Below are 72,089 nucleotides of genomic sequence, written 5' to 3' on the forward strand. Positions count from 1 at the left end.
GCTACTACCAAAGTTTGCTATGGGAGAATACATTTAACACAGCTAGTCATTCTTTAAAAATCTGATCTCATTTCATTTGTGGCATTACAGATATTTTCTGTACTGCCCCTTTGTTTATTAAAAATTTTTTCTATCACTGCCTTCCAAATGAAATGTATCTGGATTGGAAGCAGCACTAATTAAGAGGAGGAGTCAATGTGTATATGGTGCGAGGTTTAGAGACTGGAGGGAAGTTGACCAGTTACGTACCTTTTTGGAGGCAGTCTTTGCGGGTAAATCTTTTGTTTTCGGAGTGTGCGGATCGTTGAGAGGAGGTGGTGCTACCTGTTTAACCTGTTGCTAACGGGCATTTCTCTTGGCCAGTGAATGCCTCTTTGTAAATTCTGGGATTTAGCTGGAGTTTCGCACCATACTCCTATTAACGGAGCCAAGACAGGCTGCCGCCGCTGATATTCCCGAGTCACTCTTAGCCACCCGTGCTGCCAGCTTAGTCAGTGTTCCCACTCATTACAGTCACACATACACATTGCACTCATTTCTGCATATTTGAAAAGTGTTGTTTTGGTTTGGTTTGTTTTGCTCGATTATTTTCGTTTTTCTCTTTCAGAATATAATAATGTTACCTCATTAAAACAAAGAAAGTTACATAACTCTTCCTGTAGTTTGCATTTGTTTCGTCTTCCTCTTGTTTGTATGTAGCGGATGGTTTGTTTGTCCGTTGCTATCCGGGATTCAATTAATATAAAAATGTGGCAGGTATAATATACTAGTCTGGTGCCCAAACAAAAGTAACTGATTGTTTTGGGGGGTTTTTTCCCTTTGAGGCTTTCTGTCTGAGTCGAGTAAAGACTAAGTGCAATCCTTGTTGTCAACAAGATGTGGTCTTGCGGGTAGGACTCTGCGTCATCATGCAGGTAACCGGGGTTCAATTCCTGCTTCAGATAGTCTTTTTGTTGTTGTTGTTGTGTGTTTAACGTGTTATATTTTGGGACAAGACAACCTCCGTTACACATTCCATTTGTATGTTAATCCCACTCTATATAAGGCAGTGCTTGTACGTCATCCATTCATAATCTTTTTCTTCAGCCAACCCTCTACTAGAAGCAGAAAACCTATCAACAAGACTACTCACCGTGATCTACACACTGCAGCGTACACGCCTATTCTTCCACCTGCTGTGTTCCGGTGAGCTTCGGAAGCAAAGATGACTTGCGATTGCCTCTCCTGCGTGGAGCCAATCGAACTTTCTGATATCCACGAATCGTGCGTCTTCTCCCTGGATCACACCCATGCAGAGGCAGCGCTTGGGGGGTCGGACTGCCCCCACTGCGGAGATATGAGTCTCCAGACTCTCAGGCTCCGTGTGGCCATCGTCCAAGGCGATGAACTCACCCAACTAGTTCTGCCGCGCTCTTCCTCTGCAGCCTTTTTCGAGCCAAGGAGGAAAGTGCCGCGAGTTTCTGATGCGGATCTGTCAGGATCAGGTGACGAGCCCGCGCCGGCTCAGTGCCCACGCGCTCCTCACCCCCCTGCTGCAGGTTCCCTTCCAGTGCGCTTTATGACCGCTGATCTCCGCCCTTCCCCCGACGCTCAAGATGTGGTGTCTTTCAGTGCCATGGAGGGCACTGAAGAGGAGGATGATGCCATTTCGGTGGCAGCGTCTGCGAGAGAGAAGTGGTCCAACAGCCCTCTGGATTACACTGCACCCCATGGCAGCAACGCGGGGGACCTCTATCACAGTGATGTCGAGCTCCTAAGCGTCCTGTCCAAGGCAGTGGATGAGCTCAGGTTGGAGTGGGCGCCTCCTGCCGAGCCGGCCAGAAGCCGCCTGGACGAGTGGGACCTCCAGGCGGATTGCGGCCGAAAAGAAACCCTGCGGAGACCCGGACCCTTTTTCCCCAAGGTGCACGATGAGATAAAGTTGTGGAACGCACCGCTCACCTGTCGGGTGCATAATCCGGGATCCTCCCTGTCTTCTGTGGACTGAGCTGACCAAGTGGGGTATGTAACCCCCCCCGTGGAAGAAGCCGTCGCTGCCCATCTCTGTCCTTCAGCCGCGGCGAACTGGAGAGTGAGAAACAACACGTCTCTCCCCTCTAAACCTTGCCGCACCACTGCAAACCTCGCCGGCAAGGCTTTCTCTGCGGCAGGCCAGGCAGCTTCAGCACTGCACGTGATGGCGATACTCCAAGTATATCAGGCCAAGTTGCTCAAGTCTCTGGATGACGACGGGCCAGACCCTGAAGTGTTCAAAGAGCTCCGATGCGCCACGGATCTGGCCCTCAGAGCGACTAAGGTGACAGCTCGAGCGATCGGCCGCAATATGGGGAATCTTGTGGTGCTAGATCGTCACCTGTGGCTTACTCTGACCGAGTTGAGGGACTCAGAGAAAACGGCCCTTCTGGACGCTCCCCTCAGGTCTCTTAGGAGCGGCGGTGGAGACGTTCACGGAGCGCTTCGTTGAAGCACAGAAGCAGTCAAAGGCCATGAGCCACTTCCTGCCAAAGCGCGCCAGCGCGAAACCTCCTGCGCGTTCCCGCTCCTCCTCAACGCAGCATGCGGGAAGACCACATGCCTCTTCTGCTGCTTTTCGACGTGAACATGAGCCGGTGGTGAGGTCAAGACAACCGTGGCCGAAGCATCATCAGGGCTCGAAGGGCCAGAGACCCAGCCCTGACAGAAATGGCGGACCACCGGCACCGGAATCAAAGCCGCGTTCCTGATGCTGTCTCTCGGAGGAGGAAAGCTGCACCCAAGTCCGCTTGCACCGCTGTGTGTGCTCACCACGCCCCCTGCCTGTTGCGGGTGGCGAGAGCAATTGTCATGTTTGTGTTTTGACTGTTCCACTATGCAGTGCAATAAAGTCGACAATACAATACAAAACTCACCTCAATATCAGGGCAATTTTCCTCCTCTCACTCCCCTCTCCCCCATCACTCACTCTCACACTCGTGTGGTATTAAACTCCCCGCCCCCAAACGGCAAGTTATCCCTCACGGTATGCAGTCCGCCTCGCCCGCTGTCACAGTTCACAGAAGCGTGGCAGACACTGCCAGGGGTATCAGAGTGGGTTATGAAATCAATAAAGAATGGCTACACGCTTCAGTTCTTCCGCGGACCGCCCTGTTTCAACGGTGTGTTAATGTCCACTGTACGGGAGCAAAATGCCTCAGTTCTGCTAGAGGAGATACACAATCTTCTCGCAAAGCGCACTGTGGAGGCAGTACCCCTCACAGACCACAAGAACGGCTTCTACAGTCATTATTTTCTGGTGCAAAAGAAAGATGGCAGACTCCGCCCAATCTTGGACCTGAGACCGCTGAATCGCGCGCTTTTAAAGCGCTCGTTCAAAATGATTACGCTGAGACAAATCCCCTCACATATCAGGCCGGGAGATTGGTTTATCTCCGTGGATTAAAAGGATGCTTATTTTCACATTCAGGTAGCCCCCCGCCACAGGCGCTTCCTGAGATTTGCATTCAAAGGGATAGCGTACCAATTCACTGTCCTGCCCTTCGGCCTATCCCTGGCCCCTCACATGTTTATGAAATGACGCTGCTCTCTCTCCTCTGAAGCAGAGTGGAATGCGCATCCTGAATTATCTTGACGTCTGGCTAGTCTTAGCCCAATCAGAGAGCGCGCTGCTCAGCGACAAACTCAGACTCCTCGCTCATATTCAGAGCTTAGGGCTGACTGTAAATATGCAAAAGAGCATGATGGTACCGAGCCAGAACATCTCCTTTTTAGAAGTGGAGCTGAACTCAATCAATATGCATGCGTGTCTGTCGGAGGAGCACTCACAAAAACTGATCAGCTCTCTCTCAGTCTTCAAACTAGGGCGTTCTTCCCCACTAAAATGCTTTCAGAGGACGCTCGGCCAGATGGCTGCTGCTTCGACAGTGTGCTAGGGCTCCTACATATGCGACCACTTCAGCTCTGGCTAAAGAGCCGGGTGCCACAGAACGCATGGCGCACGGGCACCTTGCGCATCAAAGTGACAAGCGACTGTTTGCACACGCTTGACCCCTTGGCGCAATATGACACTGTATCACCGGGGTGTTCGTATTGGCCAAGTGATCAGGAGAAAGAATGTTACGACAGATGCATCGAGCACGGGCTGGGGAGCCGTATGCGATGGCAGACCAGCCTTCGGGACATGGTCAGAAACAGAGAAGTCATGGCATATAAACTGTCTGGAGCTCTGTGCTGTACACCTAGCGCTCGAGTGCTTTCTCCCAGACATTCTTCACCGTCACGTTCTCATCAGGACAGACAGCATGACAGTGGTAGCGTTTATAAATCACCAAGGCGGTGTGAGCTCGCAACCACTGCTGCGGCTGGCGAAAGACCTTTTGTGGGCAGATTGATGCCGCCTGAACTACAGCATGGATTTACTGTCGAGGGGCGGGGTAATCCACAGGGAGTGAAGATTGCACCCTCTGACAGTCAAAATGATTTGGAGTGTATTCGGCAGGGCAGAGGTGGATCTCTTCGCATCAGCGGAGAACACTCACTGCCCGTTGTTTTATTCTCTGACACACTCTCCCCTGGGAGTGGATGCACTGGCTCACAGCTGGCCGCTATGCTTTTCCTCCAGTGAAACTTCTGCCTCGCGTGCTTTGCAAAATCAGAGAGGAAAAGGAATCTGTTCTGTTAGTGGCACCGAAATGGCCCAATCAGCCGTGGTTCCCAGAACTGGTGGAGATGCTGGTAGCCCCCCCGTGGACTATCCCACTGAAGAGAGACCTCCTCTCTCAAGCACAAGGAACAATATGGCACCCAAATCTGGAGTCATGGAGCCTTCATGTTTGACGGAGCTTGCCAGTAACAGATGCACTTGCCAGTAACAGATGCTAGGGCTCCTTCCACGAGGCGTCTTTACGCACATAAATGGAGAGTTTTTTCAAGTTGGGGTGTATCGCGGGGCAAAAATCGACGATTGGCAGAAATGAACTGATCATACGATTTTTAAAAGGAACAAGAAGGCTGAACCCTCCTCGCCCTTCTACTCTACCCACTTGGGACTTCGCGCTTGTGCTTGACGCTCTCACGGGACCTCCGTTCGAGCCCATACAGTCAGCGAGCTTGCGAGCGCTCTCTCTCAAGACAGCGCTCCTGCTCGCGCTGGCCTCTGTTAAGCGAGTTGGAGACCTGCAGGCGCTTTCAATTGACGACTCGTGTATTGAATTTGGGCCAGGTGATTGCAGACTTACCTTGAAGCCTAGAAAAGGATATGTGCCTAAAGTGCTTTCTTAGATCCTGCATTAAATGTATATTTTGACCTCGCTATTCGGGGAACAGACACAGTCTGTATAGATTGGACAACGCAAGTACTTCTATCTTTTAAGTGGGTAGAACAAAAGTCATCATAGCAGTTATTTGAGAATTGGCTTACTAGTCAGATGGAGCGTAGTGTCCTGGAGATGTTGTCCGACAGGAGTTCCGCTCCAGACTCTGCTGGGGTGCAGGCCATCAGCACGGAAAAGTCTAGGACGCTCCCAGAAAATATTAAAATTATTAACAAAGAGCAGTTTCTGTTCTTTACACCATGACAATAACCATTCGTTTAAAGCAAACAGTCTACTGAACCTTTCGCTTCCTCGTCGATACGTGGGAAGCGGTCCTGACACGATGATCTTCGCCGTGGGCGATGTGCTGCGTACCGTCTCGATCAGGCTCCTGAAGTCCCTCTTCAGTGTCTCCGTCTGCCACAGCTTGGTATCGTTAACCCCCGTGTGCAGCACAACAGCACCGATGCTCTCATCGCCCATCAGGATCGCGGGTATCTGTGCAGAAACATAGAGAACACGAGTACCGGGGAAACAGTGAGTGTGCACTTTACCTTCAGCTAACGTAGCACGGACGTGCCGGACGATGGAGTCTCCGACGATCACAGCGTTACGTTCCGTCTCGCGGAGGGGAGCGAAGCGGTTCCGGGTGGAAATCTCGAAGACCGGAGGCGGCGGAGGGGGAGAGGTCGTCATCCGGGGCTTGGCTCGCATCTTCCGCTGATGGTACACCCAGGGTCCGTGGCGTCCCGGCGCCGGAGTGAAGGACATCTGGGAAGATCGCGTCCTGGGTGCACAGGGTCTGTGCAGAGAAATGCACGGAGTAGAGGTGGTGGGAGTGTTAGCAGCGTGCTGTATACTTACCCCGGACTTGTGAGCATCAGCCCGGGATGTTTCCAGCGCGGCTCTCCACTCTCTCAGCTGGGCCTGCTTCTCCACCAGGTCGCGGATCTGCTTCTCCACAGCTTCCAGCTCCAGCTGCACCGAATGCAGCTCGAACGTGTCCTCACCTGCACTCAAAGGTAGACACAAATCCGCCATTTAAGCAAGTAAGAGTGAAACAATGGTAATGTGTGTGAATAGAGTATTAGCAATCTAAGCGAGATTAGCGGCAGCCACGCTGCCGATGCTAATGGGCTATAAGCTGACGAGAAATCAAAATAAAACTAGTGATAACAAGGCGCTCTGATTGGTTTTGTTTTAGAATGCTATAGTGGATATATACACACATTATAGAAAAGATAGAAAATAGACGATAAAGAATCAACTTGACGGAGCTCAAACCCAAAACACGCAGTCACAAATCAGCGTATGCGCATCAAAAAAAATAAAATAAAAATTAACCTGTGTTAATGTAAAATAACACAGGTTAGCCTTCATTCTATAAACGAATACAGATTTATCCTTATAACTAAAGTTGACTTCTTTGCTTAATTTCATCTCTTTCGCTTTAATTCTTTTGCACTGACTTGTTCAATCAATTGAACATCTAAATCGCTCTCACAATGATGCCGACGGACACGATTCAATATGCTCAAGTGGCCAAAAAGCCCCTGATGTGGTCTTGGTCGGTGTGGAACATTGGTTGGTGGCCAACTATCGGCTTGGTGTGTCAGGGCCTTTAAAGTGTAAACAGAACTAAAGAAATCTTAATGTGGCACAAAACAAACCAACAAAACTAAATGAAAGCGAACACATGAGGAACAGGTGAAAACAATTAACCGAATGAGTACTAGACAATGGTTAAACCATGGGGTGTGGCCAAGGAATTCAAGGAGGCAGGACAGGGGAGCTCATCACTTTTCAAAGGATGCTTTTTCAGAGGTCGCATTCGCCAGCCACGTCATCAAGGTTGTCTCATTTCATATTATAAAAATAAATTTTAGGCTGTGTCCACCAATGTATTTTTTCCAGAGGCTAGCATATTTTTCAAATTGTTTTCAATGGGAGTGCCACAATTTAAAACACCAACAGTGTGACGAGGCGCTGAGCATCTTTTTCACACTGAGTGCTTGAGTGTTTTTTTCTCAGTGCCGAGAGTTGAAGCAAGTTCAGATTTGGGAAAAACGCAGTGCTCCTCACTGTCATTTTTTAATCAGCTGTCCAATCACAGTGGAGGAGGACATTTTGAAGGATGTGCCATTTGTGGACTATTGACATCGAGGTTACCTCATTTTAGAAGAATAATACCCATAGAAGACAAAAGAAATGTGGAACGCAGACAACACAGACAGGGCTGCCAGGGTAAAACCCTGACATTTATGATATACAAATGTATTAAACTGAATGGGAAGAGATGCGTATGCAAAGTGCATATGTGTTATGAAAAGGATACTTTGTGATCTTTTGCTGAAATGTTTTTGTTTTTAACAAATTTTCTGATGATCCGTTGTGAGATCAGTACTAAAAAGGTAAAAAAAAAACAAGCCACCAATTTATTTGTTGATTCTTGTGTGCAGCTGTAAAAAAAAAAAAAAAAGTATACTGATAACAAACAAGACAAGTTGAAGCATCATTTCATTTACACATAATGAACCTGACCTCGTACACTTGTTTTTGTATTCGACTGCACTGCTTTGCCATTGTTTTTTAATGTTTTTTTTTTTTTTTTATGTATACATTAGGGCCGGGACTCGATTAAAAAAAATAATCTAATTAATTAGAGGCTTTGTAATTAATTAATCGAAATTAATCGCATTTTAATCGCATATAAATATTTGACCTGAGAACAGTGAGAAGTAAGTTTTTTCATATGGATTTTTAAATTTCCCATCCACAGGGCCAACCAAAGCGGTCTCGTCAGCTTCTTTGTCCATGTTCACTGTGGTTTGTTTTTGTCTGAACGCTAGTTGGTGCTCCAGTATAATCGGTCCGCCGAAACTCATCCAGTGAGAAACGTTCCGCGGTGCAAAAATAAGTGCGATTAAAATGCGTTAAAAAAATGTAACGCGTTATTTTTGTGTAATTAATTAATCTAAATTAACGCGTTAAAGTCCCGGCCCTAGTATACATGTTTTGCTTCAACGTCTCACACAATGTTTTTTAATTAAAACATTTTTTTTTAATCCTTCCATTGCCCACAAAGCTGTTTTCTTCAAGATAAGTAGATCTAGTTGTTGTTATTGTGTCAGGATGCTGCAGAGCAGAGAAAAGCACAGATGCGTCAGGCAGACCTGTCTCGGCAGAAGAACCAGAACCTCAGTGAGCTCGAAGCAGAGGCAAGGGACCGGGCTCAGTATCTGTTGGAACGGGCGAACGCCCTGAGAATGGAACAAGAGGATGAAGTCAAGAAGCTCAATGAGGTAGATAGGACCACAATGAAAACTCAAACCATAGCTGCGTCTCATTTTGGAGGATGTGTTCTCCAGAGGTTGCGTTTGTTGGCCACAGACATTGAGGCTGTCTCATTTAAGTCATGTTTAAGAAAACTACAGCCATGAGACCTCCTCAATGACATATACAGCCAACAAATGCAACCTCTGGAGGATGCAACCTCAGAAATTAGATGCAGTGTATGACCCACTTACTTTAATGTTGTCTACATCCAAATGTTGCCTTTGCACTCCTGCAGTTAATTCAGGAAGTGCAGTGCCATGTTATCCGGGATGCACAAATTCAGGATAAGAAACAGAACCGTGCAGAGTGGCAAGAGGAAGAGAAGAGACTGGATGCCATGATGGATGTTGAGTGTCGCCGGGCCTTAGAAACCCAGGAACAAATTGAACAACTGCGAAAGGAGCAAAGGATTGAGTAAGGATGTTCATGATCTGTATTCTATATATTCTAAATACAATGCTCTGTTCTCTGTGGTTGATGGGTGGGTGTTCTTAAAGTGGGAAGATGAGCATCCTGGACCAGATCCAGATGCGTCTGGAGGATAAAATGCTACAGGATGAGTTGAAGGAGCAGGAGGGTCAGCAGTTGTTTGAAAACATGGAGAGAATACAGATGGAGGAGCTCAAGGTAAATGCAATAAATCTTTAGATCAGTTCAAATTATATATAGCCTACTAACTCGCATAGATAAGTATGTGTGAGTTCATCTCTATGTGTGATATTATCACAGGCCATTGAAAGAAAGAAGGAGGAGCAGAGGAATTTGCTTCAAGAGATTCAGAAGATAAATGAAGAGAATTTGCTCTCTAAAGAGCAGAAAAAGGAAGAAGAGAGATTAGCAGATCTGCGAGCTGTAGAGTATACACGTAAAAAAATGGTAAGAAAAGCCTTTAATGGTTTTCTCTCTATCTTGCTTCTTTCATCACCCACCACTGTAATGTTAAACTAGGCCTTTAAAATCAGAGTCAGACTCTTCATGCAATTTTTGCATTTTAGTTTTTAAATCTTTTTTTCAAATCAATTTTATTGTAAAATGCACAACATATTAGGAAAAAAATATGAAAAATAACAGATACAGAACACAAGAAACAAACGAACTATTTTTTACACACGATTATGTATAGTTTGCGAATGAAAAAAAAAGAAAGAGAAGAGGGAAAAAGTGACTTTGGCCCATCCACCCAAGCCAACTGCAAGAGCCGCTGGTTCCCACATCTAAATAACACTAAAAGAGAGAGAAAATATATTTATTTTCTGAAAAGATGAGCACATGTGAACTAATATAGACTCGTGGACATAAGTTGTAAATGTTCTAAAACCACGTTTCAAATGTGATTTTAACATGTAATTGCACATGTGAAATTCATGTGTTTTTTCTGTAAGGGAATGAGCGAGAGAGAGAGGTGTAGTAAAAAATTGTAGAGCTTCAATAAATAGAAAGGGGCTGTAAAAAATTGCTAATGCACTGAAAATGGGAAATATGTGAAATAATTAAGAAGTTTCAAATAACATATATAATAAACTACCTACATCATCACAAGTTAGTGTGGAGGGTTTCATAAAAAAAAAAAATAATAATCCGCTGCTTTCATCTGTTACGGATTTGTGGTTGTGGGAAATAAACAAAAGACGAAATAGCACCAACACACTCTTCCATTTAACACTTATGTGGTGTTCTGATCATTTTGACCTGGAGAGGACTCAAAGCAGCATCACTAGACTTCGAGAACGCAAAATTTCTATGGACACTGCAACAGTTGTAATATGGTGTCACACTCTGCTGAACCTTTAAAAAACAATTAAACATATAATGCATCTAAAATGTAAAAATATGCAATCTGCTCCACTTTGGAAAAAAATTTACAGCGAAATTTCACTGTTATGGTTTGTCTTGTCTGTAAAACATACATGGATGTTGTGTGGAAAATTTCACTATATGTGTGTGTGCTGTCTGAGCGCTATCTGAAGAAGGCGCTCCTAGATCAGGGGTATATTGAACGCTTTATAGGCCTTGAACGGTTAAATACACACACTTGTATGTGTCAAAATGCCCGTCTTTGCAAGTATCCTCGTAAACACAGTAATTTAGGTCTTAAGTGAAAGCACACGTGTAATATTGGATCCGAGCAGCTCTTAAAGTGACAGCTAAATCACTTTTTAACCGTAAGAAATATATTTAATTTACACAGTAAAGAATATGCTCTCTTTTTATACATTTGCTACTTTTGATTACTTTATACAATATATGCAGCGTTTCTTACTTGTCTTCAGTGAGCTTGTTTTAATTATTTAGGCTAGTATTAATTTTTTGTGATATTGACACATTGTATGAATATATCAACACAAAACAAATAACCACCTGCATCTTTAAGTAAGAAAGAAAGAAAGCATGTGTTTGATGAACTCTAGGAACGAGAGGCAGAGTATGAAGCTGAGCAGATACGAATCAAGAAAGATAAAGAGAAGGAAGTGACGCGACTGAGAGCTCTTCAAGAAAGGGACAGAGACCATAAAGCTGAGCAGGTAAAATATTACATCCTCATAAAAAAAATTAATAATGCATATAATGAGAAGTATCCTCTTGTGATGGCATAGTACATTTACAATACCAATTGGCTGACCATGTTGGAGGCAGTGAAATTTACATTCTGCATTCATATATTTGAGTTTTTCTCTGAACTGTCAGGATGAGATCAGGGCACGGAGGAATCAAGAAGCGGCTGCAAGGGAATGGAGAAGAAAAGAGACCGAGCAGAATTTGAGGAAGCTGGAAGTGGAAGAAAAGCTGAAGGCTGCTCGTTTAGAGCAAGTCACTCACAAGGAGCACTTGCTGTCCATTGAGGCTGGACGAGAGAGAGCAGAGTTTGAGAGGGTCCTGAGGTACAAACACCATAACATGTATCACATACTATTTGCGTGGCTGTAAACAGGATTTTAGAAACACAGAGGTCCAAAAACTCAGCTTGCTAAGGGGGTTGGTAGGTACACAGGGGCATGCAAAGTTTTCATTCAACTGATGTGTGCATTTCATTTTTGTCTGTGTCAGTAAAAAAAAAAGTAAACACTTGGTCATAAAAAATGTATGACATATAGCAGGGATAGGCAGCGTCAGTCCTGGAGTGCCACTGTCCTGCAAAGTTTAGCTCCAACCCTAATCAAACACACCTGAACAAGCTAATCAAGGTCTTCAGAATTACTAGAACTACAGGCAGGTGAGGGTTTTTTTTTCAGGGTTGGAGCTAAACTTTGCAGGACATCGGCACTCCAGGACCGACATTGCCTATCCCTGACATATAGCATTTGGTGTTGGAATGAAAATGAAAAAAAAAGAAATAGGTAAATGCTAACAAAATGAAAACAGCATTTTTAGGTGATCCCTTCAAATTTTGTGTAGACACCAGCCATGGACATATCAATCTACAGAGTTGCACTTGGGGGTTTCTAGTCAAAAAAAAAGTTAAATAAAGGAAAAAGGCATTAGACTAATAAAGGGTTAAAAATACAATATATTAATGCATTTGATCCATTTGCAGAAAATATTTTTATTTTAATAATCTAAATTACTGTACTAATCACAACTAAAATTAGAAACAGCTGTCAAAGCTACATGTTTTATTAGGTTCTAGTGTAAGTCTGAGTATAAAGAGTGAAATTACTGAAAGGCTATCAGGAAACTTTAGCAACGTTTGCATAAATGTTCACCGTATGTATGTACACAATCATTCTTAGTCTTTTGCCTAGTATGTATCCCTGGATATTACTTATTATTTTGATGGTTGTCTAACATTTCTGTTGTAACACAGTTGTCGAATATTAAATATTAAATGTTTAATGTAATCATGTAATGATAGATCATGGCTCCACGCCAGATACATAAAATCCAGCCCCAAGCCCCAGATTTGTTTTTTCATTAGATCTTCAGTAAATGATAAATGTTTAACTTGCTTACATCTCACTTTATAACCAACTGAAATGATGCAATTTAAGAATGTTAAGGCAAGACGCTTAGCAAGACACCCAATCGAGTTTTTGTTCATGTAAAATGTTTATTATTGTGCTATATAATATAATAAGCATTACAAAACTCAGTTAATCAACCTAAGAAATAACAATTACCTCTATAATCCGAAAACATCAATACATTTACTTTAATTGCTGACAGAATATTTAGTCTTAACTGGAAGAGGGGAGAATGGACAAAGATACCACTGAAGATTGTATGCTGTATGCTGCTTTTCCAGGGCACAGCAGGAACTCATTGAGAAAGAACGAGAAAAAGAGGAGCAACATCATCGAAAAATCCAAAGGCATGCTGAGGCTGTGAGGCAGCAGGTACGGGAGAGAGAGATGCAGGCCATCACCCAGCGCAGAGAGCTGTTCCGAGAGAGCGAGCGGCTGGAAGAAGAGGCACGCAATCGCAGAGCACGACTGGACGAGATTAAAGAAAAGAAGCTGAGGGAACTCAAGTATGTCCTTTCACTAAAGTAGACAGAAAAAAAGATGTAGAAAATTAAGTCAGTATGAAAGTAACTTAAATAATTAATGAAAGAGAGAATTATTGATTACATACAGGAAAGAAGACACAGTGGCCTAAGAAGTGTTTAGACACTTACAACATATTTTAAAATATATGAATTTAGTTGCATTGGCTAAAAAAAAAATGTTTTATTGCATTCAGGGCTGTTGGTAATGGGCTTGCAAGTTAGAACAGTTCTAATGGCCAAAATATCTTCTCTTTTTTTCTTCTTTTTACATCACAATGTGTCATATTTAAACCACATCTGCTTTGTGTGAAGCAATTACTTTTAGTATTTCAATCTGTGGACTACATCCTTTCCAAGTGGATAAACCGAGAGAAATCCGCTTGCTATGCAAACACACTTCCTTTGCTGGTTTTGTAATTACATAAAAAAAAACCTCAACCTCATGTGAAAGAGAAACAAAGAGACTCACAAAAGTTTCTTGTATAGTTGAATCATGTACTGCAGACTCTCTTCCTTCTTAGTTCTCAGAGAGAGATTTTGTTGAGGTCATGCAATGGTTACATCAATCTTGTAGTTATTAACACAATCACTATTTTACTTTTAACCGCAGGGCAGCTGGACTCTCAGACAAGTACTTCAAGGAAGTGGAGCGTAAGGTTCGAGTCCTTCCAGCTCCTTTAAACTGAAGAATGGAAGAAATGGAAGAGATCAACCAAATAAACAAACAATACATTTGTTGTTTGGCTTGACATATGAACTCCCCAGTGTACAAATATATTTTGGCAGTGGATTTGTGGAAAAGATTACATCACTTATGAAACGGTTAAACAAAATACACATCAAGGCATTTGTGGTTTGTGGGAAAAGTGCACTGCTGAATCTTCTGACAAGAATGTAGGACAAACTAAAACTGTCATTTGTATTGAAACTTGTATGGCATGAATTTAAATTCATATGTAATCACATATTTGCAATTTTGTATTTATTAACTTTAATATCAAAGAACATAGTACAGTTAAAACTAATACATGCTTTAGTCAAAATTTCAAGTCAAGTACACTACAAATGCACATTTAATACAATTAAGCACAATTCTTTTTCACAGTGGATATTAGTTCTAAGAAGTTTTCCTGTTGTTCTAAGTACAGTACTTTCTAGCTGCACATTATTGACCCATCCCTCACACCTTAACCCACCCTTAAACCTACCCATACCAACAAACCTGTCTTTAACCTTACCCGTATCCCACCTCAGTAGCAGCAAGTGTTTTGCAATACAATATGAACACAATAGGTACATTGTACTTTTATTTTTAAGTACATGGTAATTAAGGTGACTTAATATGAAGTGAGACCGTTGCAATTGTGTATTTGTGTGTGCGCGTGTTCCCTTTTTCCACTTAACTTTATAAAACTTGATGTCTCTTCCTTAAACCCTGCAGATAGCCGCATCTACCTACTATTAAACATTTTATCCCCTATGCAACTTATTTAACTTCATATGAAATGCATGACAAAAATGTGTATAATATATCACAACAAAACAATGTGAACTATTCTCTTTATATGTTAATTTGAGCTTTCCCTTCATATCTAGCTTTAAATTAAATTGCGATTGAATTACTTGAATTGACCATTGCATGTACCCTTCACTAACATCCTTTGTGGAAAGATTCAGGTGTTTCTTTTCTTTTTGTAACGCTCCTACAGATGATGTTCCCTTCCCAAAGTGCCCTTCAAGGGTGCAAAAATGGTGTTCAGAATTTGCCCTGGGTCAAACGGTGACACTCTGCAGCAACTGGTTTATTTTTTATTTATTTATTTTTTAACTTAAGGGGTTTGGAAGTCACAACAATACACGTTTGGCTTATTATACATGATTTTGTGTTATTGAACACACTACGTTTCCACTTAACTTGCCTACTTGGAACAAATGCTAATAGAAAACCCTAAGGCTAACATATTCATATTAAAAGCCAAAAATCTTCAGTTTTGATTTGATGGGGACTTACAGTGGGTGAAAAATAATTTGATCCCCTGCTGATTTTGTACGTTTGCCCGCTGACAAAGAAATGATCAGTCTATAATTTAATGGTAGGTTTATTTGAGAGACCGAATAACAACAACAACAAAAAATCCAGAAAAATGCATTTTAAAAAAAGTTATAAATTGATTTGCATTTTAATAAGTGAAATAAGTATTTAACCCCTTCACAAAACGTGACTAAGTACTTGGTGGCAAAAGCCTTGTTGGCAATCACAGAGGTCAGACGTTTCTTGTAGTTGGCCACAAGGTTTGCACACATATCAGGAGGGATTTTGACCCACTCTTCGTTGCAGATCCTCTCCAAGTCATTAAGGTTTTGAGGCTAACGTTTGGCAACTCGAACCTTCATCAAACTTCAGACGGGCCAATTACATGTGCCTTCTTGAGCAGGGGGACCTTGCGGGCGCTGCAGGATTTCAGACCTTCACGGCGTAGTGTGTTACCAATTGTTTTCTTGGTGACTATGGTCCCAGCTTCCTTGAGATCATTGACTAGATCCTCCCGTGTAGTTCTGGGCTGATTCTTCACCTTTCTCATGACCATTGAAACTCCATGAGGTGAGATCTTGCATGGAGCCCCAGTCCGAGTGAGATTGACAGTTATTTTGTGTTTCTTCCATTTGCGAATAATCGCACCAACTGTTGTCACCTTCTCACCAAGCTGCTTGGCGATGATCTTGTAGCCCATTCCAGCCTTGAGTACGTCTACAATCATGTCCCTGACATCCTTGGACAGCTCTTTGGTCTTGGCCATGGTGGCGAATTTGGAATCTGATTGATTGCTTGCTTCTGTGGACATGTGTCTTCTATACAGGTAACAAACCCTTTAAGAGAGTGCTCCTAATCTCAGCTCCTTACTCAATAGTGTCTATTTACACTAAGTGTAATAAATCAAATCTCATATTGCATCAGAAAGGTGTTTATTTTTAATAAAAATGAAGGAAAAAGTTGAAAATAAATGTATCGGGTAGGGTTAGGGTTGGTGTAGGGAGGGCTTTTGTCCCAATAAGGTGGCATCCATTTAATAATTTGAATTAAAACTATAATTTACACTCAATGGGTTATTGCGTCTTGTTTTATAATGTATTAAAATACTGAGGTGCAGATAATTGCCACTATTTGCAATAAGTAGTATAAATAGCAAAAAATCTTGCTATTTTAACAGTGTAAATAGAATCTATAGCTATTTGCACGTAGTGTTAATAATATCATTAAAAAATACTGCTATTTTCACTTGGCGTAAATATAATCCATTGCTATTTGCACTTAGTGTAAATAACCGCTGCCTTTTTGAAATGCAAATTTTTGTTGTTGTTATTCTGTCTCTCACTGTTCAAATAAACATTCCAATAAAATTATAGATTGATCATTTCAGTGGGCAAAAATCAGCAGGGGATCAAATAAAAAACAAATCCCCCACTGTAAAACCATCACTTCACTCTGGTAAACTCTGGACAGTGATAAAATCTGCTCATCAGCGAAGACTCGAGAAATTTGATCTCTTCGTCCTCTAAAATCTTTTAGCCAACTTATGAAATTGCTCTGTTGACAACGTCCTGCGACCCCAAGGCCCTGTAAGAACAGCTGAGCCCTATATTGGCAACAGACTTGAAGCCTTACAAGATAACTTCCACATGCAATGTCTGAAAAAGTCTTTTAAGATCAATGCGGACTAATCTCCTAGTTTCCCACACTGCCACTAAGCACATGTTACTGCAGCATTAAATTGGAACTAGCAGGATGAACAAAAGCTTCTCACCGCAGGATTTTGTATAAACTGTAATTACATGCCTTCTTTTTCCTCACTTATGCTGCCACTATGCCCACACACTGATCATCTTAATGACACTAGGACACTCACTGTATCATGGATTTCTTTTCATACTTCTAATGCAGCTAAACCTGGACTAACCCTGTCTTGTCCTGTCTCCTAATGGAGCAATTCACCCAAAAATGAAAATGAGCTAAAAACAGAAAATAGTAGATGAGTTTGTTTCTTCATCAGAACAGATTTTTGAGAAATTTAGGATTAAAGTGAAAGTGATGTGTGGCCATGTATGGTGTCATGTTTGGAATTTTGTGCTCTGCATTTACCCCTTCCAAGTGCTGACACACAGCAGTGAGTAGTGAACACACACACCCAGAGCAGTGCTGTGGCGCCCGGAGCAGCAGTTGGGGGTTCAGTGCCTTGCTCAAGGGTTTCACCTCAGTCATGGTATTGAAGGTGAAATTTACAACACTGTATAACAACTCCCCCCACCGACAATCCATGCCGGTATCGAGACCATTAGGCCCATGACTGCCCCTACTAGTTCTCCAATAGATCCTCTGCAGTGAATGGGTGCCGTCAGAATGAGAGTTCATACAGCTGATAAGAACAAATCTCAATAATCCACAAGTAATCAACATGACTCCAGCCCATCAATTAATGTCTTGTGAAGTAAAAAGCTTGTAAACAAATCCATCAAGGCATTTTTACTTTAAACTCACTTTTGACAAAAACACCAGTCCATAATCTTAGTAACTCTTTCTTCAGTAAAAAAGTCTATCCCCTGTTATCTTCTCACATCTAAATTCACCAACACATTTTTTACGCTTTGGACTGTTTTTACTTATATGCAATGCTTGATCTGTGCATATTTCACTTCTGATTCAGTCGAGACAACTTTTTAGTTGGACTTTTTTTACACAGCGACAGTTTAAAGTTAAAAATGTCTTGAATTTGTTTATTATATACACACTGTTTTTCACTTTACTAGATGTTAATTGATGGACTGGAGTTGTGTGGATTATTGCGGTGATATTTTTATCACCTGTTGGACACTCATTCTGATGGTACCCATTCACTGCACACACAGGATCCACTGGCGAGCAAGTGATGTAATGCTAACATCCAAATGTGACCCTGGACCACAAAACCAGTCATACGGGTCAATTTTTGCGAAATTGAGATTTATACACCATCTAAAACCTGAATAAATAAGCTTTCCATTGATGTATGGTTTGTTAGCATAGGACAATATTTGGCCGAGATACAAATCTGAGGGTGCAGAACAATCAAAATACTGAGAAAATCGCCTTTAAAATTGTCCAAATGAAGTCCTTAGCAATGCATATTACTAATCAAAAAATACATTTTGATATATTTACAGTAGGAAATTTACAAAATATATTCATGGAACATGATCTTTACATAATATCCTAATGATTTTTGGCATAAAAGAAAAATAGATCATTTTGACCCATACAGTGTATTTTTGGCCATTGCTACAAATATACCCCAGCGACTTAAGACCAGGGTCACAAATCTGTTCCGACGAAGAAACAAAATCGTCAACGTCTTGGCTGGGACAAGGAATAAGGATAAGGACATTTTCATCAAATTTTCATTTTCTGGTTAACTATTTTTTTAGCAAATTGAAATTGTACATAGGTGATTGCTCCTTTGTACAATGTTTTGCACTGTTCACATCCTGTAACTGCCCATATTCCTTTCTAAGGTTTAAACAGCAATAGTACTGCCTACAGAAATTTACTTTACTACATGCTTTATATATAAAAATATTGTACATTTTTATTATATTAAATTTGATTTAGTTTATAGTCATCAGCTTGGACTTGATTAGCTACACCTCTTCACTTTCATGAAAAACACACATTCAGTGAAGTAGCCTATGTTTAAGACTGCTTGAGTAATTCCGAAGAGATGTGACTAGTACAGAAATTTTGTCAGTACACTTCTGGCATTGCCACCTTCTTTCAATGGAAAAAGCAGCTAAAGCCAGTTGTGACAAGAAATGTTATGTGAATATCCAACAGATGGCGCTGAAGCTCTCGAAAATGTGTGCTCTTTAAATGTGTCCCCCGAAACATAATCGATCAGTGGTTCCAATGAGCTTTGAGAACAAATGCTTCATAAACATGTCAGCAAATTGAAGATTGCATTGAAGATACATTTTTATTTTCTGTACAGTATGAGTAAACACACAAATATAGTGTGAGATCACAGGTGAACTTACATCGCCCTGTATCCTGACTTTCTGCTGGATTGTGCGTGGTCCTGTTTTTAGCTTAGCACAGTTAATGTTGTGTGTCATTTCTTCCCCGACATATCTTTAGACCACCGAACAGACAAGGATGGATTCACTGAACTTTGAGTCCGAGATGGAGGCGGATGGACAGGGCAGTTACTCACTGTTTCCAGCGCTGGACAGCATGAGCAGCCTGACTGGAGCCGCTGAGAGTCTAGACGCGTGAGTTTGTTGGGCAGAGGATGAAAACCTTATTCATGAAATACCCCTTCATTTAGGCACAGGCGCAAGGAAAGCAGTTTAATATTACTGCATGGAAATACCCCACGGAAAGACTCTTGTTTTTAGTACCATGGTGAAATGATGGTATCAAGACTGCGCCACAGTATTCTGCGTATGCTTTACTATGGTATTATTGCCAAAACACAATGATAGTTGTGCTATACCGTGCCACATCTAGAAATCATTCAGTGCTACGGTTATATCACCGTACAATTGCGTTTGATTGGATATAATATTGCTCATCAATGTTTACTCAACAAAAAATAGTTGGCTTCACCCCATACAAAATATTCAGGGTAAAAGCTATCTCCCCTGTGAAAAAGAGATAATTACTCTTAGCATACTTTTAAGAATAATTATTTTTACAGAAATAATATACTTCAAAAGAATATAAAACTGAAGAAACTGAAACTATTGTTTTCAAATATTTCGATTTTTTTTTCAAATTGCATGTCATTTGCAATTAAATGAAAATATGTAGTAAATGCTGTTAGTAACCTAGAATATACAGCTCACTGTCATTTCTATTGAAACTTGTCGTGTTTAATTTTTTTTTCATATACCTACATGATGTGCACATTCAATATAATTAAAGGCACTTGTTTTTTTTACTAGTGTTATGAGACTCACTGGGTTTATTTGGTATGAATTAATGTTATATTATTACTATTGAAGAACTATAAATAATAGTTAAACTGATAACTGAGATTATCAGTAATGTAGTAGCATTACGTGGCCTAAAATATAATATTAGAACTATGGTGGATGTATGTTGTCATATATGTGATACAGTATGGGATATATGTTGTCTCATACTGCTGCTCTTTTTTCAGTGAAACCCCCAGTGAGGTGGCAGATAAACCGAATCTCACTTGGCTCGATGCTGCTCAGGTAAACATCTCCCTTAAATAATGCTGTTGTTATATCACATACATTTATTGTGATCAAATCAATGAATTTTCTGATTGTTTAAGATTGTTCTTGAAGAAGCTGGGCGGCCCATGCACATCAAGGAGATCAAGCAGCGGATCATTGATCGTGGACTGGTGCAGTCAAAGTAAAGAAATCATTTTAAAACTATTTAAATTTCCTTCGGTTTATGTCTTCAAAATTACAACACCATGCACAAATGTCAAGATAATCAATGTTACTGTAATTATTTTGCAGTGCAAAGTCAAGCCTCGAGGCAGTCATGTATCGAGAGGTGAGACTCGAAGTCTGGCCCAAGTTTATTTATGATACTGTCATGCCATTACCTGTCAGTCATGTACCATATTTACCTAATATGTTTTCCATTCAGTACCAGCAATGTATTTAATTTAAGTGCATGATTTCATTTGTATTTGTCTTTCATATTTACATTCATAAAGTTTTAGAATGACTAATATAGGAAAAAGGGGTAAAGTCAGAGCAGTCTGTCGCTAAGAGAGCCTACAGGAGAAGTAGCCTGCAGCATTTGCTTTAGTTTTACGGTGTGTTACAGACACAGAAAGGGAGCAGACGCTTCAAGAGGATTGAAAGCAGAAATGGAGTTTTTGCCCTGTTGGTAAGTCGATAAGCACATGTCAGTTAGCTGTCAGTGTTTAGAAACAGTTTGTATTAGGCAAAGCGCCTCATTTTGTTGTTTACTTTTTACTCCCTTTTAGAAAACTTTCCAATCATCATTTTCTTTATACACACACACACACACACATATATATATACATATGATTGTATGTATATGCATGTTATATTGTATATTGTTTGAAGTCTGCATCAATTTATATTTTTATATTTTATGTGGTCAACTTTGGGCAACACATGGTGAAGTGTGTGGTTTGCTAGTTGTTAAACTTGTTTTTTATTTTTTCATGAAAAAAAAATATTGGCCCCAAACTCCAATGGTTGAATTAGTGAGTGAAAGTGACGTGACATACGGCCAAGTATGGTTACCCATACTCGGAAGTTCATGCTTTGCATTTACCCATCCAAAGTGCACACACACAGCAGTGAACACACACACGGAGCAGTGGGCAGTCATTTATGCTGTGGCGCCTGGGGTGCAGTTAGGGGTTCGGTGCCTTGCTCAAGGGCACCTCAGTCGTGGTATTGAGTGTGGAGAGAGCGCTGTACATTCACTCCCCCCAACTACAATTCCTGCCAGACCGACACTCGAACCTTTGGATTAAGAGTCCGACTGTCTAGCCAGGAAATATTTTAGCTGTGTGTTTCCAGAGTTTCTTCTAGGATTTTTTCCATCTGTGGTGGCAGGACTCAGATCTCCGAATTTAACTTAGGCCACGACTTGACACATTGGATCACAAAAACAAACAGAGCTGCCATGTTCATACACCTCCTGAAATCCATTTATAATGGCCTTACTTTGAACATCATCCTCAAATGCCACACTTTCACTTTTAAATAGATTCCAGTAGTTTAATGGCATAACACCCATATGTAGCTGTAATATACATGTTTTTCCCAATCTGACAATCTCTGTTGTATCAATGTGTGTAAAACTCTGATAATTTGTAACTCGTATTTGCAGACTGATGAAGAGAGACAGAATGCATTGCAGGTATTCTCTGCCCAGTCGACCTTCTCAGGTTCGGGCTCTGGTTCGTCCATGGGACCCCTGCCTTCCCCCACAAGCCACTCTGAATCCAGGTCTAAAGTCAGGAAGGGTCCTCGCAAGAACCAAAATGAGAAGTACCGGCTGAAGTACATGCGTATTCGCAAGGCTGCCCGTGCTATGATATTTGTAAGTAAAATTTATTTTAGTTTTTATACCAAAAACAGTATGAAATTGCCTACTTTGGACATCATGATAAGCATCCCTGAATTAATGCACATTGTTTTACAGGAAAATGCAGCACTTTATGATGAGATTGCTCACCTGGAAGAGAAGTTTGTTCGGGCAAAAGAAGAAAGGAGGTACATCCACGCTCAGTTATCTTTATTACAAAATATACTTGATTGAAAATGAAAATTCACATTACTTAATTGTTATTTTTAAAAGAAGATGCTGTATCAGCTGTTCAGTCTTTTTTTTTCCCAAAAGAAACTAATACGTTTATTCCGTAATGATGTATTAAAGTGAATAGAAGTGACAGTTTATAGACGTTTATAATGTTGCAAACTATTTCTATTTACAAAAATATGAAACTACACAACTGTTTCCAACATAGATAATAATTGCAATGTTTCTTCAGTACTAAATCAGCATATTAGATTGATTTCATGTAACATTGAAGATTGGAGTAATTGCTGCTGAAAATTCAACCTTGTCATCACAGGAATAAATTGCATTTTAAAAAATATAAAAATTTAGAACAGTTATTTTAAATTATAACTTTTTTAATTTTTCTATATTTTAGGTGACATAAATGACATAAAATCAGAGCAGCACAGACAACAGTGTGCGAGTGTATGTCTGTACTGTATGTGTGGGCGTTTGTGAGGGAGTGAGCTTTCCGTACATACATTTTGTGGCAAAAAAACTGAAACTGAATAAATTTATTTATTTGCTTGATCTGTGTCATTGTGGGTTTTGGCTAGTTTGCCGTTTAAGCTCTAAAGGAAGTTACATAGACATGCAATGCCAGGAACTATTTACAGTTGGGCAAAAAAGTATTTAGTCAGCCACCAATTGTGCAAATTCTCCCACTTAAAAAGATGAGAGAGGCCTGTAATTTTCATCATAGGTACACTTCAACTATGAGAGACAAAATGGGGGGGAAAGAATCCAGGAAATCACATTGTAGGATTTTTTATGAATTAATTGGTAAATTCCTCGGTAAAATAAGTATTTGGTCACCTACAAACAAGCAAGATTTCTGGCTCTCACAGACCTGTAACTTCTTCTTTAAGAGGCTCCTCTGTCCTTCACTCGTTACCTGTATTAATGGCACCTGTTTGAACTCGTTATCAGTATAAAAGACACCTGTCCACAACCTCAGACAGTCACACTCCAAACTCCACTATGGCCAAGACCAAAGAGCTGTCGAAGGACACCAGAAACAAAATTGTAGACCTGCACCAGGGTGGGAAGACTGAATCTGCAATAGGCAAGCAGCTTGGTGTGAAGAAATCAACTGTGGGAGCAATTATTAGAAAATGGAAGACATACAAGACCACTGATAATCTCCCTCGATCTGGGGCTCCACGCAAGATCTCACCCCGTGGGGTCAAAATGATCACAAGAACGGTGAGCAAAAATCCCAGAACCACACGGGGGGACCTAGTGAATGACCTGCAGAGAGCTGGGACCAAAGTAACAAAGGCTACCATCAGTAACACACTACGCCGCCAGGGACTCAAATCCTGCAGTGCCAGACGTGTCCCCCTGCTTAAGCCAGTACATGTCCGGGCCCGTCTGAAGTTTGCTAGAGAGCATGTGGATGATCCAGAAGAGGATTGGAAGAATGTCATATGGTCAGATGAAACCAAAATAGAACTTTTTGGTAAAAACTCAACTCGTCGTGTTTGGAGGAGAAAGAATGCTGAGTTGCATCCAAAGAACACCATACCTACTGTGAAGCATGGGGGTGGAAACATGCTTTGGGGCTGTTTTTTTGCAAAGGGACCAGCACGACTGATCCGTGTAAAGGAAAGAATGAATGGGGCCATGTATCGTGAGATTTTGCGTAAAAACCTCCTTCCATCAGCAAGGGCATTGAAGATGAAACGTGGTTGGGTCTTTCAGCATGACAATGATCCCAAACACACCGCCCGGGCAACGAAGGAGTGGCTTCGTAAGAAGCATTTCAAGGTCCTGGAGTGGCCTAGCCAGTCTCCAGATCTCAACCCCATAGAAAATCTTTGGAGGGAGTTGAAAGTCCGTGTTGCCCAGCGACAGCCCCAAAACATCACTGCTCTAGAGGAGATTTGCATGGAGGAATGGGCCAAAATACCAGCAACAGTGTGTGAAAACCTTGTGAAGACTTACAGAAAACGTTTGACCTCTGCCATTGCCAACAAAGGGTATATAAAAAAGTATTGAGATTAACTTTTGTTATTGACCAAATACTTATTTTCCACCATAATTTGCAAATTAATTCATTAAAAATCAGACAATGTGATTTCCTGGATTCTTTCCCCCCATTCTGTCTCTCATAGTTGAAGTGTACCTATGATGAAAATTACAGGCCTCTCTCATCTTTTTAAGTGGGAGAACGTGCACAATTGGTGGCTGACTAAATACTCTTTTGCCCAAAAAAATAATAGCAATAGCACAAACAAAAACAATAAGATTCAGTAATCTATTAATAATAATCGGTAATGTAATCCTAAAATACAGTCCACTTACTCTCTCACTGTGTTTCTCCAGATTCCTGCTGAAGTCTTTGTTGCAGTATCAGTCTCTGGCTGAAGGAGAATCTGTGCTGACTCCCAGCTGCAGCACACACACACCTGTCGCGTTGAGCTCCAGCACACCAGGGTGCGCTGCTCTACCAGGGAGTCACAGCCAGGCCACTGGACTCTCAGGATCTGATGACAGCCTTTTGAAGAAACCCAAAAAAGAAAGAAAAGAGAGGGGAAGAGAGAATGGCAGGGAAGAACGTGAGTGTTTTCTACAATATATGTCTGTATTTTAAAACTGCAGATTCAATGCAGTTCTATTTGCTCAACTCTTAGTCATGAAGAAGATTTGTAAGAAAAGGAAGGTTGCAGAAGGAGGAGTGCGCAAGTTCGTGCAGCCCATCTCACTGGACTCTTCCGGGAGGCCGGTCTTTCCCATCGTGCTTTGTGGACTCACTGTGTACAGCCTAGGGGAGGTCAGAAACTCACCCAGCTCTAATGGGATATTGTAAAGCTCATAACTGTTGTTTTCTTCACAGTGAGGCAGCAGTCTTTAGTAAATATTTTATATATTAGCAGTTTTTAAGAGTGAAATGTTTTGTTGCTGAAGAAGAGCTCATAAGTTTGTGTTTTTATCATAGATCATCACAGACAGGGCTCTGTTTCATGACGAAACTGCTATCTATCCTGTGGGGTTCTGCAGCACGAGAGTTTTCGCCAGCATGAAGAACCCTGATCAGAAGTGTCTCTACACCTGCCAAATCAAAGATTGTGGTCAAGGACCACAGGTGCATACCTATGCATATGTACACTCATGGATAGTTGACCTGATGTTGACACATCCTAGGGTTGCAAAGGGGTGGAAAATGTCAGGTACATTTTCAGAAACTTTCCAAAAAATTCCTGGATTATTTGCTAAATACTGGAAATTTTCCACCTTTTTACCAACCATAGGTTTGACATGCTATATTCTATTTAAAAACATCAATGCTTGTACTTCTGTAATTATGGCAGTAAAAGCTGTGAAATAACCCTGGTTATGACCACAGCCATATCACCCTGCAGCCGGTTGCCCACTGAAGCTAAGCAGGGTTGAGCCTGGTCAGGACCTGGATGGGAGACCTCCTGGGAAAACTAGGTTGCTGTTGGAAGAGGTGTTAGTGAGGCCAGCAGGGGGTGCTCACCCTGCGGTCTGTGTGGGTCCTAACGCCCCAGTATAGTGACGGGGACACTATACTGTCAAAAAGCACCGTCTTTCGGATGAGACGTTAAACCGAGGTCCTGACTCTCTGTGGTCATTAAAAATCCCAGGATGTCTTTCGAAAAGAGTAGAGGTGTCTGGCCAAATTTCCCCATTGGTCTCTGACCATCATGGCCTCCTAATCATCCCCTTACACTGATTGGCTTCATCACTCTGTCATGCGTTCTGGCGCACTATGGCTGCCGTCGCATCATCCAGGTGGATGCTGCACACTGGTGGTGGACGAGGAGACACCACCCCTCACAATGTAGAGCGCTTTGAGTGCTTAGAAAAAAGCAGAAAAGCGCTATATAAATGTAATGAATTATTATTATTATTATTATTATTATTATGAAGATGTCTGTAGTCCTGTACTGCAGAAATTGACTATATGGACTAAACAGAAAAAAAAATACGTGTTTTTGTTCTTGTAATATTTAGTTTGAGATTGCACCAGAGGATGACCCACAGAATGCAATAGTGGCCTCATCAGCCCTCACCTGCCACGCAAACCTGCTCAAAGCCATTGCTGCCCGGAGGTAAAGTCCTGTGGAGTTACTCAGTACACTTAAAAGCAATTTCCCCCAGAGACATTTCCTGTATTGTCATCAGATCTTTATTTATTTTAATCTCATACCCAAATCATCATTATTGTAATGCAATATATGTGTGTGTGGGTGTATATGTATTAGACTGCATGTCCCATCATCACACACAGCTGTAACCAATCACGCGCTCACCAGGAAAGCTATCACACACACACACACGCACACACTATATTGCACCCACTCCGATCGTTCTCAAGCTGCCGAGTATTGCTCTGCGTTTATCACTCTCCAAGTGTTAGCTGCTTTACGAAGCCATTCTAAGTTTTCTTAGTCTCAGTCTAGTTTATCATCGACCTTGCCTGTTTCTGACCACGTCTTTTAATAAAAGCTTTGCGTATGGATCCGCACATCTCTCGTCGTCTCGTTCGCCTTGTTACAGAATACTTGGCCAATGTTCATCTGAAAAGCTACTGGATCCTTGTGTGGCTGAGTATTCTGTAACAGGGCAAATGAGACTAGAGACGTGCGGATCCATACGCAAAGCTTTTATTAAAAGACGTGGTCAGAAACAGGCAAGGTCGAGCATCAGTAAACAGATATGTATAAGGCAAGATAAAGAGTATTCCTAGGGCTGGCATGGGTCATCGATCGGTGAACCGAGTCCAAACGGCATAGGGCAATCCAAAATGCGCTGACAAAAATCAAGACAAGATAATTCAGGCAATAAACAGGATAAACTAGACTGAGACTAAGAAAACTTATGAAGTCATACATGAAGGAGAAACTGTCCTGACTCCCAGCTGCAGCACACACACACCTGTCACACATACGTGTGTGTGTGTGTGTATATATATATATATATATATATATATATATACACACACACACTCACCTAAAGGATTATTAGGAACACCATACTAATACTGTGTTTGACCCCCTTTCGCCTTCAGAACTGCCTTAATTCTACGTGGCATCGATTTCAACAAGGTGCTGAAAGCATTCTTTAGAAATGTTGGCCCATATTGATCGGATAGTATCTTGCAGTTGATGGAGATTTGTGGGATGCACATCCAGGGCACGAAGCTCCCATTCCACCACATCCCAAAGATGCTCTATTGGGTTGAGATCTGGTGACTGTGGGGCCAATTTTAGTACAGTGAACTCATTGTCATGTTCAAGAAACCAATTTGAAATGATTCGAGCTTTGTGACATGGTGCATTATCCTGCTGGAAGTAGCCATCAGAGGATGGGTACATGGTGGTCATAAAGGGATGGACATGGTCAGAAACAATGCTCAGGTAGGCCGTGGCATTTAAACGATGCCCAATTGGCACTAAGGGGCCTAAAGTGTGCCAAGAAAACATCCCCCACACCATTACACCACCACCACCAGCCTGCACAGTGGTAACAAGGCATGATGGATCCATGTTCTCATTCTGTTTACGCCAAATTCTGACTCTACCATCAGAATGTCTCAACAGAAATCGAGACTCATCAGACCAGGCAACATTTTTCCAGTCTTCAACCGTCCAATTTTGGTGAGCTTGTGCAAATTGTAGCCTCTTTTTCCTATTTGTAGTGGAGATGAGTGGTACCCGGTGGGGTCTTCTGCTGTTGTAGCCCATCCGCCTCAAGGTTGTGCGTGTTGTGGCTTCACAAATGCTTTGCTGCATACCTCGGTTGTAACGAGTGGTTATTTCAGTCAAAGTTGCTCTTCTATCAGCTTGAATCAGTCGGCCCATTCTCCTCTGACCTCTAGCATCAACAAGGCATTTTCGCCCACAGGACTGCCGCATACTGGATGTTTTTCCGTTTTCACACCATTCTTTGTAAACCCTAGAAATGGTTGTGCATGAAAATCCCAGTAACTGAGCAGATTGTGAAATACTCAGACCGGCCCGTCTGGCACCAACAACCATGCCACACTCAAAATTGCTTAAATCACCTTTCTTTCCCATTCTGACATTCAGTTTGGAGTTCAGGAGATTGTCTTGACCAGGACCACACCCCTAAATGCATTGAAGCAACTGCCATGTGATTGGTTGATTAGATAATTGCATTAATGAGAAATTGAACAGGTGTTCCTAATAATCCTTTAGGTGAGTGTATGTGTGTGTATATATATATATATATATATATATATATATATATATATATATATATATATATATATATATATATATATATATATACTACGTCAAAAGTTTTAACAGTAAGATTTTTGTTTTTTAAAGAATTCTCTTCTGCTCACCAAGCCTGCATTTATTTGATCCAAAATACAGCAAAGGCAGCAATATTATGAAATATTTGTACTATTTAAAATAACTGCTTTCTATTTTAATATATTTTAAAATGTAATTTATTACTGTGATCAAAGCTAACTGTTCAGCATCATTACTCCAGTCTTCAGTGTCACATGATCCTTCATAAATAATTTTTATATGCTGATTTGCATGTTACAAAAGATTATAGGATTAAATTACATTATAAAATATATTTATTATATTATATATATAATACAAAACATTTATTTTAAATAGTAAAGATATTTCAAAATGTTACTGTATTTGCTGTACATTGGAATAAATAAATACAGGCTTGGTGAGCAGAAGAGACTTACTACAGATTCTTACTGTTCAAAAACTTTTGATTGGTAGTGTATAATATCAGTAAGATATTTTTCATTTTATTGCTTTTTAATAAATAAATATTAATTGAAAAATGTTATATGTTAAAATGATCCTGCATGGTTTCTCTTATTTTAGGGGCAAATCCTTGACCAACATTGTCCCATCTGGAGCAGACTTTTTTGGTTTTTCTCACCCCACCATTCAAAACCTGATTCAGAGCTGTCCTGGGGCTCGCAAATGCAGCAAGTGAGTAGCAGCTATGTCATAGTTATGTCATCAGTTAAGTCATGAAGTTACCAAAAAGGCAATTAAAGCTGCCTTAAAACAGCATGTCTATATTTATGTATTTGTTACATGAGTCACATTTCTCTGTCTCTGAAATGCAGTGGTTTTACAAACTGTCCTGGAGCAGCGCAGCACTGTCTCCCTCATCTAACACACCCGATTAGTGGAGACTTTAAGACATGAAGGCCCAGTTAGAAGGCCATAGACGGGGCTTAGCCTTAAGCCTCGTCTGTGAAACCGGGGGGAAGTGGGTCAGAATAGGTACAGGGTTCGTACGGTCATGAAAAACCTGGAAAAGTCATGGAATTTTAAAGCAGCAATTTCCAGGCCTGGAAAAGTTTTGGAAAAATAAATAAACCCAGAAAGTTTTGGAAAAGTCATGGAAATCTATTTCACAAATCTCTGTATAAGTCTATTATAGAGATCTGTATAATCTGTACAATAGAATTATGTTTAATCAGGTTCGGTGCGGGATTGCGCATAGGCTATATCGCATTATTTTACTCATTCCCGCAGCATTCGACTTTAAAATTATGGATATTCACACATTTATTCAATAGCCTGTTGCATATAGGTTTGATGATTAAGTGAATCCACACAGAGTATCAGATGAAATCGGTCATTTGAAAACCGCGTGAGTGATTCAGCTGTACCGCGTCTTCTCTCTTTGACTGTCTCTTATAGCGGCTTCTCATCCGCGCATCTCGTCACTAAAGAGCGGCTGCACGCTGCGATACAAGTCTTTCGCTCGCGTTTCGGGACAGTTGACAGAATTGTCACTTGCCTAATCGGGTCATTGTTGCATCGACACAAAAATTATTTATTTGCACGTCTTTTTACTCGCACGCTCCAGAGGCGGTTTCCCGTGCGCTCAGTCACGTCCAAAGGGCACGTGTATAAAGCTATTTTTTTACAGTCTATGGTATAAAGCCGACTTGCGAGAACCAAATTGAGTTTGGTACCAAACAAGCTCAGTAGAAACCTGCACAGGCCTCAAACATATGCCCTAGTCCAGCCCTTGTGCGGCATGATTACCCGAGTCCGACTGGAACTCGTGTCTGGCAGAAATGCAAGGCTCTAAAGCACAGCTTGTTGCGTTTAAGCGGCAAAAATACACACAACATTATGTTAAAATGGCCATTCTGGCGAGTAAGCACTGTCGTGTTTTAACTCTTTAACAGTTGCGAAAGAGAAAAGTTTCCAAAACGAAATTCAGGTCCTGTGTTTAACAGAGTTAAATGATAATATTCAGTGATATGATACGTTCTCTGTGTGGAGTAACATCTGGCGCAGTTGCTGCGTGTACTTATTACTAAAACAGAGAAAGCAAACAATAGCATTAGTCATTCATTTTAGTTAATGCTATGATAATTTGAACAGATTTTTATTCTTATTGTAAAATAATGGAACATTAGGTCATGAATATTGTCTCAAAAGTCATGGAGAAGTCATGGAAAAGTCATGGAAATTTATTGGTAAAAATGTGTATGAACCCTGTAGGTAAAGAGATGCATGTCAGATCCAGGTTATGTTCGGCTCTTAAAGGGATAGCAGCCAAATAACCTAATAACAAGCTGCAGTGATGTCTATTAATCAAAGATCAAAAGAAAAAAGAGAAAATCAATAGCTTTTGTAGATTTAAGGATTCATCTATATATAATTTATAATTTAGTGTTTGATAACGCTATTCAATATCTGTATATCCTACTTACTGAAGGGCACAGGTAAATGTGACATTTATTATAATGGGTTTATGTGAAGATTGTTTTATGTTCACTTAAATTAGAAGTTATTTGAAGTAGTCTACAAGAGCTATCAATTTTATCATTAAATATTAGGGGGAAAAAACTTTCATAGAGACATCAGTAGTACTGGTATAAGTGATACTGGCCTGCAGTCATAAAGATGTCATTATACAAATATTAAAAAAATATGTCTGTTGTTTCTACATTAATTTAAAGATTATTAATAGAATAGCCTAGATACGCTATTTTTGAAGTACAGCTTCTTTAGAGAGACGCGCAGCCACAGGTAGGCTCACACAACTGTCATCTCTCTCTCGATAATTCAAATAAATGTGATCTTGCAGCACTATGTCTCTACGGAACTCTGTGTCTGATTTGTAGTGGGCAGAAACTAACGATAATGAGCCGTAACTGATGAAAATAACCGTTAGTCAAATTTTGCACTGAAAACATTATTTACAGCTTTAACTTGACAAAGCTGGCAAATGGTGTAAGCGGGATAATGCATGGCTTCGCGTCGGGTGGTTCTTGCCTCCACGTTGCATTAAAGGAACACTCCACTTTTTTTGGAAATAGGCTCATTTTACAACTCCCCTAGAGTTAAATAGTTGAGTTTTACCGCTTTTGAATATATTCAGCCGATCTCCGGGTCTGGGGGTAGCACTCTTAGGAACTATATGGCTAGGAACTATACTCTCATTCTGGCCTAATCAAGGAAATTTGCTGCCGTACCATGGATGCAGCAGGCGCAATGATATTATGCAGCGCCTGAAAGTAGTTCCCGACTAGATAACGCACGCGCCATATCGGCCTAGAAAATCGCAACTTTTCATTTTCCGTCAGTTATAGTACACAATGTAACTACAGGAGAGTCAAGCTTTAAATAGGAAAAATATTGAAACTCTTTGGTAATTTTTGAGCATGATGCTAATGGTCTAATCTGATTCAGTGATCAAAGCTAAGCTACCGCCAGACCCGGAGATTGGCTGAATGGATTCAAAAACGGTAAAACTCAACAGTTTAACTCTAGGGGAGTTGTAAAATGAGGCTATTTCCAAAAAAAGTGGAGTATTCCTTTAAAATCGCTAGCCATGCATTAACCCATAGATAGATAGATAGATAGATAGATAATATATGTGTGTGTGCATATATAGGTTAAAAGCATCTTCGGTTTTGCAAAAAATGAAAAAACAATGTGCCTGGGGTACTTGAAACACTGATTCCAGGTGTCCTGAGAGGATGGGCGATGGAATTTATTTTATTCAATGTCCTAAACCCAAACAAAATAGAGCAGAATATCCCTAAGCATTCAACCCCAATCCCAATAAAGATGAAAATGTTAATTTTCTGGTTATCATTGAGTTACAGTTTTCATCTGCTCAAGCAGAACTTTAGCAAGGTTTCTTTGTCTAAAACTAGCTAACGTTAAAGTTAGTGAGGTTAAGATGTGTCGCGGTCCTACTCTACCCGCTCCGAACCGCGGTCTCCGGTGTGGGAGGCGGGTGCTCTAACGAGGAGGCTAAAGGCCACAGCCCCTAGCGTCAGTCACTAGAGCGCCACTTGAGGTCGGGGAGTGAGGTTTAACTTGCTGACCTCTGCTACACTCACCCCTCTAAACCTCACTCCCATCCGGGTCACGGCACCAATGTCGCGGTCCTACTCCACCTGCTCCGAGCAGAATTCGAACCGCGGTCTCTGGCGTGGGAGGCAGGCGCTCTAACGAGGAGGCTAAAGGCCTTTAGTGAGGTTTTACCTACACAGCACTTACCCGCTGGCCTCTGCTACACATGCTGACGTTCAAACCTAAATCGCGAACTGTTCTCACGGCATGTACACTGTAGGTCAAAAACACATAAACAAAGGTCTACATTTTAATGCTTCTCCATATTAAACTGGTTAAATGTAAATTAATTTAATCTTACACCGCGGTACATGAACAGTGTTGATCCAGGATGTTGTCGTTGCGGTCGTGACAGCATTAACACAAGGCTTCTCCTGTTTGCAGTGTGGTCTGTATTTTTACATATTTATTTTAAAATCTTTTATACATCTCTCCATGGCATATTTAAGTCCCCCTTAAATGTCTCCATTGTTTGTCCGATTGAGTAACTAAGGTGGCGGGGGCTTACCGATAGGTCAGTTGGGCAAGTTTTGTTTTGCAGACCACCAGGTTGAAAAGCGAGAGAAGACGTAAAGTGTGTAATACTGTGGTTTTGTTTGTTTTTGCTGCGGTGAGGCGGCTGCTGCTTCAACACATTCTCACTCCACAACTCTCACATTGATGCTTGGTCAGAACTCTTTGGCGTCACTTTAATGCACAGAGTCCCCCGTTTGGTTTCAGTTTTCGACATGCAGGGTACTCTGTTTTAAATAAGAAGCCTCGGTGTCAATATACAGACACAACGGGCATGAGAATATTATGGCTATGATTAAATTATACATTGGGTAATAATTTTGCCACTTTAAAATATTTGAATACTTTTAAAATGTTGGGATGTGATTTTTAATTTTAACAGTCACAACAAATCTATTTACATTTGCACATTTTTGAGCAATTAACCAAACCCCTACCCCCAAACCTAACCATTTGTCAATATGTAACATAGGATATAAAAGGCATACAGTCACAATTTATTAAAAATGTATTAATATTCCAAGTTTTCTGAGGGAAAACAATTTATTTGTGAGATGAACAGGCGTGTGATCACTGTCTCCGTCTGCCGTAAAGCTCAGATCCTGTGTGCAGTCTGTTCACAAATTCAAAACTTGCTGACAGAAGAAGCCTTTTGTTATAAAAGTTATGTTTGCTGGTTCTCACCTCTTTGTTCCCAGAGTATTGAGTCTTGGTTGCGACCCAGGGTTTGAAAACCTTTTGTTTTAGATCATAACAATGTCCATAACAGTTCAGATCATAATTTATTAATGACATAAGAGGCGCCACTGTGCAAAATTTCAATTAAGTATCTTTTTGCCTCTCTACTTTAGTTATCAGTGGGTGCGTTTTGAGGTTTGTCGGCCTGGTGACGGACAGGTGGCGCATGGACTTTCAGAAGATGATGCATCTGTGAATTTTGAGTCCTTTCAACGAGTGCAAAGCTGTGAGGAGAGCCTGGCCAGTCAGAACCTTACAACAGAACACAGCAGCACAGGTCAATTACCACAAATCACAACCAAACATTTTTGCATAATTACATTATTGCTGTTTCTCAAGTCACACTTATTTATTTATTTATTTATTTATATATATATATATATATATATATATATATATATATATAGTGCTTTATACAATACAGATTGTTTCAAAGCAGCTTCACATTATTAAACAGAAAAATTACAGTGTTAATGTTGTAAAATTCATCAATTATGAAACCAATTCATTTTCAGTGGTAAAGCTGCTCTACAGAAGATAATAATGTCATTATTCAGATCAAATTAGTTCAGCATTGTTTCAGTTTAGTTCAGTAACTATGAAATGCAAAAGTTCATCAATTATGAAATAAGCATTTCAGCTATAAACAGCTCTACAAAAGATAGTGCTCAATTCAGTTAAAATGTGCTCATCCAAGAATGCTTTAAATCAAAAATATTACTGAATATTAATTGGGTCATTCCGTGTCAACCAGAGTGGACCCTGGCTTAAATTTTTGATTTTGTTAATATTTTTTCTGAAGAAATATAAATGTGATAAAAGCCAAAATATTAAATGTCATGGATGAATATTTGAGTAATCCATTGCGGTGTTCAGGATGGCAGTTTTCACTTGAGATTAAGAGTCCAATTACAGGGGGTTAAAGATGGCAGCATCATAATGTTATTTTTCCACAGAGATTGGTATGTCTGTTAGAAAAATCTGTTGACTTAAACAATCTTTGTTGTATTATATGCCAATGGTGACCATTCAAACATGGGCAATGTTATCCCCATATCTCTGGGACTGAACAATGTAAGGCCTTGAAAATCAAGATTCCCAAAGAAAAGTTTATTAAGAACTAAAATCTTAAATCATATTGCGATATCGTTAATGCTTCTTGAGTTATAGGCACACAAACTTTGAAAAAATAATATTTATGACACTTTATTTATGGCCGACAGGTATGTTCAATGCAATTGTTTTTATTAAAGGTTTTTATTTCTAGTTTCAACATTATTTGATCTTCAGACATTCTTTAAAATATTCAATAAGTATCATATTTTTGCAAAGTGACCCACATTTGGTTTCTGGACACTGAAAATGTGTACATTTGAACAATTTACTCCTGGAGCCATATTGAAATTCCATTATCTCTGGAACCAAACCACGTCATAGGGCCTTAAAATGAAGATGCCCAAAGGAAAGTTTGTTAAAACCCAATATTTAAAAGTGCATTAAGTTATCATTAATACTGCTTGATTTACAGACATGTAAGAAGAAAAAACTTGAAAAGTGCTGTTTCCCCATTTTTACCCCCTTGTAATTGGACTCTGAATCTCAGGTTAAAATGCAAGTTGAAACCATAATAATTAAATTGATTGGATTTTAAGAAGGAAATAAATAAATTGTTGTTTTCTTTTACAGTGCGACCACAACAGCCTAACATCTCGTCTCACCTTCTGAGCTCAGCAGTGCTGCAGACCACTGTAACTTCTCTCACCAACACTTGAGCTTATTCAGACCCCGGAGCTCAAACTATACAGATGGGTCCTGTTTATAGAAGTGCAACTAAAGATCTCAGATCTGCATTATGAATTAATTTCTGCTGGTTTAACTGGATGCGTGGAGTCAATTTAGACTATTTTTTACATGATAAAAAAAGCAAAGTCCTTATTATTTGTGCTTCTAATGTGTGTTATTAAAGCGTGATCATAGTCTTTACTGTGAAATACTTTGATAAAACAGACATAACAATGGTGGACTAAATCAACCCTTAAGCTTTTAGTATTATAGTTTAAGATTTCAACTTGTTTGGCCAGTTCTGTAGGGCTCAAAGGCTCCTTCTGAGGCTACCAAATACAATAAGCAAAACCCTTTCGTCTTTCTTCTTTCATTATGTAGGTCATTCCATGTATGTGATGAGAAGGCTTTGTACCTCTAGAACAGTTCTCCTCGAATAACACATTTCATAAAAGAAATCTTGACATTACATCTATCTTGGTATTTGTGATGCAGTGTCATTGTAATATTTCAGACTATATTAAACTATTAAAGTTTCACACCTTGAAAGACATGCTTTTACCTTGTGGGAATGAGAAGGAAATGTAATATAATCTTCTGAGGATAAAATACCTCAGGCAACCACTAGATGTCACTGTGGAGCTGTGAAATACAGATGCCTTCACATCGAATGCCTCACTGATGGTAACTACAGCACAAATACTCACACATCAAATGCTTATTAAATAGAAGACAAATGTGCCTTAAATCCTTTTTCACAAAGTGTTCATATAGTTTATGTCTGCATTTTTTAATTGTTAGTTTATGTGCATATATGCATCAATTGTATGTTTTTGGCAGTTGCTTCACATCTTGCTGTTGTTTTCACGGCTTCGAATGCTACATTGTTTACTTATTCTTCATGTTTTAATGATTTTTCCTGGTCTTATTGTCAATTATTCATCAGTACACATTATCCCGAAGACAAAAAAACATGCTCTGCATCTGAAGACAATTTCTTTTTGGCTGACATCACTTTTTTGTCTCAAATAACGTTTCATGATCCAGGCAGCCACCAATGCATTAGATAAAGCTGCACTCTACATTATTTTTAACTGAGCATACTCTTTTACTCCGAAAGTGTCAATCTGTGGGACAATTAGTAGCAGTGTCATTAGCAAAGGAAGAAACAAAGCTCTTTGAAAATCTGAATCAATTGAGCAAATTGGTTTGTAAAATGATTCACTATTGCAAAGCACTCAAAACGCTGCATACTGTCTGGACAAAATAGTGTAAATGCAGTGTGAACACAGCCCAAACATGCATAAGACAACTTTTGGCTTTTACAAACCTATTATAAAGGTTTTTATGAAAGTGTAATCTACTAAGTAATAAATGCAATTAAATATGTAGTGCTTGTGTTATGCAGGGTTTGACGTTTTAGGCCAATTATCACTCTCTTTTGTTTATTAAAATTAGTAAAAACGGAGCCTATATTATAAAACTGACCAGAAATCAGTTAACATTTTTAAATTTACAGAATATCTTCATGGAACATTATCTTTACTTAATATCCTAATGATTTTTGGCTTAAAAGAAAAATTGATAATTTTGTCCCATACAGTGTATTGTTGTCTATTGCTACATAGACATGGTTTTGTGGTCCAGGGTCACATTTATGCTTTGTTATGCTGATGTTGGAAGACATCATTTATGAATCATAACACACTAACCTGGCTAGAGTGTTAATGTGTTACCAGACATGGTTGATTTTCACCTGCATTTGTTCATGTCAAAATCTGGATGCTATTCTGTCCTATTCTGCTTTGACACTGTGGTTGCACTCTTTAAGGGCACCTAACCGAACACCTCGTGTTACTGTGACCTCACCCTTTTAAAGACAATTGACAGCTAGGACAGGAAAAAGACTAATTCAGATGCTGACCTGCTGGTCTTGAGTACAATGCAGTCAATGAGGGGAGGGCTGGGTATTCTGAGACACAGCAGGTGTGGAGGAGGGGGTTCCTGCTTCATCACTGCCAGTGTGTGCATGACAGTGTGCTCATTTATGTGTTTTAAGAAGACTGAACTTCCTACATTTCCTCATGGACGGGTGGGAACAGGAAGGCAATAGTTATATCCGCCCATTCCCTGTCTGTAAGAGGTCAAAGGTCGTATTTGTCATACCCAGGAGTCTGGCACTCACTCTCTGCTGACCTCTGACTCACTTTCCCTATATGCTAATATAATGCACATTAGTGCACACTTGATGTCTGTATCCTCACTACTCGCCTAGGTGAGAAGGATAGTGTATAACTATAAGTATTATTTTGGAGTTCTGTTAAAACTAAATATTTGCACTTTTACTTATTTACATTTGCAAGGAAATATAACTATTTACTACAATTTCATGTAGATCTAAAAAATGACAAATGATTTAAATCTTTCTGTGATTTCAGAATGTTCTTTGATATTAAAAGATCATTTTATTTTATGTAAATCGGCAATTGATTTTTTTTTTTAAATACTGAGAATTTATTTTTATTAGAGGTGGATTGTTTTTTTTAGATACTTAAACTTTAAATTGAGTCAATGTGTTTAACGTATTTGTAATTTAACAAATACAATTTTTCTATGAGCACATTTGAGTGGTGAATCCATAAACAGTTCATTGAATTTTATTTTAAATGGGATGTACTGCTAAGTAGCAGACTGAAACAGGAAAATAATCCTACAAAATAAAATAATGCACATGCTCACTGACACATACAGTAAACTGCTGTTCTGTGACCAAATTTCCTTTTATTGACTTCACACAGCTTACCAAATGGTAATTAAACAAGGAAGCGTCAATAATACAGAACAAGATTACCAAGCAGACACGCCCTGATCTACCAAATGCTGTAAATACCGTTAATGCATACAAGCACAGAAACACATGCTTTGGTTGATAGATGCACTTCAATTACAATTCGATCTTGCGGCAAATACCGTCTTGAGTGGAAATAGTGAAACCAGGAAATTAAAATGGTATTTTGCAAGGAGCATACAAAAATGGCAAAAATTGTTATATACAAAATCTGTACAATGGCGCTATATACATCCAAGTATTATATAAAAAAAAAATCATACATCTTGTACATCTCTAACATGACAATTAACGAGATTTTTAAAGATGTCACCTGGCACTTTTTCAGTCGGCGCTTTCACCATAATTCCTTCAAATGTCAATCACAGACACTAATATACTGTTTTTACATAAGTAAAAGTCAGGGAGTTCCGATAATGTGCATGGCTTTGTGGAAATTTATGGCAAACCATCCACAAACACAGTCATACATATAGACTTACACGCTCACAAACACACGCACACTTACAATCAAACAAATGTGTACCAATATATAGGGCACAAGTGTAAACACAATAAAATACACTCAAATATCCAGGATTCAAAGAAGTTCAATTGCTGGCCTTAAAAACACTTGCCGTTCTTTCAAACACATTTTTCAAAAGACCAGACAGGGTCCAAAATTAACACTTGCCAAGTGCAAAATGTGCGTAAAATGGCTTGGGGGTAAATAAAGTAAATGTTTTAAATTGAATTTTACCTTTGATAATCTCATCCTTACTGATATAAATTATGTGAGCGATTAAAATCAAACTGTATACTAAATAACTAGCGACTTGCGTGTCCTCGAACATGCAATGTATGAGAATGACCAGAATTTTGTGATTCCATATGTGACCCAGGACCACAAAACCAGTCATAAAGGTAAATTTTCTGAAATTGAGATATATACATAAAGGTTTCCATTGATGTATGGTTTGTTAGGATAGGACAATATTTGGCTGAGATACAACTATTAGAAAATCTGGAATCTGAGGGTAAATGGCCTTTAAAGTTGTCCAAATGAAGTTCTTAGCAATGCATATTACTAATCAAAAATTCAGTTTTTATATATTTACGGTAGGAAATTTACAAAATATCTTCATGGAACATGATCTTTACTTCATATCCTAATGATTTTTGGCATCAAAGAAAACTCGATAATTTTGACCCATACAATGTATTTTTGGCTATACCCCAGCGACTTAAGACTGGTTTTGTGATCCAGGGTCACATATTTTGTTATATTACATTTTTATATCAGTGCAGTTTCATCTCATGAAAAAAGTTAAATCATTCAAATGGGAAAACTAATTCTAGAAAAATAATGGAATTTTATGAAAATAAAAACAATTTCATGACTGTTAAGTAATATTTATGGCTGTTAAATATTCTCAGTTTACCCACCATTGGCAAGTGTAAAAATTTTGGACCCTGTCTGTCAGTACAGTTTTTTCAGCCCGTGTCTGTGCCAAAATTCCCTTCCGAGTTTCAACCCTCTCAGATCTCTATAACACAGAGCTCAGAGGTCAAGGTTCACCAGCAGAGGTTGATCAAGATACATCAACCAAAACAGACCCTCCGAACCAAGAAGTCTGGTTCCTTCCCAGCAGTCAAAGTGCGGTCACACCTCCAGTTCCTGGTTCTCTGCATAGTGGAAACGGTTTAGTTTTTCCCGTTCGCGGTTGCAAATGTCCAGCTTGGGCCCGTGGGCTGGTTTTAGAGCTGGAGAGGGCGCAGGTGAGGGAGGAAGTGTAAGTTCAATCTCTTCACTGCAGAGCACTGGCATGGGCACAGTGGGCACTGATTGGGCAGGAGGCAGCAGGGCCACGCTGTGGTCAAAGTTACGGATGAGAGTGCAGAACTGCCGCTGGTTGTTAATGGCATTGTCCTCAGGCGCTGAAGTACGTAGCTGTGCTTTGGTCCGGTGGCGGCGGTGCAGGCGGGACAGCAGTAGTGCGCACACAGAGCAGCTGCCTGCCACAAGCAGGGCAAATACCCCCACCAACACCATATACACACTGAACCCAAATCCACCTGGGTCTGACACGGCGCCTGAATAGAAAGAGAGGAAGAGAAAGATCATGCTAAAGAAGTGCTATTCACCTTTATACTCAATATGTATGCTCCTAAGTTCTAACCTTGGCAGTGGGGTTCATGGCATGGATCCTTCAGGCTCAAGCACTCATTTCCAAAGTAACCTTCAGGACAAGTGCACTTGTAGCCTCCTTCTGTACTATGGCATGGCACCCCCTTAGGGCAGGGGTTGGGATTACAAAGATCAAGTTCTGCCTAAAATATAAGAACTGCATTAACTTTCCCTGGATATTAAAGAATGAACGCAGAACGTTAATACTGATTAATTCAGAAACTATACACAAGTCACAAATTTACTAATTAGATTTGCATTTCTATGCTATGTTAGCATTTGCAAGGCAGCAAAATGATAATGGAAAGTTTTAGGTGTAGCTATAAATTACTAAATAGATGCAAGAATTATAATATGCATTAATATTCAGTATGCAAATATATGCAAGAATCACAATTGAGCATGCAAATATTCAATGCTGTACATTTAAACAATGTAAAGGTTGGAATATACTTCATGAGTTTTGCCTGGATTCTCGCCCTGATTTGCAGTCTAAATTGGCTGATGCCAGTTGCGGAAAGTCAGAGGCAGTCTGCAGATTTTAGGTAGTCGGAGTTGACAGACTTTTGTGTTGTGTATGATGGGCACAGGCAGATTTTTTTAGATTCCATCCAGTCAGAATATAATAAATATGTTTGATATTTTGAGCCAATTTTGTTTCCAGTTGTCACATCTCATAGAAATAAGGCACATGTTTCTGCATGGATTTGTTGTATTCAGAACAACTTGAAAGTCTGGTAGTGTATTTAGTGTATGATGCCCAGTTTTTCTCTGTAAAAATTTTCAATATCACCAAATGTATGATACCTAGGGTGATTCTATAACTGCAGGTATATTTGGTGTCCGAAGTCATTTTTGTTTTCTGTTTTTTTTTTTTGGTTATATTTTTAATTATTTTAATAATTTGTTACTCATTGTTATGAATTAAAACATGTCACAGTCCATAACAATATAATAATTTATTTAAAAAGTGTCTTAAATAACTGGAAATCACGATTTCTTGTTGTCCGAATTAGTCAGTGTATTTTTGTCCATCATGAATCATTGTGTATTACTTTTCTTTTGGTAATATTTCATTCATTTTATTTATAAAAGTACGGTGGCCGAGAGAGCTCAACGTGCTGCAAATAGATAAAACACCTGCAAATTAAGAAAACAACTTCCTCAATTTGACAACACACAACACAACCAAATATTTTTTTTTGGTTGTGTTGTGAGCAGTGTTGTGAGCATTTGCAGTGCGTTTCTTTATTTGTTTGTGTTGTGAGCATTTGCAGTGCGTTTCTTTATTTGTTTGTGTTGTGAGCATTTGCAGTGCGTTTCTTTATTTGTTTGTGTTGTGAGCATTTGCACCACCTGCTGTCAAACTGATGCTTTGCTGGTGCTTTGTCTATTTGCATGTTTTCTGAAGTTGCAGCGTGTTGAGTAGGAGTGTGCTCAAAATATCGATTCTCAGATACATACCGATATAATAAAAAAAGATACAGTATCGATATTCTAGCCCTTATTATACTCCGCCCAGCCATTAGGGGGCGCAGCGGCGCTCGCGAGTTTAAAAAAACTCGTGGAAAATGTTAAAGCAAGATGTAGCATTTAAGTGATTTCATAGTGAAATATGTTATGGCAGTACATGGTGTCACAAAAAAGAATTATAAGAAGATTTAATAAGAAGTTAAGAATAATAAGAAGAAGATTTTGTGCTTGTGTGAGCTCAGACTGTACCCTTGGAAAGTTAAATGTTGACTTGTGGTAATTTCCAGATTAATACAATTTGTGTACAATTAATCAGAGCACTTAAAGTTGCAAATATTTAAGCAAAATGCACTTTGTTATAATGCACTTTTGTCTTCAATAAATTGAAGAAAAATGCAGAGTTCTGTTTGTTGAGTAAATGTGTTCAGCATTAACTAATTGGCTCTGGCCCATGTATTTTTATTGAATCGTATCGAATCGTGTCACATTGTATCAAATCGTATCGCGACAGCTCTGTATCGAGGTACGTATCGAATCGTGACCTGTGTATCGAGGTATGTATCGTATCGCCAGGTTCTCCAAGGTATACAGCCCTAGTGTTGAGCTCTCTCGGCCACCGTATAAAAGCCCTAAATACTAATTTCCTTAATTCTACAACATTAAATTATTTAAAATGAACTTTTTTTCTTAAGTTCTTTCCCACACTGATAAGATCTGAAGCACTGAAAAGTATGTGTGCTCTCTCTGAGAAAATATTTTAATCTAAAAAGTTTCTATTTTGTAGAACGTAAACTCTGTTACCACAATATCAAAAGGAAAACAGAATTTATTACTGATGAGCAAACAATGGCAGAACTGTCTATTTTTAGGTAAACTATCCCTGTTAGGGATAGTAAAATTTAGGCTGATGCACCAATGCAAATCTGTGAAAGTTAACGATGCGATGTATCGATTTAAAGGAACACTCCACTTTTTGGGAAAATAGGCTCATTTTCCAACTCCCCAAGAGTTAAACAGTTGAGTTTTACTGTTTTCAAATCCATTTAGCCGATCTGGCGATAGCACTTTTAGCGTAGCTTAGCATAGATCATTGAATCTGATTAGACCGTTAGCATCTCGCTCAAAAATGACCAAAGAGTTTTGATATTTTTTCCTATTTAAAACTTGACTCTTCTGTAGTTACACCGTGTACTAAGACTGACGGAAAATGAAAAGTTACTATTTTCTAGGCCGATATGGCTAGGAACTATACTCTCATTCCGGCGTAATAATCAAGGAACTTTGCTGCCGTACCATGTGTGCAGCAGGTGCAATGATATTACGTAGCGCCTGAAAGTAGTCCCCAGTTATATCATAACTAGTTACCTAGCTGGGAACTACTTTCAGGTGCAGCGTAATATCATTGCGCCTGCTGCACCCATGGTATGGCAGCAGTATGAGAAGCTTCCATATTGCATTTCACTCTGGAATTCACCAAATTACTGATGTCAGTCGCAGCTTCCAGTTCATGCCAATGTTAAGCATTTTCAGCTCAAAGAACTGCTTAAACTGTGGTGAGGAAACAGCAGCAAGATCTCACCTCACAGTAGGTGCCAGTGTATCCCAGCGGGCAGCTGCAGAACATGCCCCTGCCACCCTGACGCTCCACACACTGCCCTCCATTTACACAAGGGTTGCTGTCACAGGCGTTTACTGCTGTCTGGCACAGTTTACCAGAGAAACCCGGCAAACACACACACTGAGAGTCCTACACATGGCACACACATGTTAGCTGTACTGAAGTAGAACTGCTTAAATGTCAAAGAAACTTCACAGCCTGGAGGTGCATGGAAGCTTATCGAGGTGAATCACTTCTTACCTTACAGTGTCCTCCATTCAGACACAAGCCCTGGCAGCTACTGTTCCCTGTTGAATAGATGATATTTAAAAAAATCAATAGCCAACCGAGTGGAAACTCACATGTTTCACTGAAGAAAGAGACTAGCTAACTACATTCATCAATAAAGTATGAATCTATAGTGACTGTGTGAGTAGACTGCGGTAGGAACAAACTTACGAGTTCACCCTGAAGTCATTTCCCACCAGCACTGGAACTGTTTTAAAGCTAAATCATCTTTGTGGAGGGTGGGGGGGGGGGGGGGGGGGGGGATACTCACGAATGTCACAGTTTGGTTCCGACCAACCAGGAAGGCAGTCACACAAATATCCTCCAATCAGGTTACGGCAGGAACGGGCATTGACACACACGCCAGTCTCACATTCATTAGTGTCTAAGGAAGAGGAAACAACCACAATGATGAAGTGAGGCTATATTTAGCACAACAACATACTTCTATATCTGGTGTACATAAGTATAATTGGCATAGAATGCTAATTTCATGAAATGCAATACCCAGATGACCTTCTATTTGGCAAAATGTGCAGTATACAACAGAACATAATGAGCAGGGTACATCTATCCCACACTTCCATGCACTCAACATGACCTCCAATTTATAGTATAACTAATGAAGTGAAAGTAATATCAACCACAAATTTTTACATCTTTTCTGGACTGACAATAGCTATTTTAGACATTTTATGTAAGATTGGGTGCCAAATATCAATTTTTATTTCCTCAGGTTTCACATAGTATTTTTTAAAAAAAGAAATAAAAATAATAGGTAGCTGAGAGTGACTTTATCCTGGTTAAAAGATGATGTTTGGTACAAAATTAAGTATAGTTCAATAATCGCATGATAATTATAATAATAATAAACAAATAATAGTTAATTAGCCAAATGTGAGGCTAAAATAAAATCAAAAATCATTCGCTTGCCAAATTAACAAAATGTCAATTAATATGCAGTCACAGCTATCAACATGGCTCACCCAATCAAATTTTAGTAATAATATAATAATAATAATAATATACAGTACTGTTGAAACGTTTGGGTTTAAGATTTCAAATGTTTTTAAAAGAGTTTTTTAAAGCATTTATTTGATCAATTTTTAAAATAAAGGTTTTCAGTTGTAATATATTTTAAAATGTAATTTATTCCTGTGATGGCAAAGCTAAATTTTCAGCAGTTATTACTCCAGTCTTCAGTGTCACATTATCCTTTAGAAATCATTCTTATATGCTGACTTGCTGCTCAAGAAACATTTATTATAATCAGTGTTGAAAACAGTTGTGGAAACATTTTTGTGGAAACTGATGCATTTCTCAGTATTCTTTGATGAACAGAAAGTACAGAAGAACACCATTCACGTTAAATGGAAATCTTTTGTAACATTATAAATATCTTTACTGTCACTATTTTTAATGCATTTTTACAGAACACAATTACATATTTCTTCTATATATATATATATATATATATATATATATATATATATATATATATATATATATATATATATATATTACTGACCCTAAACTTTTGAGTGTTCCTAATAAAATCCAGAAAATATTACTTCTGCCCACAGCTGCCATCTCTGTTAAAACACACATCTCCCCCTCAAAGACAGATCTCTTGTGTTGACGCTAACGGCTGTTTTCTGAGGTGTCACTGTGACACACGACTGCATTTCACACAGCGTCAACAGTTCAGAGAGACTGATACACTCCAGAGAGCCACAGCTGATTTGGGCCCTGGGGCAATGGAGTGTGAGAGAGACTCTCCCAGCAGTCAACAATATCAGCGGCAGATCCTACCACAGGTCCTCTATAGTCAGCAGTTAAATCCACGGCACACTGTAGCATGAAATTGTCTGATGTGGTTTAACGGATAATGGTCGGTGGAGCACTGATGCTGCTGAATCATTTCAATGTGGCTTGTGCTGATATGGAATTTATAAACACAAGATGTGTTTACTTTCCCCAGAAAGCTGAGCTTCCCATCTCTGGATACGATTGTTATGATTTGGTGGTTTCAAATGGCAAACATGGTAGTGGTCTCACAGTTTCTGTAATATTTTTTACATGGTTTCTTAAATTTAATTCCTTGGTGACTTTCTAGTCCATATACCCTGAGAATGAGGTGAGGAACCCGAGGATAAACAAGAAAGAACAGGTGTTCACATTACTGACAGGTAAAAACAGACTATGACAAGTTTAGGCAGGCAGAGGCAGGTTTCGTCAGGTGAGGCTGTGGATGGGTACGAGCGCAAGGCCGAGTTAGGCATGTGTGGACATGTATGAACGGCTCAGGACAGGTGAAGAGTGTTGCTTTTAATGCTTACCGAGCTGGCAGGTTCTGCCGGTCCAGAACGGAGGACACACACACTGGAAGCCCTGCGGCGTCTCTTGACACGTGGCCCCACGCCCACAAGGACTGGAGTCACACTGCAACACTGCTGCAGACGAAAAGAACATGTTCTCTCTCTCATCATGTCATTTCACTGCCTTAAAATCTACAGATTTGTAGCTACCCATCCTCCTGTCTGCTCAACTATCCTACTGTTTATCATCTATCTGTTCATCCATCTGTCCATCTCTATATCTATCTGTCTGTCTGTCTGTCTAGCATTCCATCCATTCCACTGTATCTGCCCATCCTCCCTCTGTTTATCCCTTCGTCTGTCCATCCTTATCTATCCATGCTCCTGTCTATCTGTCTATCCTTGTGTTTATCATCTATCCATCCATCTGTCCATCCAATCTATTTTCCTATCTATCCTCTTGTCTGTTTGTCCGTCCATCTATCTAGCCATATATCTACCTATCCTCTTGTCTGTTTGTCCGTCCATCCATCTATACAACCACCCACCCATCCATCCATCCATCTATCCTCTCGTCTGTTTGTCCATCCGTCCATACACCCACCTACCCTTCCATCCATCCATCCATCCTCTTGTCTGTTTGTCCGTCCGTCCATCCATCCATCCATCTATGTATCTATCCATCTATCTATCCCTCTATCCTCTTGTCTGTTTGTCCATCCGTCCATCCATCCATATATCCATCCATCTATCCTCTTGTCTGTTTGTCCGTCCGTCCGTCCATCCATCCATATATCCATCCATCTATCCTCTTGTCTGTTTGTCCGTCCGTCCGTCCATCCATCCATCCATCCATCCATCCATCCATCCATCCATCCTCTTGTCTGTTTGTCCGTCCATCCATCCATCCATCCATCCATCCATCCATCCTCTTGTCTGTTTGTCTGTCCGTCCATCCATCCATCCATCCATCCATCCATCCATCCACCCATCCATCCATCTATCTATCCTCTTGTCTGTCCGTCCGTCCATCTATCTATCTGTCCTCCCATATTGCTTGCCCCTAATATGTATTGGATAATTAAGTTGCTTGGTTATTGTTTTAAAACAGTTTAAAACGTTGTGACAGAACTGACTTAGATGTAAACTTGTTTCTTCTGAGTCCTTTCCTAAAACTATTTTGCTTTAAACTGAAATGTCTATACATGTATCTGCTCTCATGTCCACCAAACCTTGCATGACTTTATCCCTATGTAACAAACAGTTTTGAAAATGTCAAAATCTTTTCAATAAACGGTTTTACTTTTTTAAATGCATTTATTAGATTGCAATTTAAACCCAGGTCTCCTTGCATGTTAAACCAAATCTGTACCACTATATTAGAGAGTCAAAAAAATATATATGGTTCCATCAGTTTAAAAAAATTTTGGGGTGGCATTAGTGTCAGCCCTAATTCACTTAATGAATTAGGCCATGCCTAACCTGACAAGAACATGTAACACTGCACTGGCCTTAAAACAGTCAAACAAATGTCTTCAAACCTGAGGAGCTCCTACAATCTGATCTCTGAGACACATTATAACCTGTGCATCCTAGACGTGCGCGTGTGATTGCTGATTGTTTGTGCTCCAGTTAAGGAGCATTATTTTGGTTTAGATCTGACTAAAATTGGCTGCAGCAGTACAGGAAATAGCAGCTGCTGTTGATTGGTGCTGATTGCAGTCTGTGCAGGTGTGTGTGCGTTTATTAACTACCGGAGACACAGGAGGGTCCCATCCAGCCCGGTGCACACACACAGCTAAAGCCTGTTGGGTCTTCCACACATGTTCCACCATTCTCACATGGAGAGGAGAGACAGGCGTGCTCCACTGTTAAGGGAATCAGAGGAAATGATTCACGCTTACAATCTGCTTCACATCTGTGACTTATATCCTGTACTATCACCACCTGTATCAAAAATGCGTACTGTATAGCTCTAACTTGTTTGGAGAAGAAATTACTCACTTCAACATTGAAGAGTGCGTATTTTAAGCTGTATTTGTCATCTTACAGTGATTCTTGGTTTGATGCTTCAAACTCCAGAGCAGTCTTGCTGTAAATTTATCTCTTATCAACACCTCACATAGCTACATCAGAGATCACATGGTAACACAGACTAAAATTATCGTTAGCGAGGAGATAATTGGTCAGACCCATGCAGGGTGGCACAGCGAAAAATAAGAGCTGATAACATGCCGTGCTTCATCTAGGAGTGAGCTTTGACTACAACATTCTGCAGATTTTATTCTCGCACAGCACATCTTTGAGGTGTGCTTGTAATAGGCTGTCAGGGTTGACAGACTTTATGGTTGTGTTTTATTGAGTCATCTCACCGATGTCACAATTGCGGCCACGGAACCCCTCCTGGCACACACACAGATACTCGTTGGGTTCAGTGTTGGTACATGTACCATCATTCTTGCATGGCTGATGGTTACCACAATAATTCAGATCTGTATGCAAAAGAAAAAGAGATGTGGTTAGGAAAATCTGACAATTTATTATCTTGAAATGGATGAGTTTTAAAAAGGCAAAATCAAGTCAACACAATCAAAATGAACCTTTCTGAAAGGTGCATTCAATTGTACTAGTGCTGATATAAAACATTTTATGCATTAAGAAATAAATAGTGCTGTTGTAAAGACTCATCTGAATGGTTTACACTCACGTAAGTTGAACACCGTACTGTATAGTTTTCAGTAGTACTAGTAATTGTATTTTGCCATGCTGAAATGATGTAACTGGCAATGCTTCACTAAATGTCATGAGAATCCTAGTAGTGTAGTGTTGTTTTGTGATATGAAGTGCAAACATTAGACAATGGAACACACTTATTATTGTGCTTTACCAGCACTTTACTCTCAACCAGTACAGTGGTGACTGCAAAATTGAGTATTAAACATCTATTTCCCATGATCCAATCTATTCCTGATGGATAAATGCAAGTCTCGTTACACATTTTTTCACCAAATGTCACATTATGGTAATACACTGGGTTGGATTCATGTTGACTTAAGAAATAAAAAAACTAAATTGTGGTAAGGACAAAACCAATCAAAATTTATCATCATTTAATTTGTTCCTTGCAGCAAAAAAATTAAAAAACTAACTTTTTTACAGTCAAATTAAAGCCACATGATTCAAAGGACTGTTTCCGTACCCAAATTATATAAAAACACCTATACGCACAAACGCATACAAATCATTATTATATTTAAAATATAATATAAGATTTGTAAGAAAAATCATTATTAAATTTAAAACGGACTTAAAAAATACTAAGCTATGTGAAAACAGATGTGGTCCAATCCACTTCCAGCAATACAATATACCAACATCTGTAATAAGAACACATCACATGTGACCTGCACTTTCACCCCTCTTTCCATCCATATGTCCCTCAAATTTACATGAACCACTGGGAACTGTTGCTTGTAGGAAAAGGATTTTCTAAACAATAATTTCAAGCTCAGATTCATGGGGTTACACAAAATGCCAGTTTGGTCTAGACACAAATTGAGTTTGATGTCTCAGACGTTGTTTAAATGTAGTTTACTTCATAAATCATACAAAATCAAACCAAGAATTCCTACGAGGTCATGCTTGAAGGGATGAGTTAAACTCAAATGGATTGTTTCCTGAAGATTTACCCACAACACACAAGCATGCTTAACTGGAAGAATTATAACCACAACTTACAAATAGACACACAAATTAAAACCAGTGCAATGATGGAAAATGATGCAGCCTGCAGACTGGCTCCTGAGATCTGAGTTTAGAGGAAATGTGTGTGTATGTGTGTTTGTGAAAGCCATTGAGATCAAGCTAGTATCTATAGTTTTATGACCTCAATTCATCTGTCTGCATAGGTTTAGTCCTTTGTGTGTGTGTGTGTGTGTGTGTGTGTATGTATATATATATATATATATATATATATATATATACTGTATATTTATGTGTGTGTGAGGGTGTGACAGTACCATTCACACAACCACTGAATGGCAAGAGCCTGTTTTAGCCTCCACCTCACGGCTCACGTTCTGTTTACCCAAGACTATCGGCTTACACCTCTACAAAGCCCTCACGAAACCCCACGCGTGGGTCATTATCAGTTAATCTGGATCTATTTACACAAATGTTGCCTACAGTAAGCAGTTAGCATGTCTTGGAATCAATGAACCTAATGATTTTTTGGTGATAAAATTTGTTGACCGCTTTTCATTTTATTAACGTCATTGACATATTTATTTAATATGACATAACCATTTCATTTTCAACCTCTCTCCAATACCCTGCCCTGCAAAGACATGACAGATGTTGTCATTAATCCTGCACAAAATGATTGACAGGCAGACAACATTTCTGATAAAATAAAGTGTTTTTCTATCTTATTGGCATCTGTCAGGTAGCATTTCTGATGAGCTGCAGAGCTACTCCAGCCACTTTTTCTTTTTTAATCCAGCCACCTCTCTCAAATGAATTTATAAATATCATAGCTATTTTTCCCTAATAGTTTTATTCATTATACAAGTTTGAGAACAGTGGGTTTTTTTGTTTGTTGTTGTTTTTTGAAAGAAAGAAAGAAAGAAAGAAAGAAAGAAAGAAAGAAAGAGAAATGCTTTTATTCAGCAAGAATGCATTAAATTGGTCAAAAGTGACAGTAAAGACATGCTAAAAAGGATTTCTGTTTCAAATACTGTTCTTGTAAACTTTCTATTCAAAGAATGTTAAAATTCATGGTTTCCACAAAAATATTAAGCAACTCAACTGTGTCCAACATTGATCATAATATCTAGTTTCTTGCATATCAGAAAATAACTGGAGTAATGGCTGCTGAAAATTCAGATTTCTAAAATGTGTTAAAATAGAAAAGTTATTTTGAATAGAAGCCTAATATTTCACAATATTACTGTTTTATTGTATTTTTGATCAAATAAATGCAGCCTTGGTGAGTATAAGAGGTTTCTTGAAAAAATATAAAATCTTACAACCCAAAATTGAAAGGTAAGTTAAAGGTAAGTTTAAATACTGTATATTTAAATTATTTCTGACTATCAAATTGAACCAGCTTGTGATATATTGGGACTTTGGTCTACTAATTTAAATAATCTTTTGTTGGTAATCAGACACAGTTGTACAAACATTTTAATAATAAATAATTTTTTTACCGTGTTTCTTTTAAAAATAAATTGCACTGCTGTCATCAAGCTTACAGCTGCTGGTAAGTGAACTCTGTGTAAAGCATCATCTCTTCCAGCGTGAACAGGTTGTGAGAAAAGTGCAGAAATCTGCCTCTGTCTGCTGTCTTTAAATATGCGCATATATTACTGTTATACAGCTAAGGACAACTAAGTGTCATCCACATATTTTTTCCTTAAAAAGCAACTGATTGTGTTACATGTAAGACAGAGAATTAAATTATAAGATTAATCACAAGGAAATATTAAAAATTGATTGAATTATAAATTGATTTTTTGCACACACAAACCCAGCAGCACATTTCCTTGTCATCTCACCTTTGTCACAGAGCAGGCCGCCCCAATTTGTGTCACACGCACACTTCCAGGGTTCAGTGCAAGTGCCGTGATCACACCCAGGAAACGTCTCGCACTCATCGCACAGATCACCCTTCCAGCCATAATGACATCTACAGTGAGACAGAGAGGTTACAGCAGACAGGAAGTGAGAAAAAGACAAAAACAAAAGCAAGTAGGTGCTGAATATGGCATGCATCAGTGCTCGGTGGAGCTTGTAGAGAATGTGTGATACTGTATTTCTGAAACCTGGACAGACTCACTTGCAGTCTCCGGGCAGATCACAGGAGCCATGTTCCAAGTGACATCCCTGCTTACACACCGCTACAAAAATAACATGCATACATGCATACAGATGATTGACTCAGATTAGTGATATAATGATCAGTTATTCACTAAAGACATCTTACAAGTGCAGAAAAATAATTATATAACACACATAACTGAATTAGACCAAAAAATGGACACAAAATCCATTGCCAGTTCATGATGTGACGCTCCTCTTACTCAACTATTGTTAGCATAGTGCTAGCTGAATGTTTTGACGTAAGATATGGTAGAAATATAGGCTCTTCCTTGATCATCTCAGGGGAGACATTTCTCCCTTAAGTCATTCTCTGCTGGAAAACAGATTTGGCCTCAATGGAATGTTGGAAAAGCATGTGAATAAATAATCCTGTAGTCTATTTGTCATATAAGGACAGAGTAAGTACACTCCGGTGGGTGAATAAAGGCCTCCTGTAGTGAATCAATTCATTTTCTAAGAAAAATATCAATATTTAAAATCTTTCGAATCTGTCTACTTTCAAAAAACATTCCAAATAGAAATGTGTTAGCATGGATGATTTACATGAAATGTAATGTGTGCAACATTTTTATTCAACTAAGGTGGGCACGCTGTTATCTGTACTATATTTGACAGATTTAGGCAAAAAAAAAAAAAAAAACACGGGAGTGGGAGGGAATCGGAGTCATTCTTCCGGGAGTGGAACGGGACGGGATTTTCCCCCAGTTTTTTCATGGGATTGGGACGGGACAAGATTTTTTTTTTTGTGGGAGTGGGACGGGAGAGGTTTGAAAATCCACTCCTGTGTCACCCTTTACGACGCATACCTCCAACGTCATCCGCCGTAAAGGCACTTTCTCATGAACGCATGTACAACAGTTAGCGGAAGCTAGAGACAACTGTTAATAACAATTCAAATATGAATATTTTTCTTACAAAAATACATCAATTCACTACTGGAGGCCTTTATTCACCCCCCAGAGCCATGTGGAGCACTTTTTATGATGGATGGATGCAATTTATTCTAATTCTATTGGACTGTATTCACACATTATAAAGCTTGGAAGAGCCAGGACATCTCTTAATGTAACTCTGAATTGGATTCATCTGTGAAATAATTAAATCATATACACCTAGGATGCCTTGAGGGTGAGTAAATCATGGGGTAATTTTCATTTTTGGGTGAACTAACCCTTTAAATAATAATCAGTTGTTGTGTCCTAAGACCACAGTAAATAAAGGCAATGTGCTGGAGCCACTCACCCTGTCTGCACTCTGCTCCAGTCCAGCCCTCCTTACACACCTTAGTACCCAAAGTATCACAGTCGAAATGGCCAAAAAAGTCATCTCGTGCTCGGCAGAGTTTGTTGCAGAGTGGGCCGTAGTAATTGGAGTCGCAGCGAAATCGCAGGCGGTATTCCAGAGTGAATGTGCGGCCGTGATGCCGGAAGGGCTGCCACTGCTCACCTGGGTTCAGCATGGAGGACAGCAGCACTCGCTCTATTAATTCCTCCCTACCTGAGGGGGCAACAGATAATGTATATTTGTGTATACAGTACACATAAAGCTTTCTCATATTGTTCCTCCCCAAAAGGACATTGAAAAATTATCAGATGACATGTGTCCACAAAAGGACCTTAAAGGAATGTTCAGGGTTTGATACAATTTAAGATTTAAGTGTAAATGTATTGTTTTGTTGTTGTTGTTTTCTGACAGCTTAATTTGACATGCCCCTTGTTTTTTTAAAAGCAAGCTAAAACTTCTGTTACAGTAAAGTAGTTACAGTGGAAGTACATGCGGAACACAGGTGTTTAAAAAATAAATAAATAAAACATCTAAATATGAAACATTATACCATTTGAAAGTTTGCAGTCAGAAAGACTTATAAATGCTTTTGAAAGAATTATCTTATGCTCACCAAGGCATTTATTTGATCAAGAATACAGTAAAAACAATATTATAAAATATTACTAAAATCTTTGCATTTTGTTATATTTTAAAAACTCATTTATTCCTGTGATGCATTGAATTTTCAGTAGCCATTACTCCAGTCTTCAGTTTCACACGATCCTTCAGAAATCATTCTAATTTGTTGCTAAAGAAATATTTCTTATTATTATCAATGTTGAAAATAGTTGTGCGGCTTAATATTTTGGGGAAACCATGATACATGGTGACAGATTAATAGAAAGTTCAAAAACAGCATTTATTTGCAACAGTAAAGTTTTGTAACATTATAAATGTATTTACTGTCACTTTTGATCAATTTAATGTATCTTTGCTGAATAAAAGTATTATTTATTATTATTATTTTTGGTCCCACTTTATATTAGGTGGCCTTAACTACTATGTACTTACATTGAAATTAATAATTTGATACAATGCACTTATTGTGTACATACATGTTCTTACACTGTACGTATATATTTAAAAATACCTACATGTAATTACAGCTGTAATTAATTTCTGTAATTACATTTATATTTACACTGTTGACCAATCCCTTACACCTTAACCCACCCTTAAACCTACCCATACCACCAAACCTGTCCCTAACCTTACCCGTATCCCACCTTGATAGCAGCAAAAGTGTTCGGAAATACAATATGACCACAATAAGTGCATTTTGATGCAAGTACATAGTTAAGGCCACCTAATATACATCTTTTAATCTTACTGACCCCAAACAATTGACTGGTAGTTTACATGTTATCTTGAGAATTGTATGAATCATATGTTGATCTTAATTGTGTTGTATCTAATTTTAACTTCACAAACTCTGTTGTTATGACAATGTTACACTGGTGTCTAAATAATACTTTAAACTTTACAGCTAATAATACACAGGCTTGTGTTGAATAATTCAAGTATGTGCACCCTGCAACTGGTTTTATTTACTTACATTTAAATTTATTTCTGTATGTATGATTTTAATTAATCAAAATTATTCTGGTGGTAATCAACAAAGGCTGTTGATAGAGCTTGAGATGCTCGAGGTTTGATGAGACATTAGATTCGTTCATCTATCTCTCCCTTTTGTCCCTGGTGTACAAGAGCTTTCCCAAAGAGACTGTTAGCCTGCCTCATTTTGAATAGTATTACATAGTGCATTATATCTCTCACAAAGCACTGCAGAAAGAAAGAAAACTTGCCTAACAGATGAGATCATTTGGGCTTAAAAACAAAGGAATGAAAACAGGGAAGAGTGAAGGTGTTCAAACACTGATATGTTTTCCTAGCAACCCGACACACGCAATAAAAATAAAAACATCAACCGCATACAGTGACCCAAAAAAGTATTTGGGCCCCTAAGGCAGTTTCACACACACAGATGTGGACATGATGGTCTTGTCCTCTTCTGTTAATGGACTGCGGTGTGTGTAAGCACAGTCAGTAATTAATGCTGTGGTCCATTTAAACATCATTCTACAACAGTCCATTAGAGATGTAAATGAGATGCACTCGGGCAGAAAACCTTGAGCTCAGTTTATCACTGACATGTTAAAGCACATCAATTTACATGAACATAAGCCTGATCTCTCACTCAGGGATGTATGATGACTATCACACAAGATCCATCAAACCCATAAGAAAGGAATTAAACACTCGATCTTGTGATCTGTGATTTTGAATTTAGAGGGTGGTTCAATGATAATAGAGGGTGAGACTGTCTTTGGTATACTGTGGTCCTTTATCAAAGCATTTGGTCATCACAATCGCATGATTCCAGAAATGATTGATCGAGAGGGATGAAAATTGAACTACAAACGCTTAGGGATTCAGTGCGAGAATGTCCAAATATATATCTGTACAGAACCAGGGTAAAGTAACATTTAATTGGTCCTGTCCCATGGGATGTTGAACTGGAATTTGCATTCAACTAACCAAAAAGAATTTACTGAATTGCAATTCAAAGACATTTAACAGTATCCAAAATATATCTAATTAGATTAAAGGGGTCATATGATGCGATTTCAAGTTTTTCTTTCTCTTTGGAGTGTTACAAGCTGTTTGTGCATAGATAAGATCCCTGAAGTTGCAAAGACTAAAGTCTCAAAACCAAAGAGATATTCTTTATAAAAGTTAAGACTCAACCACGCCCCCCTAAAACGGCTCATTTAAACACGCCCCTACATGTCTACATCACGGTGTGGGAAGATTTGCAAAACACCACTTATTTCCTCACTGTAGTATTGTTGCTTCTGCCGACACCATGTCCTGGAGATGCTGTGTTTCATTGTGAAAGCGAAAGTACTTTGTTTGGGCTTCCAAAAGAGGACACAACTAGAAATCAGTGGTTAAGTTGTATTTACAACCCTGTTCAATGCAAATATTCGAGTGTGCAGCGTATTTTACGGAGGACTATTTCCTGAAGCTGGAAGAGTAGCCTACAATGCTGGCTTGCACAAAGGCTGTTTCTTTAAAGTGGGGCAATTCCAACTTTGCAAGGACAGTCTGGTGCTTCTGACTCACAGCCTGTAAGTACGTTTTCATATTTAAAGAATTTGCCACTGACGATTCAAACGTGAGTTTTGAGCAGTGTAGAGTAGCGTTTGTTGTTTGTCCGATCACAAATAAAGACAAAATAAAGTTTGTGGCGCGATGCAACGTGATGCGTAAAAAGACAGTATTAAGAAATGATAAGTCATTATAATCAGTAATTATGTCCCATTTGAGGTCTATCCCATTTTATTTTTTATTACGATTAATAAAATTGCTATTCTCTGGTAAGGTTACTCAGTTATTCTATATTTTATTTTGTCCTTTTGTATTAATTTAATTGCAATTTAAAGTCATTTGTCATGTAATTGTGCACAGCCCTTGACCAAAGACTTCTTGAAGATGATGAAATAAATGAGAAATTGAACAACTTGTGTCCTTGGCCCTTTCTCTCTCAACTCTTTTTCAAGGACATAATGGGTCAGGACGGACTTTGTTAAAGCTTGTTAAAGCTATCTGGCACTCGGATACATGGCTGTATTATAATTCAGAGTTGGCAGGAAAAAAAGCGTCTCTACAATTCCAAACTCACATCATTTCAACTCCCGGATCAGCCCACCTAAGCCTCACCTCACCAGAGACAAGCTGTAAATCCAATGAATGAGAGAAGGGATGGGTAAAGTAAATGACATGACAGGCGCTGGAGGGCAGTGTGAATGTGAGAATTAGAGAGAGAAGAGAAAGATTTAAAAGTGAAATGAAGAGAAAATTACAATAAAAGAAAACAAGAATTCAAGAAAAAAGACAGAATGTTTATCAGAAAGACCAAAAGAGGAGATGAGAGAAGTAGATTCGCCTGCATGTTTGTGAAACAAATTAAGTTTGGTTATTTATGAATATGAAGTGGCAATATCCAAGTGATTAAAATGCATCTCAGTGTTGTCTGAAGCATGCACATGTGTGTAATTTATTCATTAAATAGTACACCATTATTGTGCATGAGAACATAATCAGTGAGCAGTGATTGTGTGTGTGCAAAATCCAGCAACATATTTTCAGTCATGGAGCTTTTCTTCAATTATAAGGAGAAACAATCAGAAAGCAACACAGGAAATGAAAGAGTCATGGAGACTGACCCCGTGCATTACTGTGTTCTCTAGTAATCCCCAGAAGACAGCATGAGGGGTAAATACGGATTGGCTGTCTGTTGTTGGCGATGTCTTTCTTTTCATTCTTTCTTTCGCTCTGCTATTATATTTCTACAAATCGTTTCTGTGAGGACACATATGATCCATGGATTTTATTTTATTTAGTCATTCACACACACACACACACACAGACACACACACACACGTATCATCATACCTGCCTCTGATGTTTCATTGTCATGGTCCTGAGCCTCGATCACCAGAGAAAACGATTTCTAGACAAAGGAAAATAAACAAGGAAATGCATGTCAGTGCTTTTTATATTGCTACATCTACACAACACACAAAAATGCTACACAATCCTGCACAAATACAGTAGAAATAATACATAATTCAGGGTAGAGTCTCAGTTTCTCAGAATTCAGTTTTTCCCACCATTTTATCATCAATCATATAAAAATCCTAATTTGGGCCTTAGAAAAGTTACAGTGCAGTCCTCAAAATAAGTCACACGATTTGAGCAAATACGGGACAAATTATGTGCCAAAGCGTAATACTTTGCTTGTGAAAAAGATTTGTGCATAATTGTACTGAATATGCACTTGCACTGCAAATATTACAAAGTATATTTTTTAAAAACTGTACAGAAAATGTTATAATATAATCTTAGTGAAATAAAATGCCACTTAAGAGAGCAGACTTTCAGGACTGTTTCTTAAACCCAAGTTTCTTAAGCACACTTTAAATGTTCAAACTGAAAGTTTTAAAGTATATATTAAATTATATATACTGTATATTAAATTTGATGTGCTGACTAACAAACTAAAGCACATATAAAGTACATAATTATAATATTACCTGTAGTGTGTTTGATTAATACAGGTGCATCTCAATAAATGAGAATGTCGTGAAAGTTCATTTTTTCTTGCAAGTTATTTCAAAAAGTGAAACTTCCATATATTTTAGATTCATTGCATGTAAAGTAAAACATTTCAAAAGTTTTTTTTGTTTTAATTTTGATGATTAGAGCTTACAGCTGATGAAACTCAAAAATCAGTATCTCAAAATATTAGAATATTTACATTTGAGTTTCAATTAATGACCATCCATACAGTATAAACTCTGGGTATCTCTTGTTCTTTGAAACCACAATAATGGGGAACACTGCTGACTTGGCAATGATCCAGAAGACGAACATTGACACCCTCCACAAAGAGGGTAAGTCACAGAAGGTCATTAGTGAAAGGGGTGGCTGTTCAAGGAGTGCTGTATCAAAGCATATTAAATGCAAAGTTGACTGGAAGGAAGAATTTGGGTAGGAAAAGGTGCACAAGCAACAGGGATGACAGCAAGCTTGAGAATACCGTCAACCAAAGCTGATTCAAACACTTGGGAGAGCTTCACAAGGAGTGGACTGAAGCTGGAGTCAGTGCATCAAGAGTCACCACGCTCAGACGTCTTCAGGAAAAGAGCTATCAAGCCACTTCTGAACCAGAGACAACGTCAGAAGCGTCTTACCTGGGCTGTGGAGAAAAAGAACTGGACTCTTGCTCAGTGGTCCAAAGTCCTCTTTTCAGATGAAAGTAAATTTTGCATTTCATTTGGAAATAAAGGTCCCAGAGTCTGGAGGAAGAGTGGAGAGGCACAAAATCAATGTTCAATGTTGCTTGAAGTCCAGTGGGAAGTTTCCACAGTCAGTGATGATTTGGGCTGCCATGTCATCTGCTGGTGTTGATCCACTGTGTTTTCTGAAGTCCACAGTCAACGCAGCCACCTACCAGGGAATTTTAGAGCACTTCATGGTTCCTTCTGCTGACAAGCTTTATGGAGATGCTGATTTCATTTTCCAGCAGGACTTGACACCTGCCCACACTGCCAAAGAATTTATTTAATACACGAGTTTCACAATTTGAGTTGAATTACTGAAATAAATTAACTTTTCCACAGCATTCTAATTTATTGAGATACACCTGTAGTCAGTAAGGTAGTTGTTAAGTTTAGGTATTGGGAAGGATTAGAATGTGGTCATGCAGACTATGTGCTTTATAAGTACTAATAAACAGTCAATATGTTAATAACATAGGCATGCTAATAAGCAACTAGTTATTACTGAGAATTGGTTTTTATACTAAATTGTTACAGTTTTTTTTCTGTAATATAAAAGCATGCTAAAGTGTACTTCTTTTTCACAAGGGTTTAGGGTTTGTTCTGTTGTAAACACCACAAATAAAGTACAGATGTGTTTGTGCTTTTAATGATGAAATTTGCTATTGGATCTTGGTTTGAGCTTTTCCTCTGATAGCTACATCTCTAACGTCCAGTGGGGGAACAGATGGTGACACTGAAAACAACAGAAAACCCAGAAAACAGAAGAATGTCACCATTGATTCGCAGCAGCACTGAGGCCAAGCCTCTCTGTGGACTAAATACAGTACCAATCATCCCCAGACAACTGACAGTCATGAGTACTTAAACAAATAGAGTACTTCAAACACTATTGAACAAGCGGCTGCAACATCACAACGTGATTTAAAGGGGGAGCCGACAAATTCATGAGAGCAGCCATCAACGAGTAGAAAAAGACAGACAGGGATGAAGAAAAAAAGAGAGGATGCCAATTTTCTTCTTCCTCTCTGTGTCCCCTAAATGAATAATTCAAAGCCACACTCGTTCTCCAGTGAGAGGTCCAAACCCTGCCATGCAAATGACACAGCTGCAGCATTCTGGGTAGCGAAACTCTAAAAGGCAGCGTGGATGTACGGTCACGCCTGTCTCGTAAGTGGCCACCACAGAGGAGAGGAGAGGAGTGGTGGAGCCGAGCGAGCGACGGAGAGAGAAGATATGAGAGGCGTAGAAACGATTGGCAGGAGTGAGGGAGCTTGATAAAAGTGCTGTTATAAAAGGTTGAAAGAACATGATTCAGTGATTGAATGACAGACTGGGAAACGGACAGGAAATGAAGAAGAATCACTTCATGTGACTGAAAAACATCTTGCATTAAATACACACAACAGAGCTTAAGCTTCATAATTACATTCCTAAAAACTGCAGATCAAACGATAAAAGCTATTTCATGTAAATGTGAGTTTTTATCTCTAGCTATGATTGTGACAATTTGCATTCCCATATCCATTAGCATTTTTACTCATCTCAATGGCAGGTGCCATTAAGATGACTAGCACTACACTGAAATATTATTATATGAAAATATAAATATGTCATTTAGATTTATATGTTTCTTGCAAATAAATTTAGTTCAGCAATGTTTAATTAGAATACACTGCTAATTTGAAATGATCATCAATGCTGAATGGTGTAGTAATACTTCCTCACAACATAATGAGGTCAAGTGACAATGTTTACTACTCACTATTCTAAAGTTTATTCAGTAGTTAGTAGTTAACAACTACTGTTTACTTACTATTCTAAATGTTCATTCAGCAGTTCGGTAATTAAAAGTGTAGTCATCTGAATGGTATACACTCAAGAATATACATGCTCATAATAGTTTTCTATAAAAAGTGTTTTGGTTTTTTAGATGCGATTCACTCTCCTTAAAGGGATAGTTCACCCAAAAATTAACATTCTGTCATCATTTACTCACCTTCATACAGAAGCCCGCTTCCAACACTGAATAAAGAATAATAATAAAAAAAAGGTAATTTCAAGTTATTATTTCACAGTTCTAACTTTTTTCCCTCAGAATTGCATAATACAAACTCTCAATTCTGACTTTTTTTTTTTGCAAATGTCAGATTACATCTCGCAATTCTGACTTTTTTCTCAGAATTTTTTCTCAGAATTCATGTGGGATCTTATTGACTGGTTTGGGGAGGCATTACCCAGCCCTGTATCTCCTGTGTCTCCGCTGGTTCCGTCCAGCCCTGAATCTCCTGTGCCTCCGCTGGTTCCGTCCAGCCCTGAATCTCCTGTGCCTCCGCTGGTTCCGTCCAGCCCTGAATCTCCTGTGCCTCCGCTGGTTCCGTCCAGCCTGGAATCTCCTGTGTCTCCGCTGGTTCCGTCCAGCTCGAATCCTCTTGTGTTCCCTCCCAGCCTCCCTCTCCCGCCTCCTCTCAAGCCAGTCAGTTCCTCTACCCTAGTCCCGCTGGTGCCTGTCAGCCCCTCAGCTCACCCTCAGTCTGCGCCAGCTGGGCGCCCTGAGCCATCGCCTCGGGACTTTCACCTGCCAGCTCTGCCAAGGTGTGAGGATTCCCTGTCTCCACCTCCAGCCTCCGAACCCCGGACTCCATCTCGGCCCTCCGAACCATCGGCTCCACCTTGGCTCAAAGCTCCATCACCTCCACCGGGGCCCGTCCTCCCACCTGCTCCACCGGGCTCCCTCGTCCCTCCGGCTCCGCCTTGGTCAGTCGTCGACCATCCGCCGCCTTGGGGCTCCATTCCTGCGGCTACACCTAGTCACTCCTCCCCTTCGGCGCTGTCAGGCTCCTCCTTCCCGTCAGCGTCACCTTCATCCTCCGTCACTCCGGCTCCGCCGCGGCATTCCGGTTCCCCGCCTCCACCTCAGTCGCCTGAGCCTCGGACTCCGCCTTGGCCCTCCGGATCCTTAATGTCACCCTGGCTCTCCATCTGCTCGGTTCCATCCTGGGCTCCCCTTCCATCGGCTCCATCTCCGTCAGTCGTCCCCAGGGTGTCGTCAAGGCCTTCTCCACCCTGGCTCCTCCCTCCCTCGACTCCGCCCTGGGGCCTCTTCCTGGCTGGTCTCTGGATTTTCATCGGACTCCTCCTGCTCCTGGCTTCCCCTTGGCTCCTCCCACCCTCCACTCCCCCATGGACTTCTTTTTTGGACTCTCTCTTGTTGTTTTTTTTGTTTTTTTTCTGCCACCCTCCCTCCTCAGTTATTATATGACGGCGTGGGGTCACGCCTTGCCGGGAGGGGGCGAACTGTAACATGTCTGGTTTTCTGTTTTCCCCTGTGACCTAGTTTTCCCCATTCAGTTTAATTAGTCATTCAGTTCACCTGTGTTTGCAATTATCTCATTAGTCTCCTATGTTTGGTCCATCCTTTATAAGTCTTCAGTTCTCCCTGTGTATTCGTCCGTTCTCGTCTATGTGAGCTTGATTTATTGTCTACCTTCTGATATTCTGATTAAAATACCTTTGTTTGTATCACCGTCGTCTGCCTGCAGTTGTGCCTCATCAGCTCGTGACAACAGTGGAAGTCAATGGGAACCATCGTGTTTGGCTACACAATTTCGTCAAAATATCCTTTTATGTGTGTGTTCAAGAAGAAAGAAAGGTATACAGTTTTGGAACAACTTGAGGTTGAGCAAATTAAGAATTTTTTTAGGTTAACTACATACAACTATAGATACATTATCTGTTTGATGTATTTTGTCAGTCCTCATGCTCATTGGCTGCTAATAGATACTGCTGAACTACTGAAAATACCTTCAAAAAAATAGTAGGCAGTGCACACTGTATACTATACAATACAGTATTACTGCTCTGCCCACAGTGAAATCTCATTGGTCCAAAATCCTGCTCCGCACAACTATTAATCCTATACATTATGTTGTATTACAGCATTGCACAGCACTTTTTTCTTTCTGTGTGGACAATCATATTGCTTATTGCTAAAACCTCTCATGTATTTCCCGGTAAGACGACAATCTACAAACTAAGTATAAATCAGTATAAAACAACAGTATGACAGGTTTGTGTTCGCTAATGCTAAGTATCTTATTTATGTTTCATATAATAAGCTAACAGTCATTACACAATGTAAACAACATGTTTCACGTCCTTAACGGCCACTTCAGAGACAAAGACAGCACTGAGCTAAAACCACATCTGCACTTTATTATTCCAGAGATGTGATTTGCGTTGTAACAGCACATACACACACTCTCTCACACATATTTGCTCACTCAAATGAGTAATAGCTTTCCACAATTGCTCTCCACAACAGCACTCTCAAAAATAACAACCAGCACTACATACCTTTCTTTTTCCTCTTAACACATTCACACACACACACACACACACACAGCATGCCCTCAATGCCCTAACAAGCTTGAAACATTCACAGCACTCACACCCTTAAATAAACAACCAGAACAAGGCAAATTTCTCAGACACACAAACAAAAATGTCCACCTACAGTGGTCTCTTCTCAGGCCCCGGAGCCCTCTCTCAGTCCCCTGCAATGAGATAACCCAAACCACTCAAGCTCAGTGTTTGACACCCTCACACACACAAACAAGCCTTTGATGGATATCCAGCTCCAATTCAGCATAAACAGCCATTTTTTTGAGTGTTAACAATGGTGCTAGTGGGCTAAAAATTCATTAGCACAAATCAAAAAGTATTTAAAAAATGTGTATAATTATATACAACACACAGTCGTGTGTACCACAGCACACAACACACAGCTCAGAATCAGAATTAGCTTTATTCCCAGGTATGTTTACACATACGAGGAATTTGTTTGGGTGACAGAAGCTCCACAGTGCTCCACAAATATACAAAATAGACAATGTGAAAAATAGCACAAACACAATATACAAAATAGACTATTTAGTATGTACAGGTATGCTAGGTGCAAATTTGAAATGTAATAAGTATGTGTTAAAAAAAAAAAATATATATATATAACACGAAACACAAAACACTATCATATATATATATATATATATATATATATATATATATATATATGATAGTGTTTTGTGTTTCGTGTTTATTGTTAAGAGTTCAAGTGTTCATGAGATGGATTGCCTGAGGGAGGAAACTGTTCCTGTGCCTGGCCGATCTGGTGCTCAGAGCTCTGTAGCATTGAATAGGCGGTAACAGTTCAAAGAGGGAGTGTGCTAGATGTGAGGGGTCTAGAGTACAGTTCTTGGAGAGTGGGGAGGGTTATATTGATTCGCTCAGCAGTCCGGACTACGCACTGTAGTCTTCTGAGGTCAGATTTGGCAGTCCCTGTGGCAGGTTGAACTTCCTCAGCTGGCGAAGGAAGGACAACCTCTGCTGGGCCTTTTTGACAATAGAGTCTATGTGAATGTCCCTCTTCAGGTCCTGAGAGAAGGTGCTGCCCATGAATCTGAATGACTCCACTGTTGTTACGGTGCTGTTCATGATGGTGAGTGGGGTGAGAGCAGGGGTGTTTCTCCTGAAGTCCACGATCATCTCCACAATTTTGAGCGTGTTAAGCTCCAGGTTGTTAAGACTGCACCATACAGCCAGATCCTTAACCTCCTGTCTGTAGGCAGAGTCGTCTCCATCCTGAATGAGGCCACTGACTGTGGTGACATCTGCAAACTTCAGGAGCTTGACAGAGGAGTCTTTAGATGTGCAGTCGTTGGTTTAGAGGGAGCAGTGGGGAGCAGCTACACATGAAACTGAATAAATGCACAGTTTTTAATGAATTTGGCGAGCCAGTGATTTAGTGACCCATTAGAATTGCAAGCAGGTCACTTGCTTCATATCTGAATGAATCAGCCATTTGAATGAATGACTGAATGGCTCAATCATTAAAAGAGTGACTTGGTGCCACTTACTGGCAGTTTTGGTTTCATTTTGAGAGCATTTCATTTTTTAAATATATTTTCATATTTCATATTCATCATTAAAAAAAAAACATTAATTCCCATTTATTGTCATATCTTTGCACATAATGTAATTAGATTAAAAATGTTTTATAATCATAATGTTTTCCATGCTTGACAAAATGGGTGGATTTTTATCATTGTAGGGTGGTTGTGTTCACACACTGCCAACACACATTTATGTCCAAACACCATGTAAAAGTGGTTCCCTTCCAGGAACGTCGAGCTGCGTCGGAAGACGCTATGGGAACGCCATCAGCGTAACCGACGCTCTGAATATCGTCTACACCTAGTCCGATAGAAGGGCGAGGCGTCACGGGCGGAGTGACGTCACGACCAGGAAGTATATAAGCACGTGAGGCAGAGCCCGCGTCAGCTTTTTGTCATTCAGCAAGCGCTCTGTGTGTTGTCAGTCCATATCTGTTTTGTGAGTCTTATTTAGTGTTGTATGTCCTGAAAAGAAATTAGACATCCGTAAAGCCAAGACCAAAACAGGGGGCGATCCTAGATCGCGTTTCAGATTGTGTGCTAGTCCACTGCCTGCGTTATGAAAAAAAAAAAGCATTATGAGCGGGGACACACATGATCTGTGCGTGGTCTACCTGAGTGCGGAGCGCGAGGCAGCGGCTCTCGAGGGAGCTGACTGCCCGCATTGTGAGCGGCTCTCGCTGCGCACACTCCGCACTCGGAGTGCTCTCTTCGAGAAGGGAGTCTTTGTGAGCTCCCCGCGTGGTGCTGGCCCCGCTTTTGCCTAGGCAGAGCGGCGGCTGAGCTCGTGGGACTCACAGGCTGATTTGGCGAACGAGAGTGAGACGGGAATGTCCCTATCTCCTCCCGTATCCGTCAGATCTGGCGCCCCGTCTCGCGGTTCGGAAGCGGTCTCTTCCCCCCGAGACGAGGGCTCAACGCTTCGTCTGTCTTCCTCCGAGGAGGTTGACGTGACGAGCGTTGATGAGGTTTCGCCGCCTCTGTCGCCCCAATTTATATAGAAGGAAAGCGAGCTCTCCACGCGCTGTCGGCCCCGCTTTTGTGCAAAAGAAAGATAGAGCGGTGGCTGCGCTCGCGCGGCTCGCAAATGGATCAAAACAAATCCAGCGCCCGCTCTCTGTGCTCGGAAGCGGTTCTCTTCCCCAGAGAGAGGGCTCGACGCCCCGCTTGTCTTCCTACCGAGGAGGTGGATGAGAAATGATGAGTGTTGTAAACTCTAGTGTTGCACAAGCACAAATAAAGCCGGCCCCACTCTGCCGAGGCAGAGCGGCGGCTGCGCTCGTTGGGCTCGTAGAAAACAAAAAGGCTGATCTGGCTGGCGGGCATATAGAAGAGAAGAGAAAAGAAACTATCTTCTCCCGTATCCACCAGATCTGGCGCCCCGTCTCACGGTTCGGAAGCGGTACTCTTCCCCCCGAGACGAGGGCTTGACGCTGCGTCCTCCGAGGAGGTTGATGTGACGAGCGTTGACGAGGTTTCGCCGCCTCTCTCGCCCCAGTGTGAGGAGCCACAAGAGCCTTCAGTTTCCCCCGATCTCCACCGAGGTGTTGAGATCGCGGGTGGAATCTTTGAGGGCAGATGGTATGCGCGCTCTCGAAATTCAGGCGGCTGCTGGGCGGGCGCAGCCTCCTCCGCATACCAGCTCCTCGCGCAGCAGGTCCTGACGGGCGAGCCCCAGGACCGCGGAGAGCGACCCCTACTGGGGTGGAGCGGCTTGCACCGCGGCACACGGTGACCGTCTCCCCTCGGTGCTCTCCGGGGATTTGTCTGTCAACCCTGCAGTTCCAGGGCACGGCAGGTCCCAGCGAGTGTTTTTCTCAGAATTCCCCGCCGGTAGTGACTGCGGGCCTGAGAAACTCGCCTCAGTTGCCAGAGACCGCGTCTCCCTCCGAAGCTCCGCAGCGAGACAGCGGTCTGGCCATTTCTCTGACACCAGAGGTCAGTTTCGAGAGCCTGATTCCCTTAGTAGACCATTGGGCAGTGAGCTGCCGAATGCATCTCTTTGGGCCCTGCCTGGCAGGGTCTGGTTCGTTCAGAGGTCCTGACGGGCGAGCCCCAGGACTGCAGAGGACGACCCCTACTGGGGTGGAGCGGCTTACACCGCGGCACACGGTGACCGTCTCCCCTCGGTGTCCTCCGGGGATCTGTCTGTCAACCCTGCAGCTCCAGGGCACAGCAGGTCCCAGCGAGTGCTTTTCTCAGAATTTCCCGCCGGTAGTGACTGCGGGCCTGAGAACCTCGCCTCAAGCGCCAGAGACCGCGTCTTCCTCCGGACTTCCGCAGCAAGACAGTGGTCTGGCCATATCTCTAACACCAGAGGTCAGTCTCGAGAGACTGATTCCCTTAGTAGATCATCTAGCGGCCAGGCAGCGGCTACCAGATGTGTCTCTTTGGGTCCTGTGGACGGTAGAGCATGGTTATTCCATCCAGTTCGATGGGCCACCTCCGCCGTTCAACGGGGTTTGCGTGACTACGGTCCGCCCCGAGCAGGCTCTGGTTCTGGGACAAGAAGTCGAGAATTTAGTAAGGAAGGAAGCCATCGAGTGGTTCCTCCTCACGAAGTCCACGCCGGCGGCTCAGCCGGCACTTCATTGTTCCAGAGAAGGATGAGGGGCTGAGGCCCATACTGGATTTGGGGTTCTGAACCACTCAGCCAGAAAGCTGAAGTTCAAGATACTCACTGGCAGGAAGATCGTGTCTCAAATCAGGTCCGAGGACTGATTTGTCACGACAGACCTCTCCAGGTACCCATCCTTCCCTTTCACAGGGAGTTCCTGATGTTTGCTTTTGGGGGCAAAGCGTATCAGTATCGGGTTCCTCCTCTCGGCCTTACACTCTTACCCCGCACTTTCACTAAGTGTGTGGATGCGGCACTGGTCCCGTTGCGACTGCAGAGCATCTGCATACTCAATTGCATCGACGATTGGTCGATCCTCGCTCAATCAGAGCGGGTGGCGATTCGGCATCGAGGTGTCGTTTTCGCCCACGTGAAAGATTTGGGGGTTAAGACTAAACGCCGAGGAAAGTGTGCTTTCTCCAGCTAGAGAACCACTTACCCAGGCGTAGTGAGGGATTCGACCACGATGCAGGCTCGTTTGACCCCTGCTCGGATCGAGTCGATCCTCACGGCAGTCAAGAGAGTGCGAGAAGGCCAGCCATTCACTGTCAAGCAGTTTCAGAGACTGCTTGGGCTCATGGCAGCTGCGTCCAGCGTGATTCCTTCTGGCCTGCTGTACATGACGCCCCTACAGTGGTGGCTCAAGACCAAGGGGTCTCCCTGAGGGGAGACTCGCTCCGCGCTGTCTAAGTGTCACGCCGCTGTCCGTGCCTTAGACATGTGGAGGAATCCTTGAGTATTGTCTCAGGGCCCGGTGTTGGGAGCTCCTTGTTGCCGCGTTTCGCTAGCGACGGACGCTTCCCTCACCGGCTGGGGTGCGGTCATGAGTGGCCACCCTGCCCGCGGTCTGTGGAGTGGTCGCCACCTACGTGGCATATCAACAAGCTAGAGATCCTAGCCGTGTTCCGTGTGCTCAGGCACTTCCTCCCAGACCCAAGAGATCACCCCCGAGGGGTGAAGCAGATTTGGAAGGCTGTGGCCAGACACAGGTGGACCTCTTCGCCGCTTGAGAGTTAGCGCAATGTCCCCTCTGGTTCTCTCTAGCCCCTCCAGCTCCTCCGGGACTGGACGCTATGGTACAGACGTGGAGACCGAGGCTCCGTCCGTACGCCTTCCCCCCCCCCCCCGATCGCTCTGCTCCCGGGAGTTCTGGAGAGAGTGCGCCGGGACGAGGTCAGTCTACTGCTGGTAGCACCGTTCTGGCCGGGCCGAGTATGGTTCTCGGACCCGATTTCTCTTCTCGACGGCACCCCGTGGCCGGTGCCGATCAGGAGATATCTCCTCTCACAGGCCGGGGGCACCATTGTGCACCCCCGCCTGGAGCTATGGAAGCTGTGGGTATGGCCTCTGAGGGGGCACAACTCATAGTTTCCGGTCTGTCAACCGAGGTTGTCGAGACCCTCCTCCAATCCAGAGCTCCCTCCACGAGGAAACTGTACGCCCGGAAGTGGAAGCTTTCACTTCTTGGTGCGGAGACCGCCAGCTCGACCCAGTCTACTGCCCGATTCGCGCAGTCCTGGAGTTCCTGCAGGCCCGCTTCTCCGCAGGGTTAACCCACTCCACTGTTAAGGTCTACGTGGCAGTTATCTCTTTGTACCACGCCCTTAACTGTGGCCAGTCAGTGGGCAGACACCCCCTAGTTACACGTTTCCTCCGGTGCGCTGAGGCTGAGGCCTCCGGTACGATCATGCGTCCCGACTCGGGACCTGGCTGTGGTTCTGAGGTTCGGTGCGAGCACATTGAGCCTATCGAGGAGATAACAGATGGACTCCTCACCATCAAGACCGTCTTCTTGTTGGCCATCACTTCTCTGAGGAGGGTGTGTGGCCTGCAGGCCCTGTCTGCGGCCCCTTCGATGGTGACTATGCGCCCGGTTCGGCTAAAGTCTTTCTCTACCCCTGTGCGGGGTACGTACCGAAGGTTCCGGCGGTCATATCACAGCCAGTCATACGCCAGGCCTCTGTCCTCCTCCCTTCGGGGAGCCCGGCCAGGAGAGGCACAACTGTATGTGTCCAGTGTGAGCACTGGGCACGTACATCCACAGAGCTGCCCTGTGGTAGGTGCATGATGGATGCTGTCTATCTTGCCTACGAGGCCTCTGGGCTTGCCCATCCGTTGGGAGTCAGAGAGCACTCAACCAGAGGTATGGCGGCCTTCAGGGCCTTTTTGGACAGATGTACCGGTCAGGGCATCTGCGACGCTGCTGGGTAGTCCACGCCCCTGACTTCGCCAGGTTACGACCTCGACATCCGAGCCACTACAGGCTCTTCTGTCCTCTTGGCCTGACATCAGGCAGGGACTTGTCAGTCTGGCGGCGTTGGTATAGCGTTCCCATAGCGTCTTCCGACGCAGCTCGACGTTCCTGGAAGGGAACGAACCAGGTTACGTATGTAACCCAGGTTCCCTGAAGGGAACGAGAGCTGCGTCTCGCAGCCATACTTCCGGCATCCCTGCCAGCGCTTGCTTCATGACATGAAGCTGACGCGGGCTCTGCCTCACGTGCTTATATACTTCCTGGTCGTGACGTCACTCCGCCCGTGACGCCTCGCCCTTCTATCGGACTAGGTGTAGACGATATTCAGAGCGTCGGTTACGCTGATGGCGTTCCCATAGCGTCTTCCGACGCAGCTCTCGTTCCCTTCAGGGAACCTGGGTTACATATGTAACCTGGTTCGATTTTGCATAATAGGTGTCCTTTAAATAACTGCAGATTACATTGTCATTAATAAAGCGAAAAATTTAAATATTATCTATTAAGTTGATTGTTTACAAATTGCTAAAAAGCTGAACTGATAAAATACATATTGGTTCATAATTAATTGCAGTCTTTAGAAAGCATGATATACTATAATGTACAGTGGAATGATCTTCCCACCCCTATCCGGAATGCTGAATGCCTGACAATTTTCAAGCGACAGCTGAAAACTCATCTCTTTCAATGCTACTTGACTTCATCCAAAACTAAAGAAAAAAAAAAACTGTCTTTCTCTTTGTTTATTCCTTTCTAGCTTGTACTTATTTAAACAATGCCTGAAACTTGGTATTACGAACACTTCCTGTATCTGTTTGCCTCTTTAAGAATTCCCCAATTGTAAGTCGCTTTGGATAAAAGCGTCTGCAAAATGACAAATTGAAAGTGTAATGTAATGTAAATGTAAATGTAACATATAATATAATATAAATTATGATAAAAAAAATTATAGAAAATTATGTCATCATGTTGTTCCAAACCTTTATGACTTTGGGAATGTTTTTTTTCCATATAATGAAAATAAATTGGGCCCAAATGGACTTTATTGTACTAAAAAATATTTAATATTTTTAATTATTCTTTTTTTTCTCCAAAAAATATCTGCTTTTGTGAAAAAGTCATACAGGTTCGGACTGACATGGAAGTGAGTAAATAACAACATCATTTACATTTTTGATTAACTATCCCTTTAAATACAATCTGCTATTAGCATACCACATCACATGTAGGTTCTGATTTTAAATTGTGTAAGAAATAAATTATGGTTTAATTAAAATCTTGTGGACTGGGTCCTTATAACTGCACACCTGATGGGAAAATAAGATGTTGATGAATATAATTTGGCTGTAATAAATATTTACTTAAGCGAGGCTAATTCTTGTTGTTAAGCCCATCATGTTTATGTGCATCCAAGTGTGTTTGTACGGCACTGTGTGTAATGTCTGTTGTGTTTGTGTGTGTGGGTGTGAGTGTGGGGGTTTAGGGAGTCACTGATAATCTCAGCTCACCGTGTCTGTGTTTTGGCTCTAGGACATCCTGGCGGAAGAGATGAGGCAAAAGATCAGGAAAGTTAGGAAGTGATGCTCTCTAAAACAAAACCACACTAACACACACCCATTACATCAGCGCTGGTCGATCCCCAGACCTTTGTCTCCTCTTTCTCTGTTCCTCTATTCTCTC

At 40.8% G+C, this 72,089-nt stretch overlaps 2 protein-coding genes across 4 annotated transcripts in view; both read left to right on the forward strand.

The window, feature by feature from the left end:
* cfap45 (cilia and flagella associated protein 45) overlaps positions 1–14,733 on the forward strand; it is an 18,618-nt gene extending 3,885 nt beyond the window's left edge. The window contains exons 5-12 of the mRNA XM_079374563.1: positions 8,420–8,590; positions 8,860–9,038; positions 9,122–9,251; positions 9,354–9,500; positions 11,033–11,146; positions 11,310–11,503; positions 12,865–13,089; positions 13,718–14,733. Coding sequence (XP_079230689.1) covers positions 8,420–8,590; positions 8,860–9,038; positions 9,122–9,251; positions 9,354–9,500; positions 11,033–11,146; positions 11,310–11,503; positions 12,865–13,089; positions 13,718–13,793 — 1,236 coding nt within the window. The 3' untranslated portion in view covers positions 13,794–14,733. The remainder of the gene's footprint in view (positions 1–8,419; positions 8,591–8,859; positions 9,039–9,121; positions 9,252–9,353; positions 9,501–11,032; positions 11,147–11,309; positions 11,504–12,864; positions 13,090–13,717) is intronic.
* A 4,260-nt stretch (positions 14,734–18,993) lies between these two features.
* tbrg1 (transforming growth factor beta regulator 1) lies at positions 18,994–37,229 on the forward strand. Of its 3 annotated transcripts, XM_079374564.1 has the most exons (15): positions 19,026–19,160; positions 19,271–19,404; positions 20,298–20,355; positions 20,439–20,521; positions 20,632–20,668; positions 20,948–21,010; positions 21,992–22,204; positions 22,307–22,377; positions 24,773–25,005; positions 25,081–25,220; positions 25,386–25,532; positions 26,426–26,523; positions 29,299–29,409; positions 34,179–34,342; positions 35,752–37,229. In XM_079374564.1, the coding sequence occupies exons 2-15, from the start codon at positions 19,289–19,291 to the stop codon at positions 35,835–35,837; spliced, it is 1,620 nt and encodes a 539-aa protein (XP_079230690.1). In that variant the 5' UTR covers positions 19,026–19,160; positions 19,271–19,288; the 3' UTR covers positions 35,838–37,229. The 3 variants fall into 3 exon arrangements, with proteins under 3 accessions (XP_079230691.1, XP_079230690.1, XP_079230692.1); XM_079374565.1 differs by lacking the exon at positions 20,948–21,010 and having other exon boundaries at positions 18,994–19,160; positions 35,752–36,840; XM_079374566.1 differs by lacking the exons at positions 19,026–19,160; positions 20,948–21,010 and having other exon boundaries at positions 19,208–19,404; positions 35,752–36,840.
* Positions 37,230–72,089: the final 34,860 nt, after the last annotated feature.

Source organism: Barbus barbus, assembly GCF_936440315.1.
Source record: "Barbus barbus genome assembly, chromosome: 23".
In the NCBI taxonomy this organism is placed as follows: Eukaryota; Metazoa; Chordata; class Actinopteri; order Cypriniformes; family Cyprinidae; genus Barbus; species Barbus barbus.

Bases quoted from the DNA above. Each gene is read 5' to 3' on its own strand.
- tbrg1 (XM_079374564.1), top strand. From the start codon at position 19,289: ATGGATTCACTGAACTTTGAGTCCGAGATGGAGGCGGATGGACAGGGC. The intron at 25,533-26,425 runs GTGCATACCTAT...TGTAATATTTAG, and splicing joins ATTGTGGTCAAGGACCACAG to TTTGAGATTGCACCAGAGGA. The intron at 29,410-34,178 runs GTGAGTAGCAGC...TCTCTACTTTAG, and splicing joins GGGGCTCGCAAATGCAGCAA to TTATCAGTGGGTGCGTTTTG.